This window comes from Podarcis gaigeae (genome assembly GCF_964106915.1).
Source record: "Podarcis gaigeae genome assembly, contig: HAP1_SCAFFOLD_66, whole genome shotgun sequence".
Taxonomy (NCBI): Eukaryota; Metazoa; Chordata; class Lepidosauria; order Squamata; family Lacertidae; genus Podarcis; species Podarcis gaigeae.
Window position 1 is genome coordinate 11,443 of NW_028153368.1, and position 71,604 is coordinate 83,046.

At 49.7% G+C, this 71,604-nt stretch overlaps 2 long non-coding RNA genes across 3 annotated transcripts; both read left to right on the forward strand.

Annotated features, from left to right (window-relative positions):
* The first annotated feature begins 6,426 nt into the window (after positions 1-6,426).
* Positions 6,427-54,172, forward strand: LOC310837168. 2 transcript variants are annotated; one of them, XR_014560449.1, is made up of 3 exons: positions 6,427-6,444; positions 53,218-53,749; positions 53,785-54,172. It is a non-coding gene; the product is annotated as an uncharacterized lncRNA (long non-coding RNA). The 2 variants fall into 2 exon arrangements; XR_014560450.1 differs by lacking the exon at positions 6,427-6,444 and adding an exon at positions 38,144-39,703 and having other exon boundaries at positions 52,828-53,749.
* Positions 54,173-63,127: 8,955 nt separating this feature from the next.
* LOC310837169 lies at positions 63,128-67,878 on the forward strand. The gene is made up of 2 exons (XR_014560451.1): positions 63,128-63,295; positions 67,144-67,878. It is a non-coding gene; the product is annotated as an uncharacterized lncRNA (long non-coding RNA).
* Positions 67,879-71,604: the final 3,726 nt, after the last annotated feature.

A 71,604-nucleotide genomic window follows, 5' to 3' on the forward strand; every position in this document is an offset into this window, starting at 1 on the left:
AATAGGTAAGCAGTGGCGGTGGTGGTGGGAGAATGGTGGGGCCAGAATGCACAAACTTTTCATTTTTTTATATTTTTTTAAAAGATATTTATTAAAGTTTTAAAAATTATACAGAAAAAAGAAAAAACAATAGCAAAAACAAAAGACAAACACAGAAAATAACAGATATAAAAAAGACAAAATACAAAACTAAAAACTATTTAAAAACAAATAAGGTTTCGTTCCCTTATTTTCTTATAACTTACTTCCCCGACCTCCTCATACCTCCCCTTTCTGTATTCCAATTTCTAATTATTAATTCAACAAATCTTCTCCCTTAATTTTCATTTAATTTTGAACCCTTCTTTTCTTTTTACTTAATCATTACAGCTGGAAACCACTTAATTTCTAAACCAACATCATTCTAACATTCATTAATTTTGCAATATTTCCTAAGATAGTCCTTAAATTTCTTCCAATCTTCTTCCGCCGTCTCTCTTCCCTGGTCTTGGATTCTGCCAGTCATTTCTGCCAGTCCCATGTAGTCTATCATCTTCATCTGCCATTCTTCCAAGGTGGGTAGATCTTGTGTCTTCCAATACTTTGCGATGAGTATTCTTGCTGCTGTTGTAGCATACATAAAGAATGTTCTATTCTTCTTTGGCACCAATTGGCCGACCATGCCCAGGAGAAAGGCCTCTGGTTTCTTCAGGAAGGTATATTTAAATACTTTTTTCATTTCATTATAGATCATTTCCCAGAAAGCCTTAATCCTTGGGCACGTCCACCAAAGGTGAAAGAATGTACCTTCATTTTCTTTACATTTCCAACATTTGTTATCAGGCAAGTGGTAGATTTTTGCAAGCTTGACTGGGGTCATGTACCACCTATAGATCATTTTCATAATATTCTCTCTTAGGGCATTACATGCCGTAAATTTCATACCGGTGGTCCACAACTGTTCCCAGTCAACAAACATAATGTTATGACCAATATCTTGTGCCCACTTGATCATAGCTGATTTAACCGTTTCATCCTGCGTATTCCATTTCAACAGCAAGTTATACATTTTTGACAAATTCTTAATTTTGGGTTCTAACAATTCTGTTTCCAATTTTGATTTTTCCACCTGGAAGCCAATTTTCTTGTCCAACTTGTAAGCCTCCATTATTTGATAATAATGAAGCCACTCTCACACTTTATCTTTTAATTTCTCAAAACTCTGCAATTTCAGTTTATCCCCTTCTTGTTCCAGAATTTCCCAATATTTCGGCCATTTGGACTCCATATTGAGTCTTTTCACAGACTTTGCCTCCATTGGCGACAACCACCTTGGAGTTTTATTTTCCAGCAAGTCTTTATATTTAATCCAAACATTATACAATGCTTTCCTGACAATATGATTTTTAAAACCTTTATGCATGCCACCCAAAAATATTGTTAAAACCTTCTAAATCCAAAATGTCTATATTCTCAAGAAGCAGCCAGTCTTTCAACCAGCAGAAAGCTGCTGATTCATAATAAAGTTTAAAATCTGGCAGGGCAAATCCCCCCCCCCCTTTCCTTTGCATCAGTTAAAATCTTAAATTTTATTCTGGGTTTCTTGCCCTGCCAGACAAATTTAGAAATGCACAAACTTTTCAAGGCTAACTTTACTGAAGCTGCATAGGCAGAGCAAGCAGCTACTCACAGGCAGGAGAAGGGATGGCGGGCACAATTCAAGAGACAGCTGCTATTCTGTAATCAGCTTTTTGCCAAATTGCAGTCAAATTCCTCAGATGTGACCCAGGGGTGTCCATCCACGTCCATCGCATGTCCTACTTGGCTACCTACATCCCATGCCTCCTGTGGCTGCTCAAGATGGCCACTTGCAGTCCCATAACAACCCAGCAGTGGCCGGTGGCGGCCCCTTCGGTATCGGAGGGACTGATCCCCCTGCCTAGAAATATTGAGGGGGCTGAAGCCCCATATACCCGTTACCCCTGCTTTCTTGTATCTTTTGGTTTAGAAAGGGGTCCTTACTGTCACAGGTGCTTCTCTCATAGGAGATAGATGGTGAAGACTCCACCTGTTCTGATTCTCTCATGTCCCACTCGGCTACCTATGGTGTGTGCCACCTGCAGCTGTAGGTGACTGTCATTTGCAGCCCCATAACTACAACCTGGCGATGGGGGATAGTGGGGGGGGGCGGGCTGAGCCCCCATGGCCAGGATTTAATCCAGCTGGGAATGGATTTAACAATCTTGTGTTTTCTGAGAATGCATGTAGCTGCCCCACCAGTTTGCCTGAGATGGGTGGGAGGAGTTATTAACATTCCAAATTCTCCTTCATCTTTCACTCACTGGCCCGTCTGTGTGGTCAAATTCCTCAATGTGACCTAGATGTGTTCATCCACATCTGTCGTACATCCCGCTCAGGTACCTACGCCCGTAGGCTGCATTAAGATGGGGTGAAAAACTAAGGATTTTGCTCTAGTTTGAGTTGCCAATCATTCTGGTTCCTTCCTCTTGGTTAAAAGTTGTTTATTTGTTTGGAAACCTGTTATGATACCCTGCAGTATGCAAATGGATTAAATCAAATCCCCCCCCCTCCCCTCTCCTCCATCTTTGCCTCCCCTGCCAGGCGTGGCCATTCATATTTGTCGCATGTCCCTCGTGGCTAACAGGGCCCTTGGCCTCCCACGGCTGCTGGTGACAGTCATTTGTGGCCACAGCAACAGCCTGGTGGGGGGGGATGGCGGTCCCCTCAATACTGGGGGGACTGAGCACCCTTCCTAGAAGTATTGAGGGGGCTAAAGCCCTGGGTGTCTACGAGGTCTGCCCTGCCTTGTACCTGCAGTCAGTCATTCCGGCCAACTGAGGCAACAAGTCCTCAGTAGAGAATCAGCTCTGCTGGGATCATTAGAATTCTGCAAATAGCAGGGGCATCAGTGCCTTGGTACTTCATCCTCTGTTGGGTTCCTCATCGTCTTTTACAAAGGAAACAGGGCTGCTGCAGTTGGACAGTTGCCTTATTTGGTCATATGGCACAAATGGTTGGAGGCCCATGGTATTTAAGGCATGCCTGCAAGGAGGTGTGGCCAGCTCTGACACAGAGCACGATGCATCTTCTGCCATTTGGGTGCAATCAAACTGCAGAATCTGAACTACACACAGGCTAACACCAGGCAGGCCCCAGAAGAAGGATCTTTCTTGTATCTTTTTGTTTACAAGGGGTCCTTGCACAAGCTATTTCCGATGCTCCTCTGACCCGGAAGTGACCGGAAATAGCATGTGCGCACGCATATGGGCAAGCACTCCCCCGCACTCTGGCCTGCTGCGCGATCGGCGCTGGAGACACTGGACCGAGGCACAGTAAGTTTGCTGACCCCTGTCCTAGACCAGTCACGGGGGAGTGGCAGGTTTGCCACCATCTTTTTACTTGAATTGTGGCCAATCCAAACAGGCCAGGTTGACAGGCCTTTAGACCCGATAAAGGTTGTCTGTATCTGAACCCAGGCTCCACAGTTGGTTGCAGAAAAACCCTCCTTATCCCCCCCCCATTTAATGATGCTGTGTGTTTATGTAAGCTAACATTGTCCTTCTAGGGCACTGCATTCCTTGGCTTTGTTGTGGTCCAATAATGGTTGCCATTTTCAGAGCCAGGAAGGAATTTTCCTCCAAACAGAATTACCCCGTTTGGAGGTTTTGTCTTCACCATAGCAATAGTCATAACTTTGGTGGATAAGGCATTGAAGGAGCATGTGATATGATGAGAGAAGCCCATCCTTAAGTTGCACTGGCTAAACTGCTTGAAATCCACATTGTAGATGTGATCTTGCAAAGAGAAGGCATGGTTCCACATGCCCTGCCTGCTCAAAAGCTGCAATGAGTGAAAAAGGCTCTTCATACTCCATCCATTTCCTTCCAGTAAGCCTACCATTGTTGACAAAGGAATCGGGGGTGCTGCAGTTGGACAGTTGCCTTGCTTGGTCAGATGGCCCAAATGGTTGGAGGCCCATGGTATTTAAGGCATGCCTGCAAGGAGGTGTGGCCAGCTCTGACACAGAGCACTCTGCACTCAAATGGCAGGAAATGCAATCAAACTTCCGAATCTGAACTACACACAGGCTAACACCAGGCAGGCCCCAGAAGAAGGATCTTTCTTGAATCTTTTACTTTAAAACATATTAAAAGGACATTAAAACATGGGCATTAAAACTCTGGGCGGCTTCCAACAAAATCTTAAAATACAATAGTTCGCCAAACATTAAAAGCTTCCCTAAATTTAATGTTTTCCCTTGCTGGTTTGTTGCATTGAATTTGATTCAGAGCAATGGGCCTGTTGTGACATATTATCAAATAACATTGGGCAACATTGCTTTTCACATATTTCTGTTCCCTCATTAAAATGGAAGCAAAGAACTAAAGGTAAAGGTAATGGACTCCTGGATGGTTAAGTCTAATAAAATTCGACTATGTTTCTAATAAAATTCGACTTTGATTTCTTGTCCACAAAGAACACTGGGCTCCCCCCCTGCCGCCTTGGATTCCCTGATGAATCCTCTCTTTAGATTTTTCTCGATAAAGTCCTTCAGGTCCTTGATCTCTCGCTCCGACATGGAATAGAGCTTGCCCACCGGCAGCGTGGCCCCCAGGATCCGGGTGATCCGGGTGATCCCCAGGATACGGTCGATGTGGTGGCAACGTGTCAGCCTCCCTCTCGCTGAACACCTCCTGTAGGTCCCGATAATACGGAGGAATTTTGGTCGTCCCTGCTTTGCATGCTGCTGCCATCCCGGCCTCCAACCGTCGAGGTAGCTCTAGGCCCAGGCAGTTCTCCATGCAGTGCGCCGACCCAAAAATCAGTGACCGTTGATGCCAGGAGACCACCGGATCGTGCAAGGCCAACCAGCTCATGCCCAGTATGATTGATAGGCAGACCCGCCAACGTGGCCACGTGAAAGGCGATGACCTCGGAGTGGGTAGACACCCGCATCCTCATGGGAGGCGTTTGATGGGTCACTTCACCTCCCAACAGTTCTCTCCCATCAATTGTAGTGACTTGCAGCGGAAAATCCAAAGGCCTCAGGTTCAGTTGGTGCTGCTCTGCAAACTCCTTGAAGAGGAGGAGGAGTTTGGATTTGATATCCCGCCTTTCACTCCCCTTCAGGAGTCTCAAAGCGGCTAACAATCTCCTTTCCCTTCCTCCCCCACAACAAACACTCTGTGAGGTGAGTGGGGCTGGCCCAAGGTCACCCAGCAGCTGCATGGGGAGGAGCGGAGACGCGAACCCAGTTCCCCAGATTACGTGACTACCGCTCTTAACCACTACACCACACTGGCTCTCCAAAAATGATGCCGAAGCTCCGGAATCCACCAAAGCCAACTCCTCCACCGCGTGGCCATTCGGGAGCTCTAGGACCACCTTCAACATTATGCTTGCTTTGGGGTGTCCGAGCTGAGGACTTTCGCTGTTGCTCCCGCCTGGCTGTTGCCTCGGTTCACCACCAGCCAGGCTTCCCCGTTTCCCGAGGTCTGTCAAACCAATCGTTACACGAAGACCCCTCCACAGTCGTATATAAACAAGTTTCTGCTTCCTCTACCCGCTTTTGCAACTATTTGCAACTATTTGCAACACTGTATATAACTTTTTTACAAACTTTCTCAGAGGAAGAAGTTCAAACCGCTTGCTGTTTCACCAACCTCTCGTTTCCGACTCCGCTCTCAGTCGTGCGTTGCTATTCGATCTCAGATGAAGCTGACCTCCGTTTTTCAATCTTTCTTTTTACTCCGAAACCTTCCTTTTTGTAAAAATCCAATTATAAATCCAAATCGGTTCGAATTTCTTGTTAATTGACAATCGCCCACTTGCCTTGCAAGCCTGGGGCTGCGCTTTCGGGGGGAAGACAATGGATTCCCGGTGCCTGCTTCTCCGCCCGCCGTTCTCTTTGCTCCTTTTTACGGAGTTACCTGACGGCCAGGCGATCCGCTGTTGGCTCCGCTGGGATCTTGATCCTCTGGTCTCCCTCCAGAGGGGTTTGGGGGGGCTACCGCGCCCTGTAGCACCCCCGATTCCCCCCGAAAGCCCGGATTTTCCCTCTCCGAGAAAATCCCGCTTGCGTCAGGTCCGTGGCTGCGACCAGAAGTCCTGAATCCTATTGTTCTAGGACCAATCAGACTGCTGCATTTGGGAGCCTATTGTTCTAGGACCAATCAGACTGCTGCAGTTTGCAGTAGCGGGGGTGGTGGTAACTGAATGGGCCAGGAAGAGTGTTCCTATTTCCATCTGAGATGCAGGACAGCATAACATTCTGATCCAAGTTTCATTCAGAAAACATTATCCATAATATCAGCAGCAGGCTGCTGCAGTCAAATTGGCCAGTCAGAATGGAAAATCCTATTTTAACAAAACCAATAAAAGAGAGCGGCAATACTATTTTCTTGTTTCCCTTGTTCAACTACAATTCCATAAAACAGTGGATTTGTAGGTTCTCATTAATAAAAAATAAATAAAGGGTGTGAGGGGTGGGTGGGATCGATGTGCCTATACATCTTAATTCCACCCCTGGGCCTTTTCTATACTGAAAATAGTGTTAATTTGTTCCCCTTCCACTGCTGTAAATATTGCTCCCTTAGAAAATAAGTGATTTATTTGACTGGAACAAAATCCATCTTGTGTCTCCAAGTGGTTTAGGGTTGTATGATCTCATAGAATCATAGAATCATAGAGTTGGAAGAGACCACAAGGGCCATCGAGTCCAACCCCCTGCCAAGCAGGAAACACCATCAGAGCACTCCTGACATATGGTTGTCAAGCCTCTGCTTAAAGACCTCTAAAGAAGGAGACTCCACCACACTCCTTGGCAGCAAATTCCACTGTCGAACAGCTCTTACTGTCTGCAAGGCCAGTGAGGAAGCCGTTTGACCTTATGCTCTTGGCTGAGTTTGACATCCAACAAATATCCGGGTAATTGAAGTCCCCCATTACTACTATCTCCCTTCCTTTTGCATGCTTGGCCATCTGTTCCAGGAAGGCATCATCTATGTCCTCCGTTTGGCTTGGGGATCTATAGTAAACTCCCACAATGAGGTCACTGTTATTCTTCTCTCCCTTAATTTTGAGCCAAATGCTCTCACTTTGGCTTTGAGGTTCTAAATCTTGGATCTCTTCACAGGTATACACATCCCTGACATATAACGCCACTCCTCCTCCTTTCTTGTCTGGTCTGTTTCTCTGAAATAGATTGTATCCCTCCATTATTACATTCCAATCGTGGGACTTATCCCACCAGGTTTCAGTGATGCCTATTATGTCATATTTAGTTTGCTGTACCAAGAGCTCAAGCTCATCTTGTTTCTTTCCCATGCTTTGCGCATTAGTGTAGAGACATTGAAGCCCATTAATCATTCCCCCGTGTCTCTTATTTAAGGATTTTTTCCTCCCACCACTAGGTTTGCGTGCTGTTTGCCCCATTTGGTCTATGACATTTGGATGATCATCTTCATCAATTGATAGACTCCTACCTTCAGGAGCACTGTCTCCCTCCCCCACATTAGTCAGTTTAAAGCCCTCCTGATGAGGTTTCTGAGATTTTTGGCAAAAACATTCCTCCCAACCGTTGTGAGGTGCAGCCCATCGCTTGCCAGAAGTCCATCTTCAAGAAACTGCAGTCCGTGATCTAAGAATCCAAATCGTTCCTGTTTACACCATTTGCGAAGCCAGCTGTTCACTTCCACTATTCTTCCCTCTCTCCCTGGGCCACGTCGTTCAACTGGGAAGACAGATGAGATGACAATTTGTGCATTTAATTGCTTCAATTTCCTGCCCAGAGCCTCGTAGTCTCTTTTGATCTTCTGGAGGCTATTGCTTGCAGTGCCATTGGTTCCCACATGAACCAAGAGGAAGGGGTATTTGTCAGTGGGTTTTATGATTCCTTGCAGTCGTTCAGTTACATCTTGGATCTTAGCCCCGGGGAGACAGCACACTTCCCGAGACATCTTGTCAGGCCCACAGATCACTGCTTCTGTTCCCCTCAGTAGGGAATCCCCTATCACCACTACACGCCTCCTCTTAGGTCTGGTCGGGGTTCTTCCGTGAGCTGTCCGTTCCAAGGTCGCCTGCACATTCCTTGAGGACTGACTTTGCTGCTCGTCTTCATATACCTGATCGACTGTAATGAGGGAGAGATCCTCAAATGGAGTCTGCTCTTCGTCTTCCATGCTAGGGTAGAGGACCTCAAAGCGATTGTGTATTTCTAAACAATCAGAGCGAACCCTGGGCCTCCTACTTCTTTGAGTCACGTTTCTCCATATATCTGGCTCCTGTGTTGGTGAACTAGCCTCCTTCTCAGCGGAGTCCCCTGTCTCCTCCTTGGTGGAGACGGTGTGCTCTGTTGCTTCCAAGAAGAGCTCCAGCTCTCTAATTCTTTGGAGCGTAGCTACACGTTCCTCCAGTTGCTGGACTTTGTCTTGTAAGAGGGCAATCAACGTGCAATTGCTACAGGTAAAGCTGCCTGCAACCTTTGGCAAGATGGCAAACATTGCGCAGGAACCGCAGGCGACTGCAGCTGTTCCCTCCTCCTCCATCTTGAGAACGTGTCGTTGGGGGTGGCTACAGTGGTCCTCCATCATAAAAAGCGTGAAGACAGGACAAATAACTCCCCCCCCAAAAAACCTAAGTCTCCCCCAACAAACGTTTGAGACTAGCTCCCCTAAATCTAAAAGATGGATCAAACTGCGCACACAATCTATGTCTGGATTGGCCCACTTAATGCTATTTATTGCTCTATGAATGATATTAAGATGGATTTCTTAAGTCTGGTGGAATTACTTTTTCTTCTTTTGTGCAATTTTTACTTGCCATAGCAAACAAGACTTTGTCCATGTACCCATATAAAATAACTATTATCGTTCTTTTCTCTGCATTTTTAAAGCATAAATATTATTGGCTTTGAGGCAACAATGACAGAATGTGCTGACATCAGAAAAATGCCAGCTCCAGCCCAACCAGAAGTAAAATGTATAGGGCATATTGAGAGATGGGTGGCAAAGCTGTGCATATGCTTTGTCCTCCCCAGCAGTATATATTGTGGGAGAGTAGCTAGAGGAAGCAGAGAAAAGCTCCAACCAGTATTATTTTTTCAATTTTTTTTTTAAATTTTGGAGTTTGCTTGTTTATTTTAAATTCAATTTGTAAAGGTCCCTTTAGAAACGAAAAGATACAAACACAAGTTAAGCACACAGTTTGCTTTTAGTTCAACACTTTCTTCATCCATCAATTTTACCCAAAATCACAAAAGTAATATTACAAAGCTTTCACAGTGCACGTTTACATATTCTGCATATACATCTATTCACTCTTCAAACAATGCATTTCCATTGAATTTGGCTTAAAAAACAACAACACAGCCCCTACATCAGGCTGGAAATATATAACGTTTTAAACCAATGTGTTTTTCCTCTTAAAAAAAGAAAATATATTACTTGGAAAGAAGCCCATATTGCACTAATTCCCAAACAAGACACGGACATAAGGCAGGTGAAAAATTATAGGCCAATCTCGCTCCTAAATAATGATTACAAATTATTTGCCAGTATATTCGTTTCCTGCTTGGCAGGGGGTTGGACTCAATGGCCCTTGTGGTCTCTTCCAACCCGTATGGTGGTTCCCTCCTCATCCTCGGCTGGATCGCCATGGCCCCTTGACACCCCGTTCTGTCCCCATGTGGCCCCCATCTCCCAACGCCAGGGCAGGCAGCCCTGCCCCTCCCTCCTCCCTTAGGCTAGCCAGAAGGGAGCCCTAGGAGAGGAGAGATTTCCAAATGTCAGAGTGGGATCCCTTGAGGTCTTTAGCCCGCCCCGAATGCGTCTCTATCCTGCATCTTGGAATTCCCCGAATGCCGAATCCCTTTTAAAAAAGCCAAGATCCTCCTCCCCCCCCCCCAAAAAAAAATATTGCAACCAGATTTGAGTTTGCCATGGAGGCCTCGAAATGCAATGTCTGATTTTCAATTGCTGTTTTTTAACTTAATAAATGATGAGAGTGATTTCACTTTTTTAAAAACCCACGCACCTTTTTTTCCTGTGAATAAATTTATTCCGTGGGGGGAGCGGGAAGAAAGAAATATAATTGATATACAGTGGTGCCTCGCTAGACCAAAAGAATTCGTTCCGCGATTCTCTTCGTCTAGCGGTTTTTTCGTCTTGCGAAGCAAGCCCATTGACAGCTTAGCGGATTAGCGCTACAGCTGTCAAGTGGCTTCCAGCGATCAGCTGTTAAGCGGCTTATCAGCGGAACAGCTGATAAGCGGCGTAGCGGCTTAAGAAAAGGGCGGGAAAAGCGGAAAAAAACCGCGGGGGGGGGGGACGACACAAGATTTTTTCGCCTTGCGAAGCAACCCCATAGGGAAATTCGTTTTGCGAAGCGCCTCCAAAATGGAAAACCCTTTCGTCTAGCGGGTTTTCCGTCTTGCGAGGCGTTCGTCTTGCGGGGCACCACTGTAATGGAATATCTGGACTCCAGGAGAGACAAACAAGCCGCCCAATGTTTCTGGATGCTGAAAAAGAATTTGATAATGTGTCTTGGCATTTTATGAAAAGAAATTTAGAATTTATGGATATCGGTGAAAAACGTTTAAATGGTATTCGGGCTATTTATTCGGAACAATATGCTAAATTGATAGTTAATAATAACTTCACAGACAAAATTGAGATAACAAAGGGAACCAGACAGGGGTGCCCGCTATCGCCATTGTTATTTATAACAATACTAGAGGTCCTGTTGAGGAAAATAGAAGCAACAAATGAAATAAAGGGGATTGGTGTAGGCTCAAAAGAATATAAGTATAAGGCCTTTGCCAACGACGTTGTCTTGAATTTAGAACAACCTATGTCCAGTGCAATAGAAGCTTTGAAAAAGATTGACGAGTATGGGCAATTAGCAGGCTTTAAGCTCAAGAAAAATGAGACAAAAATATTAAATAAAAATTTGGACAGTAAAGAAATAGGAGAACTACAACAAAAGACAGGTATGTTGATAGAAAAAAAGGTAAAATACCTAGAGTCTGGCTCACATCTAAGAACATAAACCTCTTTAAAGACAACTATGAAAAGGTGTGGAATGAAGTGAAGAGAGATCAGGAGATATGGACTAGAATGAAATTATCAATGATGGGTAGAATCTCAACTATCAAAATGAACGTGTTACTGAGATTGTTGTTTTGATTTCAGACAATTCCGGTTATCAGTGGAACAAAACTGTCAGGACTGCCGCTAGGTCCCAGCTCACAGAGGACCAACGCCCAGTGGATGTTATATACAAAAGTCTTTATTAAAGTTTAGTTTCCATTTCCAAGCTCTGGGCGCGCAGACCCACGTCTTGACGCTAGACCGGCTAAGTCCCCTCTGACTCACTGCTCCACCCACACCAGTTTAAGATTCTAGCCCGGCTCCACCTCTTGCGCTGCTCTTTCCTGCGCTGGGTCCTTCTGCCCTCTGGGGTTCCCTCCTTCCTGGACTCCTCTGACGCTGAGCCTCCTGAGTCTTGCCCCTCCCTCCGGCGGGCTTTAGGACCTGGCTCCCTTCCCGGGCTCCCCGCTGTGCCGCGCTCCTGTACATTTGAACTTGGCGCGCGCGCCCAGCCGGTGACTTTCCTTCTGACCGTTTCCCCGCTTCCTGATGTGGGTGTTGCCAAACCTGACTCCTCTCCTCCCTCTGGTGGTGAGGACACTGGTCCCGACTCCTGGGACTCCCCCTCCCCACTGCGCTCTGGTGGAGACGCTGGTCCTGATCTCCAGCTGCTGCTCAGGGACTCCCCGCTGGCCCCTTCCTCCTGGGGCTTCCCCCCTGGACCCCCCTTCGCTCTGGCCACCGGCGCTCCCTTCTGTGAGTCCTCCGATTCGCTAGAGAGGCTTGTGGAATAACTCTGGCCACTGTCACTGCCTGCGCCCCCCTCGTACTCCTCCTCCTCACTCTCCATTTGCTCCCCCTCCTGTGTCTCTCCTTCTGAACCCCTGACAAAAACAATTTAATGTATGGCAAAGAAGATTGTCTAAATTTATCTAGCAGGTTAAAAAGCCAAGAATTGAGTATAAAATATTGACAGATGCAAAAGAAAGAGGCGGTTTTTCCCTGCCAGATCTAAAAATTTACTACGAGGCAGCGTGTTTTTGTTGGTTGAGAGAATGGATAAGGTAAAAGGTAAAGGTACCCCTGCCCGTACGGGCCAGTCTTGACAGACTCTAGGGTTGTGCGCTCATCTCACTCTAGAGGCCGGGAGCCAGCGCTGTCCGCAGACACTTCCGGGTCACGTGGCCAGCGTGACGAAGCTGCTCTGGCGAACCACCAGAGCAGCACACGGAAACGCCGTTTACCTTCCCGCTGTAAAGCGGTCCCTATTTATCTACTTGCACTTAAGGGTGCTTTCGAACTGCTAGGTGGGCAGGAGCTGGGACCGAACGACGGGAGCTCACCCCGCCGCGGGGATTCGAACCGCCGACCATGCGATCGGCAAGTCCTAGGCGCTGAGGTATTACCCACAGCGCCACCCAGGATAACCTTAGATAATTCAGATATATTGGATTTGGAGGGATTTGACAACAGATTCGCATGGCACGCCTACCTGTGGTCAGAATGGTCAGAATGCACAGAGAGTTTTTGAACCATACTATTAGAAAATCATTGTATGAGGTGTGGAGCAGACATAAAACATTATTGGAATGCAAAACTCCGAGGTGGCTCTCACCTCTGGAGGCTTTTGCAGTCAAAAAAATAAATAAATATGGGAACTGAATGGGCGACATACAAAGACTTGCTGATGGAAGTGATAATAAAATAAAGTTAAAGACATTCGAAGAACTAAGAGGAAAGGTAACCGATTGTTACAAGATGTGTTTAGAGAGGATAATAAAAGAAACGGATTTGGAAGTAACAAATCTAAATTGGAGACAGAATTGCTGTGTAGTAAAATGAAAATACTGTCGAAAATGTATCAGTTTCTACTGGAGTGGCACACAAAGGATGAAGAGGTAAAAAGTGTTATGATTAGGTGGGCCCAGGATTTGGGGCACAATATTGATTTTAAAAGGTGGGGAAAACTGTGGACCGAAACAATTAAATTCACAGCATGTGTGTCACTCAAAGAAAATATATTTAAGATGATGTATCGATGGTATATTAGACATGCCAAACTTGCTAAGGTGTATAGAAATCAAGACAAAAATTGTTGGAAGTGTAAGGAGAAGGAGGGGAACTTCCTCCATCTGTGGTGGACTTGTTCTAAAGTGAAAGCCTTCTGGGACATAATATACGAGTTAAAAAAGGTTTTGAAATATAATTTTAATAAAAAACCAGAGGCATTTCTATTAGGCTTAATTGGTGAGGAAATACATAAAAGTGATGTAAACATGTTTATGTATGCCACAATGGCTGCAAGGACACTTCTGGCTCAGAAATGGAAGCAGCAGGAACTTCCAACCCTGGAAGACTGGCAGGTCAAGATGATGGAGTTCGAAAACATAATCCGGAATCAGCGTGACGAACTGTTTCCAAAGGACTGGAACACATTTATGAAAGAAAATTGTAAACATTTGAAAACGTTTGTAGGCTTGAATTGAAATGTTTTGTAATGTAACTATAAGGAACTGATTTACCGATAATAAGGTGAAATAGTATAATTTGACAAAGGGTAAATAAGTGCTTATAGAAATGCGAAGAATATGGAAAGTTATGTGGAAGTCAGAAAGAGGGAGGGCAGGAGGTTGATGCTCTTACAGAGCAATATATTAAGTCATAGAATTATGTAACAAAATGTGAATATGATTTAATGGAAAACTCAATAAAAATTACTTTAAAAACATAAAAAGGGAAAATATATTAGGAGTGGCTTTTCTTTTAATAAGTTAATAAATGAACTACTTCATTGGCACAGCATCCGAATGAGGTGTAGTGGTTGTATAGTTCTTGATACGTTTTGTTTCATAGTTATATTTGGGTTGCTGCTTAAAAAAAATGGTTAGCTTTTTGTATCATAAAGTTCACAAAACTGATTCCTAGTATACATCTGAAAGCAGAAATGGGGCACTTTTCCCTTTTGCTTTGCTGCAGATATGCATGCTATTTTACCATAGCTCACAGAATGGCACGATGGCACCTTTTTACTACATATGTGAATTATTTAAAAAAACCTGTTACTCGTTGAAATTTTGTCTGGTCAATATATTTCAGCTTCATGTTTTGTTACGCGTTTAATATTTTTTCTATTTTTAAAAAAGTGCCAGAATTCACGAACACTTCCCTTGTTCTCCACCTGAGAGGTGCTGGATCTGTTCGAGCAAGTTCCAGCTGAGAAAAAGCCCTGGTTCTAACTTGCCTAAGTGGGGAAAGTTGGCATTACTACAGTGAGTGAACAGATGCAAGAAGCAGCATCCTTTGGCCATAGAGCACCAATGCCAGGGAAATTGAAGAGAGTCAGGGCAAACTTAGTTGCCTGACAGCATGAGTGAAACTAACTCTGCAGACAGGCATATAGGACTGGGGAGTGTGCTAGGAACTAAGAAATACAAAACACAACCTTTTTTGTGCTTAGGAAATATGCGCAAAAATCAACGGTAGCTCCTCTGGTGAATTTCCTGAATTAAAATCTCTTTCTGTCTCTTTTAAATTCTTTCCAAACCCATCTCCTATTTGGGAGTGAGCCTGGATCATTAATGTTCCAGGTAATGAGAGGCCTTCATTCCTGTATATGTCTACCCCTGTACAATCCACAATCTTCCTCAATACAATTTCATCCTCTTTATATTAATTTGGGGTCAGTCAAGCAAATCTTTCAAACATCACCACCACCATCTAATTGGGGTTTGTGTGACCCCAGCATCAGACTGGTAAAGCAGTTTCCACTTACATAAAAGTAAAATTATCACACAATATCACACAAGGGAAAGGTACCTGCATCCTTTTCAGATGCAAATAATAAAGCTGCATATGGTGTCATACAAAGGACCCCAAATCAAAAGGTTAGTTAAAGAGCCATTGAGAGGCGGGAGACAAACTATACAGAGAGTCTTGCTGTTTGCATTATTAGCTGCTTGTGTGCTTGTTCATGGCAGTCATGTTTTCAAGATGCTCTTCAATCTGACAGATAGAAACGTTATTTTAAAAACAAATTTAAAAGGTGGGCATTCGATCCATTTTCACTATGAAGTCTCCCAATTTTTGCCTTCAACCATCCTCTAAAATTGAAACGCTCTCAAAAGCTTCACTAAGAGTTGACATCCTTGTGTGTGACATCTCGTTACACTGGCAGTTTCTTGAGCATCCAGCAAGAATAGAAAAGAACTCAGCTTATGTTGACACAAAACAGCAAGATGAATTGTGACACACAAACACACACACATCTGTATCCCCCCCCCCCCACAGACACACTATGTATTATTTTTCCCTGTGGTGGAATAATTACAATTCTTCTACCTGCACTAGGAATGGAGAATCTTTGGTCCTCTGGAAGCCAGTCCCCATCCAGTTCCCATCATCCTTGACCACTGGCCATGCTGCCTAGGGAAGATTGGGGATATTGTTTAGCAACATCTAGATGGGCCTACAGGTCCACCTTCCCTACAGTGGACATTTCCATTCTTCACCCAATGATAGGTATATTCACTGCTTCACTGTCACTAGTGAACCCGCCGTGAAAAAAATGTTTTATGCTAAAGGCATCCTTAGCATTCTTTCACTACAAAATGCAAGTCATAAAAAGGAGCTTGTTTTTCAGGCAAGGAAAGAGCACCGAAAAGAACATACCAATGGAGTGCATTACCAAAATACATCCCAGCAGGTATAAACTGAATGGAGAAATTAAAAAAGATCACTTTGTTTGGATCACAGAAGCAAATACATGCTTTCTATTCAAAGTTCCTGTTTAATGGCTAAAATTTGCCAGTTTTCAAGAATTCCACAGCAGGAAAGTTAGCAAGGAAGGGAGCAAACTAATATATTTCTCATTAAACAAGAAAACATTAAAATTAATAATAATAATAATAATAATAATAATAATAATAATAATTTATTTGTACCCCGCCCATCTGGTTGGGTTTCCCCAGCCACTCTGGGCGGCTTCCAACAATGATGAAAGATACACTAAAATGTCACATATTAAAAACTTCCCTGAACAGGGCTGCCTTCAGATGTCTTCTGAATGTCAGGTAGATGTTTATCGCTTTGACATCTGATGGGAGGGCGTTCCACAGGGCGGGCGCCACTACCGAGAAGGCCCTCTGCCTGGTTCCCTGTAACTTGGCCTCTCGCAGTGAGGGAACCGCCAGAAGGCCCTCGGAGCTGGACCTCAGTGTCCGGGCAGAACGATGGGGGAGGAGACGCTCCTTCAGATATACTGGACCGAGGCCGTTTAGGGCTTTAAAGGTCAGCACCAACACTTTGAATTGTGCTCGGAAACGTACTGGGAGCCAATGTAGGTCTTTCAAGACCAGTGTTATATGGTCTCAGCGGCCGCTCCCAGTCACCAGTCTAGCTGCCGCATTCTGGATTAGTTGTAGTTTCCGGGTCACCTTCAAAGGTAGCCCCACGTAGAGCGCATTGCAGTAGTCCAAGCAGGAGATAACCAGAGCATGTACCACTCTGGCGAGACAGTATGCAGGCAGATAGGGTCTCAGCCTACGTACCAGATGGAGCTGGTACACAGCTGCCCTGGATACAGATTTGACCTGTGCCTCCATGGACAGCTGTGAGTCCAAAATGACTCCCAGGCTGCGCACCTGGTCCTTCAGGGGCACAGTTACCCCATTCAGGACCAGGGAATCCTCCACACCTGCCCGCCTCCTGTCCCCCCAAAACAGTACTTCTGTCTTGTCAGGATTCAACCTCAATCTGTTAGCCGCTGTCAGGGGTTCAGAAGGAGAGACACAGGAGGGGGAGCAAATGGAGAGTGAGGAGGAGGAGTACGAGGGGGGCGCAGGCAGTGACAGTGGCCAGAGTTATTCCACAAGCCTCTCTAGCGAATCGGAGGACTCACAGAAGGGAGCGCCGGTGGCCAGAGCGAAGGGGGGTCCAGGGGGGAAGCCCCAGGAGGAAGGGGCCAGCGGGGAGTCCCTGAGCAGCAGTTGGAGATCAGGACCAGCGTCTCCACCAGAGCGCAGTGGGGAGGGGGAGTCCCAGGAGTCGGGACCAGTGTCCTCACCACCAGAGGGAGGAGAGGAGTCAGGTTTGGCAACGCCCACATCAGGAAGCGGGGAAATGGTCAGAAGGAAAGTCACCGGCTGGGCGCGCGCGCCAAGTTCAAATGTACAGGAGCGCGGCACAGCGGGGAGCCCGGAAAGGGAGCCAGGTCCTAAAGCCCGCCGGAGGGAGGGGCAAGACTCAGGAGGCTCAGCGTCAGAGGAGTCCAGGAAGGAGGGAACCCCAGAGGGCAGAAGGACCCAGCGCAGGAAAGAGCAGCGCAAGAGGTGGAGCCGGGCTAGAATCTTAAACTGGTGTGGGTGGAGCAGTGAGTCAGAGGGGACTTAGCCGGTCTAGCGTCAAGACGTGGGTCTGCGCGCCCAGAGCTTGGAAATGGAAACTAAACTTTAATAAAGACTTTTGTATATAACATCCACTGGGCGTTGGTCCTCTGTGAGCTGGGACCTAGCGGCAGTCCTGACAGCCGCCATCCATCCTCCAACCGCCTCCAGACACTCACACAGGACCTTCACTGCCCTCACTGGTTCTGATTTAAAAGAGAGGTAGAGCTGGGTATCATCTGCATACTGATGAACACCCAGCCCAAACCTCCTGATGATCTCTCCCAGTGGCTGCATGTAAATGTTGAAAAGCATGGGGGAGAGGACAGAACCCTGAGGCACCCCACAAGTGAGAGCCCAGGGGTCTGAACACTCATCCCCCACCACCACTTTCTGAACACGGCCCAGGAGGAAGGAGCGGAACCACTGTATGACAGTGCCCCCAGCTCCCAGCCCCTCAAGACGGTCCAGAAGGATGTTATGGTCGATGGTATCAAACGCCGCTGAGAGATCCAGCAGAACTAGGAAACAGCTCTCACCTTTGTCCCTAGCCCGCCGGAGATCATCAACCAGTGCGACCAAGGCAGTTTCAGTCCTGAATCCCGACTGGAAGGGATCCAAATGGTCCGCTTCTTCCAGGCGTGCCTGGAGTTGTTCAGCAACCACTCGCTCAATCACCTTGCCCAAGAATGGAAGGTTTGAGACTGGGCGATAATTGGTTTTTTAAGAAGTGGTTTAATAACCACCTCTTTCAGCGGGTCTGGGAAGGCTCCCTCACGGAGGGAAGCATTCACCACCCCACGAAGCCCATCGCCCAGTCCTTCCCGGCTAGCTTTTCTAAGCCAGGATGGGCAAGGATCCAGGAGACAGGTGGTTGGCTTCACTCGTCCAAGCAGCCTGTCCACATCCTCGGAGGTAACAGATTGGAATTGATCCCACACAACTTGACTAGACAGGACTCTAGCACTCTCCCGCCCCAGCCCTGCTCCCACGGTGGAGTCTACTTCTTCCCGAATCTGAGCGATTTTAAATGCAAAAAACTTTGCAAAATCATTGCAGGAGAACATGTGGCCCGTACTGGGCCCCGATGTTGCAGGTGGTTCCGCTAAATTGTGAACCACCTGAAAAAGTCTCCTGCTGCTGTTTTCTGCAGATGCAATAGAGGCGGTGAAGAAAGTCTTCTTTGCCGTCGCTATCGCCACTTGGTAGGCTCGATGTTGAGCTCTAACCTGTGTCCGGTCAGATTCAGAATGAGTTATCCGCCACCGGCGCTCTAGCCGTCTCAACGATTGTTTCATTGCCCTCAGATCCGTGGAAAACCACGGGGCTCTCCGGGCTCCATGCAATCGGAGAGGGCGCTTCGGAGCCAAACAGTCAATAGCCCTGGTTAACTCCACATTCCAGCGGGCCACCAGGGAATCGGCTGAAAGGCCATCAACATGGGATAAAGCATCCCCTACCACTCTCTGGAAACCATTTGGATCCATTAAGTGGCGGGGGCGGACCATCCAAATCGGTCCCACCTCCCTGCGGAGGGGAAGGGTTGCGGAGAAGTCCAGTTGCACCAGGAAGTGATCTGACCATGGCACTTCTTTCGTTTCGCTTTTACTTAGTGTCAGATCACCAACATCCATAGAAGTAAACACCAGGTCCAAGGCATGTCCGCGGCTATGGGTTGGGCCAGACTTATTCAGGGACAGCCCCATGGAGGCCATGCTTTCCACGAAGTCCCGAGCAGACCCTTGTAAGGTCGTGTCGGCATGGATGTTAAAATCCCCTAGGACAACCAAGCTAGGTGTCTCCAAGAGAACATCCGCCACGACCTGAAAGGGAGCCAGGTCCTAAAGCCCGCCGGAGGGAGGGGCAAGACTCAGGAGGCTCAGCGTCAGAGGAGTCCAGGAAGGAGGGAACCCCAGAGGGCAGAAAGACCCAGCGAAGGAAAGAGCAGCGTAGGAGGTGGAGCCGGGTTAGAATCTTAAACTGGTGTGGGTGGAGCAGTGAGTCAGAGGGGACTTAGCCAGTCTAGCGTCGAGACGTGGGTCTGCGCGCCCAGAGCTTGGAAATGGAAACTAAACTTTAATAAAGACTTTTGTATATAACATCCACTGGGCGTTGGTCCTCTGTGAGCTGGGACCTAGCGGCAGTCCTGACAGTAAGTCCCCTCTCACCATCTTCCACCAATTTTAAAACCTCGTGGAGTGTGGGAAAGCAGCGAGGGGTGAAGATTGGTGCTTCGCGAGCTCACGAAAACCAGGGAAATGACTACCGAAGAGAAGATAGCGAGTCTGCAAAACGCAGTGACGCAGCTGACTGCAGAAATTGCGGCGTCCAGAAAGAAGGAGCAGGAAGCAGCTGTTACCTGCCAGGATCTGCGAACCAGGTTAAAAGTGCTAAGTACACAGAGGCTACCGGCCACCAGACCAGAAGGGATTGGGCTGGGGAGCAGAGGAGGGAGCCTTGTGTCTCACTTCAATGGGGACCTGCAGGAGTATCCTAACTTCAGAGCAGATGTACTATATGCACTGCAGCTGCTTGACAAGGACTTTAAAAATGAGGAAGAAAGAGTGGGATTTATTGTTTCGCATTTACGGGGAGAGGCGAAAACGTGGCTGCGCAATCTCTGGAGAGATAAGGATCCAGCCCTCCAAGATGCGGGTGCCTTCCTTAAAGTGATGGATGCGTGTTTTTTGTCTGAGATTGATGTGGATATCGCTAGGAGACAGATTCACGGACTAAGACAAGGTAGAGCCACTGTAAGGCAATATCATTCACGTTTTTTCGCATTGGTGAACGCATTGGGGTGGGAGAGAGAATCGCCTACCGTCAGAGATCTGTTCTGGGAGGGGCTGAACGGAGCTGTGAAAGACGAAATTGCAAGGGGGGAGAGACCCCAAACCACCAAGGACATTGTGGAGAGGGCACTCACCATTGGGGTTAGGCTGGAAGGACGCTCTTGGGACAAAGAGGAAGGGCATTGGGGCCGCACGCCAACGAAAGCACCACCCCCTTTTCCCAAGGAAGCGGCGCGCGCTCGATCCATGCCTCCGCTGGGAGGAGGAGAGGAGCCGATGGAGATAGGTGGTGCTAAGGCTCAGTCCACAGCCGGAGCCCTAACGCCGGGAGCAGTCAAAATGAAGCCTCCTAGAGGGACCAGGAAGTGCTACATCTGCGACAGTGCTCAGCACATGGCGAAAGAGTGTCCCCAGCGGTTTCACAAGCACACTGCAGCCGCAGCGACAGTAACAGAAGCAGTTCAGCAGAGTGAATCACAGCAGGAAAACTCCACTGTCTGGCTGGAAATGGAGTCACTGGGGGCCAGCCAGACAAGTCAGTGAAGCAATCCCCAGTAATGTTACAGCCCACAGACCCCCTCCCACCCAAACCAGTAGTGCAGCTCACCGCATCCCTTCAACTTCCCAATGGGCTCACTGTGGAAATCCCCATTACGATTGACTCTGGGAGCAATGCAGATTTTATAGGCATGGACTTCATCCAGCAACATGGCATAGCCCTTCTGCCAGCGACGGTACCTCTGAACGTCGTCACGGTGGACGGCAGGGAGCTACTGGGAGGGCAAGTGCTGCAGCAGACGCCGCCAATGGTGATGCGCATTGGTAATCACCGCGAAGTCATCAGCTTCAACGTCACCCGCCTGTCAGACACGCCCATTGTGTTGGGCATGAGTTGGCTGGATAGGCACAGCCCGGCATTAGCTTGGTACCAGCGGCAACTGACCTTCGGCTCCTCCTACTGCGCAGAACACTGCATCCTGGCTGACTTGGACGATGAGGGGCACGAGGATGGACCACAGCTGAACTTGGGCATGTTGCAAGCGGTACCTAACAAGTACAAAGAGTTTTTGGAGGTCTTCTGCGAGAAAGAAGCGGACAAGCTGCCTCCCCACAGACCCTACGACTGCAAGATTGACCTCCTGCCGGGGGCGACGCTCCCGATGGGGAAGCTGTATTCCATGTCTGAGGATGAATTGCAGGAGCTCAGGGAGTTCATAGATCACAACTTGAAGCGGGGATTCATCCGAGAGTCCAAGGCGGTGGGGGGCAGCCCAGTATTCTTTGTAAAGAAGCGGGACACGCCCCAAAAGAGGCTTGTAGTTGATTACCGCGTCTTAAATGCGAAAACCAAGCCCTCAGCCTTCCCCATGCCCAAGATCGATGACCTGCTGGCGACGGTGCGGAAGGGGCGCATCTTTACCAAGTTGGATCTACGCGGAGCGTACAATCTCATACGAGTGAGGGAGGGTGACGAGTGGAAGACGGCCATGTTTACGCCGCTGGGCACCTATGAATATAGAGTTATGCCTTTTGGATTACAAAATGGCTCCCACTGTTTTCAAGCATTCATGCATCATGTCTTGGCGGGTCTTCTCTACAAGAAGTGCGTCTGCTTCCTGGACGACATCCTCATCTTCTCGGAGTCGCCGGAGGCTCACGAGAGAGATGTCAGGGAAGTACTGCAGCGGCTGCGGGAGCACCGGCTTTACGCCAAGCTGGAGAAGTGCCAGTTCGACAAGACGGAGGTGGACTTCCTGGGCTACAAACTGTCCGACAAGGGACTCGCCATGGACAGTACCAAGGTACGGGCAGTGCTGGACTGGAAGAGCCCACGCAATTGAAAGGAAGTCCAGAGGTTTGTCGGCTTTGCCAACTTTTATCGCAAGTTCATCAAAGGTTTCGCCATGCAGACAGCGGCCATCACTGACACCCTCAGTTCCAAGAAGAAGAAGTTCATCTGGACGGAGCAGGCAGAGCAGTCCTTTCGGAAGCTCAAGCACCTCTTCGCGTCCGAGGAACACCTGCTACACGTGAACCCCAGCAGGCCCATGAGAGTGGAGACGGACGCGTCAGACAGGGCCGTGGGGGCCGTCCTGTTGCAGCAAGACCACCAGGGGGACTGGAGGCCGTGCGCTTTCTACTCCAGGAAACTCAGCAAGTCGGAGCAGAACTACACCATCTGGGACAGGGAGTTACTGGCCATACATGCAGGCTTCAAGGCGTGGCGGCATTTCCTCGTCGGGGCCAAACACACGGTGCAGGTCCGTACAGACCATAAGAACTTGGAGTACTGGCGCACGGCGAGGTTCCTGAACCAGAGACACATCCGCTGGGCGGAGTTCTTTGCAGATTTCGACTTCAGAATAGAATACATCCCTGGAAACAACAACATCATGGCGGACGCGCTGTCCAGGAAACCGCAGTATCTCGAAGAAGAGGCGGCGGCGGCGGCCAAGCATATTTTCGCACCAAAGGCGTGGGCATGCGCGTCAGCCACGGTGGACCTGGACGCGGTGCGTCGCGCGCTGCAGACGGACTCCTTCGCGCGAGCCAAGATGGAGGAGGTGCGTAGCGGCACGGCGAGGGACGACGACTTCCAAATACGCAACGGCCTGCTCATCCGCAAAGGAGCCCTCTACGTGCCGGGAGACAACCTCCGCGCGAGGGTCCTGCAACAGCTGCACGACGCGCCCAGCGCGGGACACTTCGGCAAGGAGAAGACGGTGGACCTAGTGGCCAGAGACTTTTGGTGGCCCAAGATGAGGGGGGATGTCGCGGAATACGTCAGGAGGTGCGACACCTGCCAAAGGGCCAAACCAGTACACCAGCCGCCGGCGGGCCTGTTGGAACCGCTACAGACACCGTTCGAACCGTGGGAGAGGGTGGCCCTGGACTTTGTCACGGATCTGCCCAGCTCGAGAGGCAAGACGGCAGTACTCGTGGTAGTAGACTTGTTCACCAAGATGGCCCACTTCATTCCTTGCGCGAAGGTGGCCACAGCCGAGCAGACCGCCAAGCTGTTTATAGACCACGTGTTCAAGGTGCACGGCCTACCACGGTCCATCCTGTCCGACAGGGGGCGCCAGTTCATATCCAACTTCTGGCAAAAGCTGATGGGTTTCCTGAACGTCAAGGTCAGCCTGGCGTCGGCGCAACACCCGCAGACTAACGGACAGGCGGAGAGAGTCAACGCCATCATGCAGCAGTACCTGAGATGCTACGCGAACCAGCAGCCCTCGACCTGGGTGGACTACCTACCGCTAGCCGAGTTTGCCTACAACAACACGAAACACGTGTCCACGGGGGTGACACCGTTTTTCGCCAACAATGGGCGGCATCCCAGAACCTTCCCGGGTTTAGAGAAAGTGAGGGAGGGGGAGCCGCAGGGAGCAGAGGCCGTGGCAGCGGAGTTGCAGGAGATCCACGAGCAGCTCAGGAGGCAGTTAGAGATGGCGAAACAGGCTTACAACGTGCAGGCAGACCGACACAGGAGGGTTGGGGAAGACATCCGGGTAGGAGACTGGGTCTGGTTAGCAGCCCAGGCAGTTCTGGCCAGATCGTTGGCCAAGAAGAAGCTCGGGCACAAGCAGCTAGGGCCTTACCAAGTAGAGGCGCAGATCAACCCAGTGGCCTTCTGGTTAACACTCCCGGAGGGGTCCAGAATGCACCCGGTCTTTCATAGATCAGTGCTCACACCCTACAAAGAGCCCCACAGGTTTCAGGCACCAGGGACAGCGCCAGACCCGCTCAGGGAAGTGCCCAAAAAGGGGGGGGTTGCCGAGAAGGGGGCCACTCAACGAAGCCACAGAGATTTTGGACTCAAGGTGGGGGGAGGACAGGATTGAATATCTTCTCGCCACAGAGGACACCCCGGCCAGCGCCAACAGGTGGGTGCCGGATTACGCATTGGAGGAGCAGTTGCTCAAGGAAGAATTCCATACACTTTTCCCGCACAAGCCTATGCCGGCGGGCTTTTTCGATGATTGTCTGTTCACACCCACACTCTCGGCCAGCACTTTCCGGGGTTTCTCGTCAGCGGAGGACTCGGCTCCGGGAGGCAGCTCCCCAGAGGGCTCGCTCTCAGGTTTTGGCACGGGGGGATCTTATTGGTGGGAGGACCAACCCGAAGTGGGATGGCGCAGAGACATGCCGGAGGGACCCTGGGAAGTGGCGTCACCTCAGGCGACAGGGGGAGAAGAGGTCGTGAGTGATGTGGGGGCGGCCTCAGATTTCGAACACACCGCCCAGGAGATGGAAGCGGAGGGAATCGCAGTCGACGAGCCCATGGAGGACTTTCCGGACTTATCACGATGGCTGCACGCCTCGGGGGACGAACTGTATCCTGAACTCACCCCGACAACTCTAGAGCGCCCGGAACCCGCACCTGAAGAGGGGGAGGGGGGAAGGGGGGGCTTCGAGGGGGGGATGGATGTCAGGGGTTCAGAAGGAGAGACACAGGAGGGGGAGCAAATGGAGACTGAGGAGGAGGAGTACGAGGGAGGCGCAGGCAGTGACAGTGGCCAGAGTTATTCCACAAGCCTCTCTAGCGAATCGGAGGACTCACAGAAGGGAGCGCCGGTGGCCAGAGCGAAGGGGGCTCCAGGGGGGAAGCCCCAGGAGGAAGGGGCTAGCGGGGAGTCCCTGAGCAGCAGTTGGAAATCAGGACCAGCTTCTCCACCAGAGCGCAGTGGGGAGGGGGAGTCCCAGGAGTCGAGACCAGTGTCCTCACCACCAGAGGGAGGAGAGGAGTCAGGTTTGGCAACGCCCACATCAGGAAGCGGGGAAACGGTCAGAAGTAAAGTCACCGGCTGGGCGCGCGCGCCAAGTTCAAATGTACAGGAGCGCGGCACAGCAGGGAGCCCAGAAAGGGAGCCAGGTCCTAAAGCCCGCCGGAGGGAGGGGCAAGACTCAGGAGGCTCAGCGTCAGAGGAGTCCAGGAAGGAGGGAACCCCAGAGGGCAGAAAGACCCAGCGAAGGAAAGAGCAGCGTAGGAGGTGGAGCCGGGCTAGAATCTTAAACTGGTGTGGGTGGAGCAGTGAGTCAGAGGGGACTTAGCCGGTCTAGCGTCGAGACGTGGGTCTGCGCGCCCAGAGCTTGGAAATGGAAACTAAACTTTAATAAAGACTTTTGTATATAACATCCACTGGGCGTTGGTCCTCTGTGAGCTGGGAACTAGCGGCAGTCCTGACAGCAGTTCCCTGACAGTCTGGAATAAGTTACAGATAGGTAGCCGTGTTGGTCTGCCATAGTCAAAACAAAAAAAATTCCTTCCAGTAGCACCTTAAAGACCAACTAAGTCAGTTCTTGGTATGAGCTTTCGTGTGCAACACTACATCATCTGCAAAAGCTTTATATTTGTATTCTTTTAAACCAATTTCTATACCTTTTACTCTTTTTGTTTCAGTTTCTTTTTCAGCAGAACATCTAGTGTCATTATGAATAATAATGGCAATAGCAGGCAGCCCTGTCTTGTCCCCTTCGTTATCTCAGTTCTTTCTGTTAAAGTATTGTTAATTATTAATCTAGCGAATTGTTCGGAATAGATAGATTTAATTACATTCAGATATTCTGAGCGAGTATTGAGGCAGCTTCTTACGTATTTTGTGACTTGATGCAAAAACCTTCCCTCTCAGTCTCAGTCACCTCACTGCTATGTTAGGAAAGTGATACTGGCCTACCTTGGAAGACTGTTGTAAGAAAAAAAGTGGGTTTTTTAAATTGTACCCATGGTTTTTCAGAACATATGGCTTGTCTAACTGATGCACTTACCTGAACTCACCTTTTACATGCCTTCTGAGGACATCAATTTTTCTTTTTCTTCCATGCTGCCCCCAGCAGAGGAAATTTTTGTGTTTCATTTGTGTTCCTTTGCATACTTCTGTATCTGTATTTTATTTTGTTGTACTTAGCTTTGGGGGGAAACCCTTAATAGACAAATATACAATGTTTAAATTGTTATATTAAACCAAAAACAGAGGTGCCACACTACTGGCAATTGCAAGTGTGAGAACATTGCTGGAAATTAGCATGTTGAATCCTAAGATCATTTGTCCAGTGGTTGTTGCTTCTGCTCGGATGAATTGGATAAAATGATTCTAGGGTAATTAAATGTTGACCTACATATCCATTTTTCATTTTCATATACAGTGGTACCTCAGGTTAAGGACTTAATTCATTCCGGAGGTCCATTCTTAACCGGAAACTGTTCTTAACCTGAGGCACCACTTTAGCTAATGCCGCTAACTGCCGCCATGCAATTTCTGTTCTCATCCTGAAGCAAAGTTCTTAACCCGAGGTACTACTTCCGGGTTAGCAGAGTCTGTAACCTGAAGCGTATGTAACCCGAGGTACCACTGTATAGTTATTGTGTTCTATATAATTTTAAGTATAATTCCCCATACAGCAAGTGAATAGTAAGAGAACTCATACAAGTAATGCTGACACAACCCCTCACACACACTACCGTATTTTTCGCTCTATAAGACGCACCAGACCATAAAACACACCTAGTTTTTGGAGGAGGAAACAAGAAAAAAAATATTCTGAATCCCAGAAGCCAGGACAGCAAGCGAGATCTCAGTGATCCCGCTTGCTGTCCTGTCTTCTGGGATAGCCACATGCAGCCCCCGGCAGCAGGATGAAGGCTCCTGTTGCCCGGGAGAACCTGCGCATGGCTAAGGCTCCCCCAAGACCCGTGCTCCCTTTAAAGAGCCTGCGAAGTGCTCTTTCCCCGGGGAAAAGCCCCACACAAGCTCCACACGGCTCTTTAAAGGGAGCGCTGAGCAGAGTCTCCTGCCTGCATTCGCTCCATAAGACGCACACACATTTCCCCTTACTTTATGGAAGGGAAAAGTGTGTCTTATAGAGCGAAAAATACGGTAAGTAGAATAAGAGAAGCATAACCACATATGTTGTAGATATTTTTCCACAATTATGCTATTTTTGTGACATACTAATGACATGAGAAAACTTGTATAATGTTATTCTTGTTTATATAAGCCAATAAACAAACACACACACACACACACACACACACACACAATTTTAGTTCTCATTTCCCCTAATTTCTTTCCAAGCAATTTCCCCCAAAATAACACATTTCTGTTTGTTATTGCCACAAATATATGTATTTTTGATGCACACTTTCCCCTAACGTATGTCCACATTGTTTTTTGTTGGAGAACCATGTGGCAAAATTCCAAGAAGTGCAAATTTCAAAAGAAAGCTGCGTTTCAGTGTGCCTCTTGTTTAAGGAAGAGTGAATTGGGTCAGTTTCATGTTAAGGGAACTGAATTTCCCCTCCATTCCTCTGGGGAAGGTTAGAATACAAATGCTGCAAATAAAACGAAAAAATGGAACAAAAAAAAAATCAATGAATACTATATCATATGAAGGCAAAGGAATGGGGAACATGGCCTTAGCATGGGCATAGCGAGGACTTTTGTTAGCGGGGCAGAAATGACATGATTGGTCAGTTAAGTATTTCTATTGTTTTATTTGATAGGGAGCAGCTTCCCTCTGTCCCCCCCCCCTTAGCTATGCCCATGGGTCTTATGAAACGAAATGTGGTATTTTGGGGTTGTGGCTCTCTCCCCCCCCCCCGGGAGGGGGCTGGTAACTTGCAAGGAAGGAGGACTTGTATTAGCAGCACACAAAGAGAGGGAGGGAGGGAGGGAGGGTGAGTATTCTGCCAAAACCGTGGTAATATGGAAATAAACAAGTTCCACACTTGCATCAGCATCACCTGGGCAACCTGGGAGCGAATTGCAACATGAGGCATTGTTTATGTTTCAAAAAGGAGGGGGTAGAGGAGGAATTGGAAAGCTGAGTAACATCCCCACTCCTTATTTGAAATCTACATCCAGATTTCCATTCCATCCAGAGAAGCAGCATCAGCGGTATGGGTGAATGACACAACCAATTACTACTTTGATTGGTAACTGAAATCCTAAGACCTTTGTTTGCTGTGTATTAGCATGATTAGGGTTAGGAAGCAAAGGCCAGTTGCCACCTCTCTTAGAAATGTGGCATTGCAGCCCCTCCAAAGAATTAGAAAGACACAGAAGAAATTGTTTGTATTCTCCAGATGCTGCCCCACAGACCATGCCACTAACAAGGAGATGACAAAAGGCATTGTTTTTGTGCCATGTATTTAAGTTTTATTCCCCACCCCCTCCAAAGTGCTCAGGGTGAGGGATCAGGCCTGGTCTCATGCTCTGGAGGTGGTGCTCCCTTCATTCTGCTCCTCTATCCTGAAGGGCTCTCTGATTGGGGTGGACACAGTTGTGGTTTTCCAGGGAGGAAAGGTCAGACTTATGCTTGGAATGTCTGGAATCAGTATTTTGGTACCTGGAAAAGGGCAGGCAGCAGCTTACATGCCAAATATAAGCAGGATATAAATGTAAGAAAACAACTAGCTAAATAAATACTCCCCCTTCAATGCCATCTAGGTCTTCAGCTGGTGGGTCAGGACTTCCACCAATACTTCCACCATGCAAATATATGGTCAATGATGAAGAAATGGGTCCCCAAATGCATGTTACTGAAAAGGTTGGAGATCCCTATCTAGCCTTTCGTCCATCATAGAATCACAGAACTGTAGAGTTGGGAAGGCCCATGAGTGCCATCTAGTCTAACCCCCTGCCATGCAGGAATCTTTTACCCAACATGGTGCTCGAACCCATGACCCCGAGATTAAGAGTCCCATGCTGCACCAACTGAGTTATCCTAGGTTCAACAAGTCTTGTGGCAGCAAATTCCACACATTAATGGTGAGTGTGCTTTGCTGCCAACAAATAAGAACGTAAGAACATAAGAATCTGTTGGATCTGGCCAAAGGGCATCTAGTTCAGCATTCTGTTCTCACAGTGACCAACCAGATGCCTGTGGGAAACCTGCAAGCAGGATCCAAGCACTCTCCTCCCATGTTTCCAGCAACTGGTATTCAGAAGCAGGACATAGTCATCCTGACTAGTTGTCATTGATAGCTTTATCCTCCTCTGTGAATTTATCCAGTCCTCTTTAAAAGCCATCCATGTTGGTGGTCAGCACTGCCTCCTGTGGGAGGGAGTTCCATAGTTAAACTAAGCGCTGTTTATTGGGGCTTTGCTTAATGCTATCAACACACATGAAACTATTTCCCCAACTCCTGCCTGCTGGTTCCCCTTGCATGTTTCTTTTGGTGTGTTTTCTACATGGCTATTTTGCTATTAATCATCTCTATTGTTTTCCTTCTGCTGTTTGGGATCGTGCTACTGTTGCTTGAGCTGCTTGTATTTTATGGTTGCATATTTTATGGTTGCAATTTCATTCCATGTTGTTCATTTTAAATTGTTCTGGGCTGCCTTGGGGACCTTGTTGTTGAAAGGCAGGCTGGGGGGATAACCTTTTTTTTTTAGAGTAAAATCAGGGGTGGATAACCTTTGTTTTTTTTTAGTGCAAGGGCCATATTTGATAACCATCTGAGGGCCATGTATCAGTGTTGAATGGGGTTAGAGACAAAAAGTGGGTGGAGCAACAGGAGGGACTCTTTGTGCATTAGGCTATAATCCAGCTCCACAAACCCCCCAAGTTTCTATACCTACCCCTGCCCCCATCTTCATCCAGGAAAGCAGGAGGCTTTCCAGCCAGGCTAAAGCACTTGAAGAGGGCACAAAGCAGGGGCAGGGAGGCTTGTGACCTGGAGAGAGTGCTAATGGTCAGAGAGAGAGAGAGGTCTGGTTGGTGGCATGTGGCTCCTGGGCTGAGCCTCCCATTCCTGGTTTAAATAAACAAAGGCACCCAGACCTCTGGATTCACCCTCATTCCCTCAGCCCTTGCAGTGCAGGGGCTGCAAAGGAGCTCTTCTCTGTCTGTTGTTGGACTAAAACTCCCATCATCCCATGGTGACTGGGGCTGATGGGAGTTGGAGTCATAGAATCATAGAATCATAGAGTTGGAAGAGACCACAAGGGCCATCAAGTCCAACCCCCTGCCAAGCAGGAAACACCATCAGAGCACTCCTGACATATGGTTGTCAAGCCTCTGCTTAAAGACCTCCAAAGAAGGAGACTCCACCACACTCCTTGGCAGCAAATTCCACTGTCGAACAGCTCTTACTGTCAGGAAGTTCTTCCTAATGTTTAGGTGGAATCTTCTTTCTTGTAGTTTGGATCCATTGCTCCGTGTCCGCTTCTCTGGAGCAGCAGAAAACAACCTTTCTCCCTCTCTATGTGACATCCTTTTATATATTTGAACATGGCTATCATATCACCCCTTAACCTCCTCTTCTCCAGGCTGAACATGCCCAGCTCCCTTAGCCGTTCCTCATAAGGCATCGTTTCCAGGCCTTTGACCATTTTGGTTGCCCTCCTCTGGACCCGTTCCAGTTTGTCAGTGTCCTTCTTGAACTGTGGTGCCCAGAACTGGACACAGTACTCCAGGTGAGGTCTGACCAGAGCAGAATACAGTGGCACTATTACTTCCCTTGATCTAGATGCTATACTCCTATTGATGCAGCCCAGAATTGCATTGGCTTTTTAAGCTGCAGCGTCACACTGTTGGCTCATGTCAAGTTTGTGGTCAACCAAGACTTCTAGATCCTTTTCACATGTACTGCTCTCAAGCCAGGTGTCACCCATCTTGTATTTGTGCCTCTCATTTTTTTTTGCCCAAGTGCAATACTTTACATTTCTCCCTGTTAAAATTCATCTTGTTTGTTTTGGTCCAGTTCTCTAATCTGTCAAGGTCGTTTTGAAGTGTGATCCTGTCCTCTGGGGTGTTAGCCACCCCTCCCAGTTTGGTGTCATCTGCAAATTTGATCAGGATGCCCTTGAGTCCATCATCCAAGTCGTTGATAAAGATGTTGAATAAGACCGGGCCCAAGACAGAACCCTGTGGCACCCCACTAGTCACTCTTCTCCAGGATGAAGAGGTTGAATGGTTATTGATGAGACCCTTTGGGTTCGGTCAGTCAGCCAGTTACAAATCCACTGAGTGGTAGCATAGTCAAGACCGCATTTTACCAGCTTCTTTACAAGAATATCATGGGGCACCTTGTCAAATGCCTTGCTGAAATCAAGGTAGGCTACATCCACTGCGTTCCCTTCATCTACTAGGCTTGTAATTCTGTCAAAAAATGAGATCAGGTTAGTCTGACATGACTTATTTTTCAGAAATCCATGCTGACTATTGGTGATCACAGCATTCCTTTCTAGGTGCTCACAGACTGTTTGCTTAATGATCTGCTCCAGAATCTTCCCTGGTATTGATGTCAGACTGACTGGGCGGTAATTATTTGGGTCCTCTCTTTCCCCCTTTTTGAAAATAGGGACAACATTTGCCCTCCTCCAGTCTACCGGGACTTTGCCTGTTCTCCAGGAATTCTCAAAGATGACTGCCAGTGGTTCTGAGATCACATCTGCCAGTTCTTTTAATACTCTTGGATGCAGTTCATCTGGCCCTGGAGACTTGAATACATCTAGACTAGCCAAGTATTCTTGTACTATCTCCTTAGTTATTCTGGGCTGTGTTTCCTCTGCTGAATCATTTGCTCCAAATTCTTCAGGTCGGGCATTGTTTTCTTTATCGGAGAAGACTGAGGCAAAGAAGGCATTGAGGAGTTCAGCCCTTTCTGTGTCCCCTGTTTGCATTTCACCATCTTCTCCTCTGAGTGACCCCACTGTTTCTTTGTTCTTCCTTTTGCTACGAACATACCCATAAAAGCCTTTTTTGTTGCTTTTAACCTCTCTAGCAAGCCTGAGTTCATTCTGTGCTTTAGCCTTTCTGACTTTGTGTCTACACGTGCTGGCTATTTGTTTGAATTCCTCTTTGGTGGTTTCCCCCCTTTTCCATTTTTTGTACACATCCTTTTTTAATCTTAACTCAGTTAAAAGTTCTTTAGATAGCCACCCTGGCTTCTTTAGGTACCTTCCATGTTTCCGTCTCATTGGTATTGCCTGAAGTTGTGCTTTTACTATCTCCCTCTTAACAAACTCCCAGCCATCATGAACTCCCTTTCCTTTTAGTATTACTGTCCATGGGATCTCACCCAGCACTTCCCTACGTTTTATGAAGTCAGCTTTCTTAAAGTCAAGAAATTGAGTCCTAATATGCTTGGCTGTTCCTTTCCGCTGTATAGTAAACTTCAGAAGAGCATGATCACTCGCGCCTAATGATACTTCCACTTCTACCCCACTAACCAGGTCATCAACATTGGTTAGGACCAGATCTAAAATGGCTGTTCCTCTTGTTGCTTCTCCCAGTTTCTGGACAATGAAGTTGTCTGCAAGGCCAGTGAGGAATCTGTTTGACCTTATGCTGTTGGCTGAGTTTGACATCCAACAAATATCAGGGTAAGTCCCCCATTACTACTATACAACAAGATCTTGGGATGTTGGTTACCCTGGCCTAGGGACATGCCCTTAAATCACACAAACCAGCAGCAATCTCCATTCTTTTAGCACTTATGGTCCTTATGTGGCCAAAACAGCACCATCTGTGCAAGACGGAGGGCTCAGCAAGCCTGGAGAAAACGGCAAGGTTTGAAGATAGGATAGGATAGGATAGGATAATATCCCTCAGAGGAGAACACTCCCCCCTCCCCAAATAGCCCAATGTGAACTTAGCATACTTAGTGGAAATTGAATACTGTTTGGGGTGGGGTAGAACGGAGTAGCTGGAACCCTGAGCTGCAACACTCCATGGTGCAACATTTTATTGCAGGTTGGACTTGCATTCATTCATTTACCGTATTTTTCGCCCTATAGGATGCACTTTTCCCCCTCCAAAAATGAAGGGGAAATCTGGGTGCGTCCTATGGGGCGAATGCAGGCTTTCACTGAAGCGCACCGACCCCTCTCGCTCTCCAGGCTTCGGGAACACATCCACAGCCTAGGCAGTACAGTGTAGTGTCAGAAAATGCTTCTTCAGTGTCATCTACCTGATAACCTGTTATCATCGGTGTGTCTACAGGGTTAGCATCCATCAGGTTTAGTTTGCTTAACACATCAGCAATTTTCCGTGACTGGTGTACTAGAATGTTACCATCTTGATCTCTCTCTATTTCCAGAGATAGGTAGTTGTTTACCTTGGCTTTGTGTCTGACTATCTTGCCATTTTGATCAGTCTTCGCTTTGAAGACCCATTTGCTTCCAAGCAGTTTCATTCCTGGAACTACTGGAACAAGCTCCCATGTTTTGTTCCTTTCCAAGGAATCAAGCTCAGCCTTCATGGCATTTAACCATGGCTCAGCTTCCTTTGAATCCAAATCCTGGATTTCTTGGAAACTTGAAGGTTCAAATACCTTCTTGGAGCTTTTAACAGCTGTTACTGCTATCTTAGCAAATTCATCAGCAAATCTCTTTGGAGGTCTGCCTTTTGTGGCTCTTTGTGACCTGCGAATTAGCCGTAGGTCTTCAACACTCTCCTCTTCCTTCTTAGGAGAAAAATGACCTATTGTGAACAATGGTTCCTCCAATTCTTGATCAGAGCTTTCAGAGGGTCGCATAGAGGCTTTCACACTCTTGAAATCCTCTGAATCACCTGATTCAGTTTCAGACTCAGAATCAGAACCTTCATCAGTGGGTGTGGGTTGTTGCGGTTGCTTTTGACTATCCTCAGTCTCATCACTGTCATCAGGATAACATTGGAAAATTCCCACATTCTCCCCCCACTTGGCATTGTACTTAGCACTTCTTGTGAGCTTAATTGTCTTTGAGTCAGTCATCATTATTCTGTAAGACCCTTTCTGATAACCTAGAAAGATACCATGCAATCCACGCTTGTCTAACTTGGAGCTTTGTGGTGAGTGAACCCACATGTCAGAACCAAAAATTTTCATGTGTTTGATGTATGGCTTCTTGCCAAACATCTTCTCATACGGGGTACAACCAATCGCTGAAGATAACCTGCGATTATAACTGTAAGTGAAACACGAGAGAGCTTCGGCCCAATAACTCTCTGGAAGATTGGCATCATGCAGCAAGGTTTTTAACCCTTGAAGCAATGTTTGATTTACCCTCTCGCTAAGTCCATTCTGCCATGGCGAGCGAGGACTAGACAAATCGTGTTGAATTCCTTTCTCAGTCAGAAAAGCTTCAAACTGCTGAGAAGTGAATTCCCCCCCGCGATCAGTGAAAAGAGTCTTTATCTTCTTACCATGCACATTTTCCAACCAAGCACAGAATTCCTTGAACCTTGGAAAAGCCTCTGATTTCTGCTTGAGATTGTACACATAAATATACCTGGAAAATGCATCAATGAGAACCATGAAGTACTTGTTTCCACCCAAAGAGGGCACTAGTGGTCCAACCAAATCAGCATGAAGAATTTGGTATGGTTCTGTAGCTTGCCTACTAGACACCTTACCTTTTGCAGCCATTTTTACCTTGTTTGCTGCGCATGCCTTGCACTTCATGTGGTACCTGCAGGGTTTAATAGTCATACCTTCAATCAAGGCAGGCATTTTAGATACTGCCTCAAAATGCAAATGACCAAATTTCCGGTGAAAATCATGAATACATTCTGCATGCAAACTTTTGTTAGAACCTGCAATGCAACAAGTTTCATCCTGCATATCATCATCATAATACAAAACAAACAAACGATCAACATATTCAGCATGCAATACATAATCATTTTTCTTTGTGATGATGCACTTTTTGTTCTTAAAGGAAATGTCAATTTTTCGTTCATTCAGCTGTCCAACGCTGAGCAGATTATGTTTGGCATCTGGTACATAAAGCACATCCTGTATCGATAAGTCCAAACTGTGAAGAACAACAGTTCCGTAGCCTTTACTGGGGATTGTGTGGTCATCCGCCTGGTGAATCGCACCTTCCTGCGGTGTAAAAGACACGAACAGTCGCTTATCGTTGCACATGTGGTGGGTCGCTGCTGAATCAACCACGAAGAAAGATCTAGACGTCTTCTGGACCTTTGCAACCTTTGGAGTGAAGCGTGAGACCATTGCCTTGTGCTGCGTTGTCCTGGACACTGGACCTTTGCCTTTGCTTTGGCCTTTTCCACGCGATGAGCTTTCGCTTCGCTGCTCTGTCTTGGCCCTGGGATATTTGCATTCCCTCTTCATATGGCCTAGACGTCCACACGAGTAGCATTTCACTGCCTTCAAAGCTTTGGCGCCATCTGGTGGTTCCACTGCACTATGGGATGACGTCTGTGAAGACTCCCCCTTACCCATGCAGCTATCACCCTGGCGGTCTGCTTCATTCTGAATCATGGCAGTATCACAGGCTACTCTGAGCTGAGCAATTGGCTGTACAGCATTCTGAGTGGTAACAGATTCCCCACTTGCATCAGCCACCCTTCTGCAGCTAGCCATCATGACTCTGGCATTAGCCTTCTGCGTCATCTCTGCTGCCTTAAATCAAGCTGCTTTATACAAGCTGCGTCTGTGTACAGCTGCAGCTGCTTCATTCCAAAAGCAAGTTCAGAAGTACTTTCGATTTCCAGCCTCTGCCTGTGAGCCTGTGCCACTCTTAACTGCAGCTGCTTCAAACCTCTTTCCAAAGGCAATTTTAAAAATGCATTCGGTTTTCCAGCATCCCAAACCTTTGCCTTAGAGCCTGGCAAACGGCCTTTTAAAAGTTCAAAGTCCAGCCATAAAGCCATTAATTAGAAGCTGGCAGGCTGCCCGGAGCATGAACACATACCTCATCAATCATCTTGACACGCAGAGCAGATACCATCCGATCCGTCCCTCTGCATTCCGATCCTTTTGCCGGCACTCCGATTCGACTTCTGAATTCCATTCTCAAGATGACTGCGTTCTTCTGGGCTCCATAACCAAAAATGTTGTTTTTGCAGAGTCTTTTACGCAGTGGAATGATGAGCAGTACGTGCCACATACTTTATTTTACTTTATTTACATTTCAATGCTAAGAGCTTACAAACAAGCATCTTGCCTCTGCGTGAGCAGAGAAAACATCCTCTCTCCTCTGAAGCACGGAGAGAACTGAGAAAAACAGGAAACCAGTGTACGTCACATCCAGTCTCCTTTCCTGTGAGAAACTCCAACAGCAACTCTGACTGTGGAATGTAAACATTGTCTTGTGACAAGCATTTCGCTGCACAGTGAAGAGAGCAGAAACCAACAGTCCCATAGGTACATGGGTCCTAGGCCGCATAGGGCTTTAAAGGTCAAAACCAGCACCTGAAACCTGACCCTGTACTCCACCGGGAGCCAGTGCATAAGGAGCCTCGCTGCGGCATTCTGTACCCGCTGGAGCTTCTGAGTCAGCTTCAAGGTTAGCGTAGAGCGAGTTACAATAATCAAGCCTGGAGGTGACCGTCGCATGGGTCACTGTGGCCAGATCAGGGCGAGAAAGGTAAGGGACCAACTGCTTAATACAGTGGAGATGGGAAAGTGCCACCTTTGCTGTGGCTGCAATCTGCGCCTCCATGGAAAAGGAGGCGTTGAACACCCAAGCTCCTGACAGAAGGCACTGGCACTAATTGAGCCCCCGCAAGAGATGGGAGTTGGCCCCCCAACCCCATGTCATCCCGACCCAGCCAGAGGACCTCTGTCTTTGAAGGATTTAACTTCAACCGGCTCCCACACCAGTTCCACAGCTTCCAAGCATCTGGTCAGTGTGTCTGGGGCTGAGTCAGGGCAGCCGTCCATCAACAGATAAAGCTGGGTGTTATCAGCATATTGATGACAACCCAGCCCAAAGCTCCGGATAATCTGGGCAAGGGGGGCATATAAAGATATTGAAAAGCATCGGGGAAAGGATTGCGACCTGCGGGACTCCACACACCAAGGAGTGCTGTGGCGATAACTCCCTCCCTAGCGCCACCCTCTGCAGCCATTTTCGGTCTGTGCCCTGTATCCCCACGTCAGCAAGGTGGTGGTCTAAAGGTTCGTGATCAACCATGTTGAAGGCTGCTGACAGATCTAAGAGAATCAGCAGTTCCGACCAGTCTCAATCCAGCTGTCTACGGAGATCATCTGTTAGGGCGACCAAAGCCATCTCGGTCCCATAACCAGGGCGAAAGCCAGACTGAAATGGGTCCATAAACCAATGTTTCATCCAGAAACCTACCAAACTGTTCGGCAACTGCTCTCTCAGTTACCTTACCCAGCTACAGAAGATTTGAAACAGGGCAGTAATTGGGTAGATCTAAAGGATCTAGAGATGTTTTCTTTAAGAGCACACGCACTACTGCTTCCTTCAACTCCCCTGGGAAAGTCCCCATGCCAAGGGACTGATTGATGATCTCACCCAGGGGGGCCCTGCACCTCGTCTGGACACGCTGTAATCAGCCAGGATGGGCACGGGTCAAGGGGGCAAGTGATGGGTCTTCCAGCTCGGAGGAATCTGTATACATTGGCAGGGAGTATCCGATCGAAGTGGTCCAACACTGGACCTGAGGACAGTTGAGGGGCCTCCAGTTCTGTTACTGTATCCAAATTGGCAGGGAGGTCAGGTGGAGCAGCAAGACTTTCTCTGCAAAAAAAACCTTGCAAATGCCTCAAAGCTGTGGGTCAAATTCATATTTAAATTTGGCTGTTCCTCTAGGGTTGTAAAAGACCTGATTATTCTAAAAAGTTGCGCCGGGCGAGAGCTAGCGGATGCAATGGAAGCTGAGAAGTAAAACTTCTTTACAGTCACTGCCATAGGCTTTCATAAACCCTAACCCTATAAGATGTTCTTGAGGCTCCATTGTGAGCAAGCCGCCATACTTGCTCTAGCTGTCTGAGGTCCCGCTTCATTTTCCGGAGCTCCTCAGTAAACCAGGGGGCCAGGTTGCAGTGGAGTCGCAGAGGGCGCTTAGGTGCAATCTCATTGATGGCCGCCAAGAGCCGGTTATTCCAGTTCTCGACAAGCTCATCTAGTGAGCAGGGTCCCGCAAGGCCTGACAAAATCCATCAGGATCCATCAGCCTTCGCAGGTGAGCCCAAATAGGCTCACCACCCAAGCGGGGTGGGGACGGGAAGTCAATTCTGGCTTTCAGAACGTAGTGGCATTTCCACAAGTGAGGACATGATCCTCACCAAAAATCATATTATATCCACACCAAAAATCAAATCCAGCATGTGGTGAGAGCCCTAATGTTGCCATGGAAGACACCATGTCCAGAGCCTGTGAGGAGGGGGTGGCATCAGCATGGAAGTTGAAGTCCCCCAAAACCAGTAGGTTAGGGAACTCCAAGGCCCAGCCTGCCACCACATCCAACCAGGGGTGGCTACTGGTGGTTGGTACACCAGCCAGACAGCCAAGCTCTCCTTCGTGCCCCACACTAGGTCAACACATTCAATGCCGGAGATTGATGGTGATGGCAGAGCCCTGAAAGAGCAATCCTCCCGGATTAACAACGCTAACCCTCCCCCACAACCCACAGTCCGCAATTGGTGGAGGATGGAGAAACCTGGTGGTGTCATCTCATAAAAGGTGACTACTTCGCCTTCGTGCACCCAGGTCTCTGTTACACAAGCCTGGTCAACCTCCTGCAAGATAAAGAAGTCTCTCAAGGTTGCAGTTTTATTGCCTGTGGACCTGGCATTGCACAGCACCAATGACGGAGGTGGATAATCCCTGCTCATGTCCCTTGGGATGGGGCGTACATTGGAAGGGGTTTGAGCATCATCGCATCTCAAAATCCTTCGTAGATAATATTTACCCCCACTGCCGTTCCTCCCTTGCACTTCGACGGTGGCAATCCCAGACCCCAAGCTAGCCTCCCTTGTAGAGGAATGATAACATGACATCCCTGGGCCAAGTCTCCCGAATCGAAAATACTGAGATGAAAAATCAGCAGGACAAACATCCCCGATAGGTAAAACCCATCCAGCCACACCCCAGGTAGTGAGGAGAGCCCCACACTGATCCATTAACTGTCAATCCCTCTCTCCCTCATAAGGTAGCCAGGCTATTAACTCTTTCTGTGCCTTTGGGAGTATTAAAGAGGCATGTGCTGTAAAATGGGGGTCACTAGCCAGCAGAGAGCCAGCTTCATGTTCAGAGACTCCGTCCGTCCTATCTCGCCAAAGATGCAATAGAGACAGTCAGTCGTTCTTGTAAGTTTTAGGAGTATTAGGCAAAGGCCTGGGTATAGCCTGGGTGCTTGGTTTCAGCAATCTATCTACGACATGAAGTTCTTTAGAAGTTGTTGCCATGAGAGTGTCAGAGTTGCCAGGTTCATCTTCTCCATCGCTATCGCTTGGGAAAAGATCAGGGAATTGCATAGGCGTCTTTCCTCGAGATGAAGGGCTATTGGGCATATTTTGATATTGTGTTCCGGGCTATAATGTCCTTATGTTTTGAATTGAGATCTCAGTCTTTATACTCAATAATTTCCTCTTCAGTTCTTCTAATTCTTCTAATTCCAAACTCACGGGTTTATCTTCCTCCTTCGTGCAGGTAGTGTTTCTTATTGGCGTTTGCTTTGGTTCTCTGCCAGGGACCGGCTGCCTCACTGTCTCTTCCTTGAAAACCCTTATCAGGTAAAGAAGGCGAGACTGCCATAAAATGTTTTTCATCTCCATAAGTCAAGATGGAAGAGCTGGCATTCTAAAAGTCATAAATAGGTGTGTGATGTTTCTTATGCTGGGCAGGAAATAGAAATTTTTCAGATCTACTTTTTGGTAATGGCAGTTCAAAAGCTGAGATAAGGACGTCATAATTAACCTGCGATTCATCCACCTGTACTCATTTCGATGAATCTCTTTCTTTTTTTTTTTGAATAATATTTATTAAAGTTTCAAGGAAATTACAAAAATAGAAAGAAGAAAAGAGAAGAAAAAAAGACAAAAAATACAAAATACAGAAAAAATAAAGAAAAAATTAAAAACAATTAAAAACAAATCAGTCTTTCCATGTCTTGTCTTTCATTTGCTTATTTCCCTGACCTCCTCACACCTCCCTTTTTTGTATTCTAGTTCAGTAGTTGTTTCAGCAAGTCCTTACCCTTTTTGCTTTTATCTTGATATATTATCTTAATATATTGTAACTTTACATTTTCACCTGTTGACAATCCATTTTTACATACCCCTTTATAACATTATTGCTAAAACCACTTAACTTCATTCCAGCATCCCTCTAACATTCCTTAATTTTACAGTGTTTCTGTAAATAGTCTTTAAATTTCTTCCAATCTTCTTCTACCGACACTTCTCCCTGGTCTCGGATTCTGCCAGTCATTTCCGCCAGTTCCATGTAGTCCATCAACTTCATCTGCCATTCTTCCCGGGTGGGTAGATGAATCTCAAGCATTATCTGGTTCGCTTGGAGGACTTGGCAAGGCCTTATTTCATCCATGACCTGTATTGACAGTTCGTTGGCATAGTTGTGTCAAATCCTCCTTTTAGCCCTTTGGGCATTTATAGAGAGAGAGCAATTATCCAAGTATTCCTCTATATTAGTTAATTTGGTGAAAATTTCATTCAGTCTTTGAAGAACTAAGACCATAGTTGCTGCTTACATCATATAAATCTCTTGGTAAGGGTATAAATCTGGAATCTGCTGGAAACAAGTTCCTCTATTTGTCTTGTTCTAAAGACATGGGTGGGTCAGCATTTGGGATAGGGGGGGATCCCTCCTACTCCTGTTTTCTTGGTGAAATCATCTCCTTCCCTCCTTGAAAGAGGGGAGGGGTCGGATCATCCCTTCTTAGAGGGGGGAGGGTTCCTGCATAACTATCTACAGTATCCCCCTGCTGGCCCAGGGTGAGAACTTCAGTACATAACACCCCTCCCCACCGAGATAAGGCGTTAGTTACAATCGTAATGGTTTCCTTATATACAGCACTACACGTAATGGTTCAATTAGGCACAAAAGCATAACGGTTACATTTCACATACTTAGACCAACAGTGATACATGTCCAACAACATAGTCCTTTAAATAAGTTGGGCTCTTGGAAACTCTGCCAGACCTCCGGGGACTGGTAGCCAAGTCCGGGGGGCCACCCAATTCTTGCTGAGGCTGTGGAGCGACCCTAGGTGGCGTTGAAACCAAGTCCCCTGGATCCGCTGCTGTGGGTGGAACCTCCACAAGTGGAGTTGGCAGAATGTCAGGTACGGCAGTGGTCTCAGTCTGTGGTGAGTCTGGCAGACCCTCTGAAGTGGCTTGGTTTGGCTCCATGCCGGCAGTTTGCGAGAGAGGTGTAGGTGGAGCCTCACCATCTGTAAGTGTCTGTTCCGGAACCACGAGCGCAGTTGGGGGCACCACCAAGTCCCCAACCCTGCGCCTAAGCTGGTCTATGTGCCGGCACCACAAGCGTCCGTCTTCGAGTGCCACCTGGTACGAGTGAGGTCCAGTGACTCCCACTACTGTGGCTGGCACCCAAGGAATGTCCCACAGAAATTTCCGGGCAAAGACCTGGTTTCCTGAAACAAATGACCGTGGCACGTTGGCACAGCCTGGGGGTTCGGCCACAGCAAAATCTGGGTGCAGCCGGTCGAGCGGGGACCTGAGGCGGCGGCCCATAAGCAGTTCGGCAGAACTCCGCCCTGTGGCCGCATGAGGGGTAACGTGTTGTACGAACAAGTATTCGGTGACCCGCTCATGCCAGTCTCCCCGGTCCAAGCACACTAGTGCCTCTTTTGCCAAGCGCACCTGTCAGGACTGCCGCTAGGTCCCAGCTCACAGAGGACAAACGCCCAGTGGATGTTATATACAAAAGTCTTTATTAAAGTTTAGTTTCCATTTCCAAGCTCTGGGCGCGCAGACCCACGTCTCGACGCTAGACCGGCTAAGTCCCCTCTGACTCACTGCTCCACCCACACCAGTTTAAGATTCTAGCCCGGCTCCACCTCCTACGCTGCTCTTTCCTTCGCTGGGTCTTTCTGCCCTCTGGGGTTCCCTCCTCCCTGGACTCCTCTGACGCTGAGCCTCCTGAGTCTTGCCCCTCCCTCCGGCGGGCTTTAGGACCTGGCTCCCTTTCCGGGCTCCCTGCTGTGCCGCGCTCCTGTACATTTGAACTTGGCGCGCACGCCCAGCCGGTGACTTTCCTTCTGACCGTTTCCCCGCTTCCTGATGTGGGCGTTGCCAAACCTGACTCCTCTCCTCCCTCTGGTGGTGAGGACACTGGTCCCGACTCCTGGGACTCCCCCTCCCCACTGCGCTCTGGTGGAGAAGCTGGTCCTGATTTCCAACTACTGCTCAGGGACTCCCCGCTAGCCCCTTCCTCCTGGGGCTTCCCCCCTGGAGCCCCCTTCGCTCTGGCCACCGGCGCTCCCTTCTGTGAGTCCTCCGATTCGCTAGAGAGGCTTGTGGAATAACTCTGGCCACTGTCACTGCCTGCGCCTCCCTCGTACTCCTCCTCCTCACTCTCCATTTGCTCCCCCTCCTGTGTCTCTCCTTCTGAACCCCTGACATCCATCCCCCCCTCGAAGCCCCCCCTTCCCCCCTCCCCCTCTTCAGGTGCGGGTTCCGGGCGCTCTAGAGTTGTCGGGGTGAGTTCAGGATACAGTTCGTCCCCCGAGGCGTGCAGCCATCGTGATAAGTCCGGAAAGTCCTCCATGGGCTCGTCGACTGCGATTCCCTCCGCTTCCATCTCCTGGGCGGTGTGTTCGAAATCTGAGGCCGCCCCCACATCACTCACGACCTCTTCTCCCCCTGTCGCCTGAGGTGACGCCACTTCCCAGGGTCCCTCCGGCATGTCTCTGCGCCATCCCACTTCGGGTTGGTCCTCCCACCAATAAGATCCCCCCGTGCCAAAACCTGAGAGCGAGCCCTCTGGGGAGCTGCCTCCCGGAGCCGAGTCCTCCGCTGACGAGAAACCCCGGAAAGTGCTGGCCGAGAGTGTGGGTGTGAACAGACAATCATCGAAAAAGCCCGCCGGCATAGGCTTGTGCGGGAAAAGTGTATGGAATTCTTCCTTGAGCAACTGCTCCTCCAATGCGTAATCCGGCACCCACCTGTTGGCGCTGGCCGGGGTGTCCTCTGTGGCGAGAAGATATTCAATCCCGTCCTCCCCCCACCTTGAGTCCAAAATCTCTGTGGCTTCGTTGAGTGGCCCCCTTCTCGGCGACCCCCCCTTTTTGGGCGCTTCCCTGAGCGGGTCTGGCGCTGTCCCTGGTGCCTGAAACCTGTGGGGCTCTTTGTAGGGTGTGAGCACTGATCTATGAAAGACCGGGTGCATTCTGGACCCCTCCGGGAGTGTTAACCGGAAGGCCACTGGGTTGATCTGCGCCTCTACTTGGTAAGGCCCTAGCTGCTTGTGCCCGAGCTTCTTCTTGGCCAACGATCTGGCCAGAACTGCCTGGGCTGCTAACCAGACCCAGTCTCCTACCCGGATGTCTTCCCCAACCCTCCTGTGTCGGTCTGCCTGTCCGTTAGTCTGCGGGTGTTGCGCCGACGCCAGGCTGACCTTGACGTTCAGGAAACCCATCAGCTTTTGCCAGAAGTTGGATATGAACTGGCGCCCCCTGTCGGACAGGATGGACCGTGGTAGGCCGTGCACCTTGAACACGTGGTCTATAAACAGCTTGGCGGTCTGCTCGGCTGTGGCCACCTTCGCGCAAGGAATGAAGTGGGCCATCTTGGTGAACAAGTCTACTACCACGAGTACTGCCGTCTTGCCTCTCGAGCTGGGCAGATCCGTGACAAAGTCCAGGGCCACCCTCTCCCACGGTTCGAACGGTGTCTGTAGCGGTTCCAACAGGCCCGCCGGCGGCTGGTGTACTGGTTTGGCCCTTTGGCAGGTGTCGCACCTCTTGACGTATTCCGCGACATCCCCCCTCATCTTGGGCCACCAAAAGTCTCTGGCTACTAGGTCCACCGTCTTCTCCTTGCCGAAGTGTCCCGCGCTGGGCGCGTCGTGCAGCTGTTGCAGGACCCTCGCGCGGAGGTTGTCTCCCGGCACGTAGAGGGCTCCTTTGCGGATGAGCAGGCCGTCGCGTATTTGGAAGTCGTCGTCCCTCGCCGTGCCGCTACGCACCTCCTCCATCTTGGCTCGCGCGAAGGAGTCCGTCTGCAGCGCGCGACGCACCGCGTCCAGGTCCACCTTGGCTGACGCACATGCCCACGCCTTTGGTGCAAAAATATGCTTGGCCGCCGCCGGCGCCTCTTCTTCGAGATACTGCGGTTTCCTGGACAGCGCGTCCGCCATGATGTTGTTGTTTCCAGGGATGTATTCTATTCTGAAGTCGAAATCTGCAAAGAACTCCGCCCAGCGGATGTGTCTCTGGTTCAGGAACCTCGCCGTGCGCCAGTACTCCAAGTTCTTATGGTCCGTACGGACCTGCACCGTGTGTTTGGCCCCGACGAGGAAATGCCGCCACGCCTTGAAGGCTGCATGTATGGCCAGTAACTCCCTGTCCCAGATGGTGTAGTTCTGCTCCGACTTGCTGAGTTTCCTGGAGTAGAAAGCGCACGGCCTCCAGTCCCCCTGGTGGTCTTGCTGCAACAGGACGGCCCCCACGGCCCTGTCTGACGCGTCCGTCTCCACTCTCATGGGCCTGCTGGGGTTCACGTGTAGCAGGTGTTCCTCGGACGCGAAGAGGTGCTTGAGCTTCCGAAAGGACTGCTCTGCCTGCTCCGTCCAGATGAACTTCTTCTTCTTGGAACTGAGGGTGTCAGTGATGGCCGCTGTCTGCATGGCGAAACCTTTGATGAACTTGCGATAAAAGTTGGCAAAGCCGACAAACCTCTGGACTTCCTTTCAATTGCGTGGGCTCTTCCAGTCCAGCACTGCCCGTACCTTGGTACTGTCCATGGCGAGTCCCTTGTCGGACAGTTTGTAGCCCAGGAAGTCCACCTCCGTCTTGTCGAACTGGCACTTCTCCAGCTTGGCGTAAAGCCGGTGCTCCCGCAGCCGCTGCAGTACTTCCCTGACATCTCTCTCGTGAGCCTCCGGCGACTCCGAGAAGATGAGGATGTCGTCCAGGAAGCAGACGCACTTCTTGTAGAGAAGACCCGCCAAGACATGATGCATGAATGCTTGAAAACAGTGGGAGCCATTTTGTAATCCAAAAGGCATAACTCTATATTCATAGGTGCCCAGCGGCGTAAACATGGCCGTCTTCCACTCGTCACCCTCCCTCACTCGTATGAGATTGTACGCTCCGCGTAGATCCAACTTGGTAAAGATGCGCCCCTTCCGCACCGTCGCCAGCAGGTCATCGATCTTGGGCATGGGGAAGGCTGAGGGCTTGGTTTTCGCATTTAAGACGCGGTAATCAACTACAAGCCTCTTTTGGGGCGTGTCCCGCTTCTTTACAAAGAATACAGGGCTGCCCCCCACCGCCTTGGACTCTCGGATGAATCCCCGCTTCAAGTTGTGATCTATGAACTCCCTGAGCTCCTGCAATTCATCCTCAGACATGGAATACAGCTTCCCCGTCGGGAGCGTCGCCCCCGGCAGGAGGTCAATCTTGCAGTCGTAGGGTCTGTGGGGAGGCAGCTTGTCCGCTTCTTTCTGGCAGAAGACCTCCAAAAACTCTTTGTACTTGTTAGGTACCGCTTGCAACATGCCCAAGTTCAGCTGTGGTCCATCCTCGTGCCCCTCATCGTCCAAGTCAGCCAGGATGCAGTGTTCTGCGCAGTAGGAGGAGCCGAAGGTCAGTTGCCGCTGGTACCAAGCTAATGCCGGGCTGTGCCTATCCAGCCAACTCATGCCCAACACAATGGGCGTGTCTGACAGGCGGGTGACGTTGAAGCTGATGACTTCGCGGTGATTACCAATGCGCATCACCATTGGCGGCGTCTGCTGCAGCACTTGCCCTCCCAGTAGCTCCCTGCCGTCCACCGTGATGACGTTCAGAGGTACCGTCGCTGGCAGAAGGGCTATGCCATGTTGCTGGATGAAGTCCATGCCTATAAAATCTGCATTGCTCCCAGAGTCAATCGTAATGGGGATTTCCACAGTGAGCCCATTGGGAAGTTGAAGGGATGCGGTGAGCTGCACTACTGGTTTGGGTGGGAGGGGGTCTGTGGGCTGTAACATTACTGGGGATTGCTTCACTGACTTGTCTGGCTGGCCCCCAGTGACTCCATTTCCAGCCAGACAGTGGAGTTTTCCTGCTGTGATTCACTCTGCTGAACTGCTTCTGTTACTGTCGCTGCGGCTGCAGTGTTCTTGTGAAACCGCTGGGGACACTCTTTCGCCATGTGCTGAGCACTGTCGCAGATGTAGCACTTCCTGGTCCCTCTAGGAGGCTTCATTTTGACTGCTCCCGGCGTTAGGGCTCCGGCTGTGGACTGAGCCTTAGCACCACCTATCTCCATCGGCTCCTCTCCTCCTCCCAGCGGAGGCATGGATCGAGCGCGCGCCGCTTCCTTGGGAAAGGGGGGTGGTGCTTTCGTTGGCGTGCGGCCCCAATGCCCTTCCTCTTTGTCCCAAGAGCGTCCTTCCAGCCTAACCCCAATGGTGAGTGCCCTCTCCACAATGTCCTTGGTGGTTTGGGGTCTCTCCCCCCTTGCAATTTCGTCTTTCACAGCTCCGTTCAGCCCCTCCCAGAACAGATCTCTGACGGCAGGCGATTCTCTCTCCCACCCCAATGCGTTCACCAATGCGAAAAAACGTGAATGATATTGCCTTACTGTGGCTCTACCTTGTCTTAGTCCGTGAATCTGTTTCCTAGCGATATCCACATCAATCTCAGACAAAAAACACGCATCCATCACTTTAAGGAAGGCACCCGCATCTTGGAGGGCTGGATCCTTATCTCTCCAGAGATTGCGCAGCCACGTTTTCGCCTCTCCCCGTAAATGCGAAACAATAAATCCCACTCTTTCTTCCTCATTTTTAAAGTCCTTGTCAAGCAGCTGCAGTGCGTATAGTACATCTGCTCTGAAGTTAGGATACTCCTGCAGGTCCCCATTGAAGTGAGACACAAGGCTCCCTCCTCTGTTCCCCAGCCCAATCCCTTCTGGTCTGGTGGCCGGTAGCCTCTGTGTAGTTAGCACTTCTAACCTGGTTCGCAGATCCTGGCAGGTAACAGCTGCTTCCTGCTCCTTCTTTCTGGACGCCGCAATTTCTGCAGTCAGCTGCGTCACTGCGTTTTGCAGACTCGCTATCTTCTCTTCGGTAGTCATTTCCCTGGTTTTCGTGAGCTCGCGAAGCACCAATCTTCACCCCTCGCTGCTTTCCCACACTCCACGAGGTTTTAAAATTGGTGGAAAATGGTGAGAGGGGACTTACTGTCAGGACTGCCGCTAGGTCCCAGCTCACAGAGGACCAATGCCCAGTGGATGTTATATACAAAAGTCTTTATTAAAGTTTAGTTTCCATTTCCAAGCTCTGGGCGCGCAGACCCACGTCTCGACGCTAGACCGGCTAAGTCCCCTCTGACTCACTGCTCCACCCACACCAGTTTAAGATTCTAGCCCGGCTCCACCTCCTACGCTGCTCTTTCCTTCGCTGGGTCTTTCTGCCCTCTGGGGTTCCCTCCTTCCTGGACTCCTCTGACGCTGAGCCTCCTGAGTCTTGCCCCTCCCTCCGGCGGGCTTTAGGACCTGGCTCCCTTTCCGGGCTCCCTGCTGTGCCGCGCTCCTGTACATTTGAACTTGGCGCGCACGCCCAGCCGGTGACTTTCCTTCTGACCGTTTCCCCGCTTCCTGATGTGGGCGTTGCCAAACCTGACTCCTCTCCTCCCTCTGGTGGTGAGGACACTGGTCCCGACTCCTGGGACTCCCCCTCCCCACTGCGCTCTGGTGGAGAAGCTGGTCCTGATTTCCAACTGCTGCTCAGGGACTCCCCGCTAGCCCCTTCCTCCTGGGGCTTCCTCCCTGGAGCCCCCTTCGCTCTGGCCACCGGCGCTCCGTTCTGTGAGTCCTCCGATTCGCTAGAGAGGCTTGTGGAATAACTCTGGCCACTGTCACTGCCTGCGCCTCCCTCGTACTCCTCCTCCTCACTCTCCATTTGCTCCCCCTCCTGTGTCTCTCCTTCTGAACCCCTGACAGCACCATTCTCTCTGCTTGCCCGTTGCTGGGTGGATGAAATGGTGCCATTAGGGCATGGTGGATGCCCAGTCCCAAAAGGTACCGCTCAAAAGTGCCTGACGTGAACAGAGACAACGGACATCAGGACACCCATGCGTCGCAAAGAGGCCTCGCAGCACCCGGATGACGGCCTCGGTAGTGGTGGAGGGCATCAGGGCCACCTCCAGCCATTTGGAATAGGCATCCACCACTACCATAAAGGTCCGGCCGCGAAAGGGGCTGGCCAGATTGATGTGCACCCTCAACCAGGTTGTCTTGGACATTTCCCAGGTGTGTCCCTTAGCTGCCGGTGGCGCAGGCCTTGATTCTTGGCACGCTTGACAGGCGGAAACCCAGGCAGTGATGGCATCGTCCATGTTAGGCCACCAGACATAACACCGAGCCAATGCTTTCATTTTGACGATTCCCGGGTGGCCAACATGCAGATCCTCCAGGACATGTTGATGGAGTCTGAAGATAGAAGGGGCAAAGATGGCGACGGAGGTAGCAGCCTAATCAGAACCTCTGACTTCAACTAAGCGTTTTTTACTAGTTTTAGCCTCTTCAAGACCTCAAAACTGCACCTTAAGGACCTTAAAGACTATTGGCTGTCTGTCTTGTCACCTCGTTTTAATTAGTTTATTCTTTTATTGTTTTATTGTTTTACCGTCGCACTGTTTATTGATACTGCTACACTGACTCACAACCTTAGAGCTCCCGGACGACTTATCATCCTACCCGTATACATGCACAAATATCTCCTTTCCCCAGCACAACAGAGAATCTATATTCTCAAGAAAACTGAATTAGCCGTTAGAGGGTTCGTCCCAGCAGAAAACATCATTAATGTTAAATTCCTGCCATCAGACAAGGACCTAAACAGAGTTGTGGTAACATTCAGAGACTGGCACACAACCAAACTAGTTTCAGATAATAAGGACAAGTTACAAAGGGTTGCATAAATTACAGCTCCTCTACAGCACAAAAAAGTACAATAGCAATTCTAAGATACCATCGCACAACGGGAGGAAATTTCATTCCTGCTACAATTAAACTATTCGCTGCAAAACCAACAGCACAAATACTATACGGCGCACCACTCGTCTCCCTCTCTAATCTAGACCCATATGAAAAGATACAAGCAGGTTTCCTTAGATCACTCCTGCAAACACCTAAATGCGTCCCAAATGCCGCCCTACGACTGGAAGCGGGCTTATACAGCATTAAAGCCAAAGTATGGATAAGAACCTTATGCACTTGGCTAAGACTTAACAACTCGCCGGTTGGACCACTTTCCCTGATGCTTCTTGACAAATTCCAATCTAGTTGGAGGAAGGGCACTCTCAGAAAATTGGCCACATATGGTCTCTCCCCAGAGTATTTATTAAGTTTAGAAAGGGGAAGGGCCAAGAACATAAACAAAGAAAGACTCGGGGACATTGAAGCCCAAAATGACTTTAATCAACTTCCGATAACTTATAAACTCCTGTATAATTCCCAAAGGCCCCATCTAGCAAACTATCTCAAAGTTCTAGACAACGCTAAACACCGATGGGCATTTTCCAGGGCCCGCTTTAACGCTCTCCCTTCAGCTCTTCTAGAGGGAAGATACAACAAAATACTGATCGAACAAAGATTATGTCCCTGTAACAGCAACGAAATCGAAACCATCATCTTATACTGCCCATTATATCGAGACTCAAGAAAAGAGCTGATCGAACCGATTCTGAGGAAAATACCTTGTTGTACAGACGACACCTATTTCAGACACCTCTTAGCTGATAAAGAGCCCAAAATTAACAGGCCTGTGGCAAAGTACTGTTACATTGCAACAAGAATAAGACGAGCAATGATGTCAGCAACGGAGTTGGAAAAGTAGGCGAGCGGTGTTTCTCTTCCGTCTGGAAAATGGTGACTAAGGACAGCGCCGATGCCAAAAGGTGAGGCGTCGCAGGCAAGGACCAGCGGCCTGGCTTCACTGTACTGTACCAGCACACTGTCCGATGAAAGGAGAGCCTTGACCGCGTTGAAGGCCGCCATCTCCTGATGACCCCAGGACCAAGGCGTCTTTGTGCTGAGGAGTCGGTGAAGAGGCTCAGCCACCGTGGCTTTGTGGGGCAGGAACATGTTATAAAAGTTCAGCAGCCCCAGGAACGCCTGCAACTCTGTCTTGTTCTTTGGGATGGGGGCCTGCTGGATAGCGCGGATCTTGGATGTGGTCGGGTGAAGGCCGGAGGCGTCTATAAGATAGCCCACCTGTGGAACGGCGATCTGGCACTTCTCCCTCTTTACCTTGAGCCCGGCCTCCTGGAACCTGGTCAGCACAGTGTGGAGGCGCTCGAACAGCTGCTGGTGTGAGTCTGCGGACACCAAGATGTCATCAAAATACGGTACCACGCCTGGAAGCCCTTTCAGGAGACTCTCCATAAGACTTTGGAAGATCCCAGGAGCCACACTGACCCCAAACTGCAACTGGCAGCAACGGAATGCCCCTCGGTGGGTGACGATCGTCTAGGCTTCAACAGTGGCATCATCGACGGGCAATTGTTGATAGGCTTGGGCAAGGTCCCTCACCCAGGGAATGCAGCAGGTGAATGCTGCTGAAGTGCCCTGTTGATCGTGCACTTGTAGTCAGCGCAGATTCTCACCGACCCGTCTGGCTTGACAGGCGTGACGATGGGGGTTTCCCACTTGGCGTGGTCAACTGGCTCCAAAACTCCTTGGGTGATCAGCTTGTCCAGTTGTTTGTCCACCTTAGCCTTGAGAGCAAAGGGAACCCGGCGTGGCTTTAGCTTGATGGATCAAGGCTAAAGGAGATGGGCGTACCTATATAGTACCCCAAAGTGCCGTCAAAAACCTCAGCAAAGTCTTTGACCAGACCCTCAGTCTCTGCGTTAGAGATTCGGTTGATGCCGGTGACTTCCAGGCCTAGGGCATCAAACCAGTCTAGCCCTAGGAGGCTTGGCCGCTGACCTTCGACCACCACCAGTCGGAGCAGGCCCGAAAAATCCTTGAAGGCAATCCGGAACCGGCCAACGCCTACCACGGTAATGTCATTTCCCTGGTAGTCTCTCAGGTGTACGCAGTGAGAGTCAAGTTGCCTTTTGGACACTCTGGGTACCAGTCTTTTGATGGTGCTCCAAGACACAATGGATAGGGCAGACCCGGTGTCGCTTCAATGAGCACCGTGACGTTCAGCTTGCGTCGTGTAGGCGAGCTGGTTTGGCCAATCGTGGTTCCAGACGGGCAGCGGCAGTTGGTGAGAGCGAAACAGCTTTCCTTGGCGGACTGGAGTGAAGACTTGGACTTGCGAGTCGGTGAAAGGGGGGTGTCAGACGGAGCCGATCGGCAGACCTTAGCGATGTGGCCCCTTCTGGAACACTTCCGACAGATGGCATCTCTGAATCGACACTTGGCACGGGAATGGTTGCCTCCGCAGCCGGCACATTCCGATTGGCCGGCACACTCCCGCTTTGTCTGGTGCACATCATCGTCTTCACTGGAGGATGCCTCATCACTGCTGGCTTCTTCATGATGCACTGGAACTGGCTTCCTAGCAAGACGCAGGCTGCTGGCCTTGCGGATCTCCTGGGCAGAGCGTTCGGCAGCTTCCGAGGCCACAGCCTCCTCAGTGGCTTTCTGCAGCGTGAGGTCTGGCTTGGCGAGGAGACGCCCTTGTCGACGGATATCCTGGACCCCACAGACAATTCGATCCATTAGGGCATCGTCTAAGTCTCGGAACTCACAGTGCATTGCAGCTTGTCGGAGGGCAGCAGTGTAGTTGTTAATTGACTCCCCCTCTGCTTGGTTCCGGTGGTAAAACACATGGCGGGCAGCAATCTTGGACGGCTTTGGCGCGTAGTGGTTGCGGAGCTTCTCTTTAATCGTGTCCCATGGTGTTGCCTGGACTGCTTCAGGCGCAACCAGTGCTCGGGCCATCTCAAACACCTCAGGCCCACAGGGGCTGAGGAATAGGCCCCGCTTCCGCTCCTTTGATACTTCTGTCAGCTCGTTGGCTTGGAGGTAGCAGTCAAACCAAGCGAGGTTGGAGTGTCATGATTCAGAGGCTGGCGCAAACGGCGGTAGAGTCACAAGTGAAGCCATGGTTCTGATGCCGGCGTGAAGGGCAATGGATGGAACACAGTGCTCTAGCCAGAACAGTCAGCTCTGAATTGGTTTTGTTCAGTGATTTCGTTCAGTGATTTCGCTCAGTGATTTCGCTCAGTGATTCAGCTCAGTGATTCAGCTCAGTGATTCAGCTCATTTCAGAGGGTGGCCACATCTGGCTGTGCTCTGATGTCCATCGATCCCATCCTCATCGCCAGTGTTACATTGTGGGCAAACATATCAGACGACACAGCGATTCTTCAAACAGCTCTTGTTTATTCAGAGGCAGAACAGAACTGAACTGAAGAGCTCAGTCAGCCTGCTTATATCGAGCTCCAGAACAATGTAACTGTAGCAACTTTCTAAAACTATCCAATCACTGAACGTCACTTTTGATCCTTCATTTGCATAACTATACAGTATCCCCCTGCTGGCCCAGGGTGAGAACTTCAGTATATAACAGTTCCCCCAGCAACATTACTCACAGTTTCAGAGCTAGGAATGAGGGTGTTGGCTTTCTGCCGCTTCTCTGCGTTGGCGGAATTGTGAGTCCCAATTATGCTGTTTTGGCTCAATGCATCGTTTTTTCCTTCTAGCAGGCATAATTAGCAGCGGGGTGAGCTCCCGTTGCTCAGGCCCTGCTCCTGCCAACCTAGCAGTTCGAAAGCATGTCAAAGTGCAAGTAGATAAATAGGTACCGCTCCGGCGGTAAGATAAACGGCGTTTCCGTGCACTGCTCTAGTTTGCCAGATGCGGTTTAGTCATGCTGGCCACATGACCCGGAAGCTGTACGCTGGCTCCATTGGCCAATAAAGCGAGATGAGCGCGCAATCTCAGAGTCGGCCACGACTGGACCTAATGGTCAGGGGTCCCTTTACCTTTTGTCAGATCAAGGCCAGGTCTTATGTTCAATGGATGAAAGCTGTGCGTTATTTGCAAAGACTGCAATCTATCTTCTTTAGCTTTCCTTGTTACGCTAAATCGAGTTGAGCCATAAAACAGTAGATAATAAAACAATAAACCATTAGGCTAAAAGCAAAGGAAACAAAATGACAACTAAAAATATAAACATAGGGTCAGAAGATGGCTAAAACCAAATTAAAAGCTTAATTGAAGGCAGGAGGTTCTGGCTAGGCTGCTACCTCCGTCGCCATTTTGGCTCACAAATGTTTGTTTGCAGCTGCTGCTGTTGTTTTTATTGTTGATGTTGCTGCTGTGCACGTGTCCTAGGGGGTCCTAGGAGGCCATTTTGGATGAAGGCAAAGTGACCAGAAAAAGGCGCCACCAGAGGAGAGGCAAACAAAGACATGCCACCACCGCCATATTGGATGAGGGCAGTCGGGCCTAGCCTGGCCATTTTGTGGCGCTGGTCTCCCTTCGTGAGGTGGGCGCCTCATCTCTTGAGGGGTCCCAGGAGAAGTTGGGGGTCCCTGCGGAGAAGGAAGGGCGGAGGCCCCCCCAATCCCCTCAGGGAGGAGTTCCAACAGTGCCTTAGGGGCCTTGGCCTTTCTCTGGTTTGTTGTTGTGTTTGTTGGGCCTTGGCCTTTCTCTAGTTTGTTGTTGTTGCTGCTGCTGTTATCATCATTATCCTCAGTATTATCCTTATTCTCCTCCTCCTCTTCTTTGCAGCATTTCCCTGAGCACTGTTTCTAAGCTCCTTCAGGAGCAGCCCAGGTAGACTGCCACTGGCACGGGAGGCTCCGCCTGGGAGAAGAAGCGCCTAGGAGGCCAGGGTAGCCCCACTCCTGTCCCCCTGGGCGTCTTTTGGGGTACAGGAGCCAAAGTCCTGGTTTCTGCCTCCGCCCTGCCAGCCTTTGGCCCTCCTCACCCTGCCGGCTTGCAGATAAGGCGGGGGCGAAGGCCTGCTGGGTGCTGCTGTGAGGACGGTGCGCCTGAGGGTGCTGTGGGGTGCCCTGCTGGGCTGGGGTGAGCCAGGGGGTGATGGGAGGGGGGGCTGTGAATGCCATCCCTCTCTCTGTGCTTTTTATCTTTCTCTCTCTTCCCTCTTTCATTTCCCAAAGTAGTCCTGGGAATTATAGCTCTGAGCTTCCTTGCAGTGGGTTGGACTAGATGCCCCTTCCATGTCTCCCATGCTCCCTGTCTCCCTCACTCTTACTCTTCTTTTAATGGTACTTCCCCCATTTTTTCCCTAGCTGGGCCTCCATTTCTTAGGAACCCAAGTGCTGGCGCCTGCAACTTTGCCTGCGACCGCTGGGATTGCTCTAACGAGATCCATTGACACCAGTTTTGGTGTCACCAAAGGAATCAGGGAGATGTGCTTCAATTCCCCTCGCAGATAGTATTTAACCCATCACGGCATCTCTCAAAGCACCCTGGGAACTGTAGTTTCTTATGGGGGGAGAGAATATTCTGCACAACCTTTCCCAAGGGAACTCTGGGAGATATAGCTCTGAGAGGGTCTCTTTGGGAAACGGAACAAACTACAGTTCCCACGATGTCCCCCAAAGCACCCTGGGAACTATTGTTTGCTCTGGGTGTAGAGGGTTGCGAATCCCTTGACAGATATAGTTCCCAAGCCCATTTCTCTTCCTAGGGAACTCTGGGAACTGTAGCACATGGGAGGAACATCACTTGGTGCCCTGAATTCTGGGAACTGTAGCTTGCTCAGGGCGCCTGATTCCTTCTTCTAGGCTACTGGAATGGGCTGGCACCGCCGAGTGTCGCCTTGGCCTGCGACTTTGAAGGCACCGCCTGCAGCTGGGAGGACATCAGCATGTCTGGGTACTGGTGGCGCCCAGGGTGGGGCAGAGGCTGGGTGCGCGGCCCCAACTCCCCCTTCAGCCACACGCTGGGCACCGACCAGGGTAAGCTTGCTTCATTTGAAAGGCAGAGAAGCATTGCTTAGCAGTTAGAGCACCCCTTTGACCCGGCACCCCCCAACCAGGCTGGTACATGAGCACCTCGGAGCAGCAAACCAAGCCGCCTGACTCCGCTTCCTGACCATGAGTGATGCAGCCACAGCCTGTGAACTCCGCACCTGGTACAGTATGACTGAGAAAAGTAAGCTTGGGGCACTGGTCGGAAAACCAACAGGCGCAGAGCCATGTACTTGGCCTTTTTCCCTGTGTGGAGGAAATGCCACCAGGCACAGTTGTCGTAATTCCGTATTGATATCACATATTACATTTCTAAGTTGTAGGACATATCGTGGTGATATCATATTGTCAGAGCCACCCGAGGTCCCAGCTCACAAGAGACCAAAATCCAGTCCAAGTTATATACAAAAGGTTTTATTGAAGAACATTGTTGTCGTTACATCCAAGCTCCGTGGCTCAGCATCTTTTACCCTTAGATGTTTGAAGTCCCCTCTGAGTCAGTCCCGCCCCTGCACCAGCTTAAGAGGCTTGTACTGCTCCACCTTTTCCTCTCCTTCCTTTTCCGCAGGGTCTTCCTGCCCCCCTGTGCTCCCTCCCTTCGGGACTCCCCCGAGGCTGAGTCTTCTGACGCCTGCTCCCCCCTCCTTCGTGCTTTGGGACCAGGCTCCTCCTCAGGGCTCTCCTCATTTCCGCGCGCCTCCACATTTGAACTTGGCGCGCGTACGTTGCCTCTGACCTTCCTTTCGACCGTTACGCTACTCTCGGTACTACACTCCTCCCCTTCCGGCAGGATGTTCTGCTCCGAACTCCTTCCCCTCTCTGCTCCCTGTTCTGCTCTTTCTGACACACTGGTAACTCCACCCCCTTCACTCCGTTCCGACGGAGAGGCCGGTCCCGATCTCCAACCCCCACTGGGGATTCCCTCTTCGTTCCCCTGCTTCTGACTGCTTCCCTCTCTACTGCCCCTTGGCCTGACCAGGGGGGCTCCCTTTTGGGAATCCTCGGATTCACTTGACGGACTCACTGACAACCTCGGGTCATCGTCGTCCTCTTCCTCGTCACCCTGGGACCCCTCCCCCTCGCTCTCTGTCCCTGAAACCCTGACATCCATCCCCCCCTCGAAGCCCCCCCTTCCCCCCTCCCGCCCATCGGGTGCAGGTTGTAGGAGCTGCAGCTCTTCGGAGGTGGATGCAGGATACAGGTTGTGTACCTCCATTTCCTCTGCTTGCAGTTCGGTGTATGAGTGTTCGAATTCGGGTTCTTGACTCAAAGTGTTCTCTTCTCCCTCTTCCATTGGTACCTCGTCTGGTGCTGCCGGCCAAGGTCCCGTCAGCCATTTCCTGCGCCAGTCCTCCTCTGGTTGCTCGTCCCACCAATAAGAGGGTTCTGTGTCCACCCCTGAGCACGATCCCCTGGGCGGGCTAGATTCTGGCGTTCTCTCCTCGGCTGAAGAAAAACCCCGGAAAGTACTGTCTGAGAGTGTGGGCGTAAAGAGCCAGTCATCAAAGTACTCGGCTGGCATGGGTCTATGCGGGAAAAGGGCATGGAACTCGTCTTTTAGAAGAGGTTCGTCTAAAGCGTAGCCCGGCACCCAACCGTTGGCACTGGCTGGAGTGCCCTCTGTGGCTAGAAAGTATTCTACCCCCTCTTTCCCCCATCTCGAGTCCAGGATTTCTGTGACCTCGTTGAGTGGTTCGGCCCTAGGCGCCCTCTCCCTCTCCTGTGACTTAGTGTGTAGTTGCGGGACTGTTTCAGACTCCTGAAACCTGTGCGGTGCCTTGTAGGGGGTGAGCACCGACCTGTGAAATACCGGATGCACTCTGGAACCTTCGGGGAGGGCTAGTCGAAAGGCTACAGGGTTGATCTTAGCCTCCACCTGGTACGGCCCTAACTGCCTGTGCCCTAGCTTCTTCTTGGCCAACGACTTGGCTGGCATCGCTTGGGCCGCTAACCACACCCAGTCCCCCACCTGGATCTCCTCCCCCGCTCTCCTGTTTTTGTCTGCCTGCACCTTATATGCTTGCTTGGCCAACTCCAAATGTCTCCGCAACTCTTCGTGCACCTCCTGCAGCTCCGCTGCAAACTGGTCGGCTTCTTGCGGCACCCCCTCTCTCGGTGCCCCGAACCCCGGGAAGGTTCTGGGATGACGACCGTTGTTCGCGAAGAACGGCGTCACCCCCGTGGACGCGTGCTTCATGTTGTTATAGGCAAACTCTGCCATCGGCAGGTAGTCCACCCAAGCTGCGGGTCGCTGATTGGCGTAACATCTCAGGTACTGCTGCATGATCGCGTTGACCCTCTCAGCTTGGCCGTTGGTCTGTGGGTGTCTCGCCGACGTAAGGTTGATCTTGACGTTCAGGATACCTAAAAGCTTCTGCCAAAAATTAGAAACAAACTGGCGCCCCCTGTCGGACAGGATGGACTGCGGCAGCCCATGCACCTTGAACACGTGATCCATGAAGAGTTTGGCAGTCTGTTCCGCCGTCGCCACCTTTGCGCACGGAATGAAGTGCGCCATCTTGGTGAACAGGTCCACAACCACCAGTACCGCCGTCTTCCCTCTGGAGCTGGGCAGGTCAGTAACGAAGTCCAGGGCTACCCTCTCCCACGGTTGCTGTGGCGTTTCCAGCGGTTCCAACAGCCCCGCTGGCTTCTGGTGTACTGGCTTGGACCTTTGACAAGTGTCACACCTGGCGACGTAATCCGCTACCTCTCCACGCATCCGAGGCCACCAAAAGTCCCTTGCCACCAGTTCTATTGTCTTCTCCTTGCCGAAGTGGCCCGCACTGGGGGCGTCTGGCAACTGCTGCAGAACCTTTGCGCGAAGCTCGTCGCTTGGCACGTAGAGGGCACCTTTGCGAGTTAGCAGCCCGTCGCGTAGTTGGAAATCTTCGCCACTCTGCACACCTCTGCGCAACTCCTCCATTTTGGACTGTGCGAACTGATCCACTTGCAACGCGCGTCGCACCGCGTCCAGATCTACTGTGATGGCAGCGCACGACCACGCCTGCGGTGCGAAAATGTGCCTGGCTGCTACTGGTGTCGCTTCATCGAGATATTGCGGTTTCCTGGATAGCGCATCGGCTATAACGTTGGAATCTCCGGGGATGTACTCTATCCGGAAGTCGAAATCCGCGAAGAATTCCGCCCAGCGCATGTGTCTCTGGCTTTGGAGCTTCGCCGTGCGCCAATACTCTAGGTTCTTGTGATCCGTGCGGACCTGTACTGTGTGCTTGGCTCCTATGAGGAAGTGTCGCCACGCTTTGAACGCTGCGTGAATGGCCAACAGCTCTCTGTCCCATATGGTGTAGTTTTGCTCCGCCTTGCTGAGCTTTCGGGAGTAAAAGGCACCGGGTCTCCAGTTCCCATGTGGATCTCCTTGCAGGAGCACGGCTCCAACCACCCTGTCTGACGCGTCGGTCTCTACTCGCATGGGCCTGCCTGGATCCACGTGCAGCAGCTACTCCTCGGAGGCGAAAAGGCTTTTAAGCTTCCGAAAAGAGCGCTCCGCCTGTTCCGTCTACACGAACCTCTTCTTCTTGGAACTCAGAGTGTCCGTGATCGCTGCTGTTTCCTTTGCAAAACCTCTGATGAATTTGCGGTAGAAGTTGGCGAAGCCGACGAATCTCTGGACTTCCTTCCGATTGCGTGGGCTCTTCCAGTCCAACACGGCGCGGACCTTGACGCTGTCCATGGCCAGCCCCTTGTCGGACAGCTTGTAGCCCAGGAAATCCACCTCCGTCACATCAAACTGGCACTTCTCTAACTTGGCGTAGAGCCTGTTCTCCCGTAGTCTTTGCAGGACTTCCTTTACGTCCCTCTCGTGGGCCTCTTCCGTCTCCGAAAAGATCAGGATGTCGTCGAGGAAACACACACATTTCTTGCAGAGGAGTCCCGCTAGCACGTGATGCATAAAGGCTTGGAATACGTGAGATCCATTTTGGAGACCAAACGGCATAACTCTGTATTCATACGTGCCCAGAGGCGTGAACATGGCCGTTTTCCACTCATCGCCCTCCCGGATGCGTATGAGGTTATACGCTCCACGCAGATCCAACTTGGTGAAGATCTTCCCCTTCCTCACGGTTGCTAGGAGATCATCTATCTTGGGCATGGGGAAGGCCTTGGGCTTGGTCATACTGTTTATGAACCTATAATCCACAATGAGTCTTTTTTGGGGCGTGTCTTTCTTCTTTACAAAGAACACAGGACTGCCCCCCACTACTTTCGATTCCCGGATGAATCCACGCTTCAAATTGTGCTCTATGAACTCCCTGAGCTCTTGCATCTCGTCCTCAGACATGGAATACAGTTTTGCAGTCGGCAACTGCGCCCCCGGCACCAGGTCGATGGCACAATCATAAGGTCTGTGGGGCGGCAACTGGTCAGCTTCCTTCTCGCAGAAAACCTCCAGGAACCCTTCGTACTTGCTAGGTACTGCCTGCACCATGCCAAGTCGCAGCTGGTGCTCAGCCCCCTCCTCCTGGCAGGACTGGATGCAATTTTGAGCACAGTACGATGAGCAAAAGGTGATCTGGCGTTGGTACCACGCTACAGCAGGACTGTGTCTCTCCAGCCAACTCATGCCTAATACTATAGGCGTGTCAGACAGTTGGGTGACATTGAAGCTAATGACTTCTCGGTGATCTCCTATCCGCATCACCATGGGAGGTGTCTGTTGCACAACTTGCCCTCCTAGCAATTTCCTGCCATCCACCGTGACTACGTTCAGAGGCGTTGTGGCGGGCAGAAGCGCTATGCGATGCTGCTTGACGAATTGCATCCCCACGAAATCGGCGTTGCTCCCCGAATCGATCGTGAGGGGCACTTCTAGGGTGGTCCCATTTGGCAACTGAAGTGTTGCAGTGAGCTGCACCGCTGGCTTGGGTGGTAAAGGGTCTGTGGGTTGCAAAGACGCTGGGGACTGTTCTACAGATTCGCCTGGCTGAGCCCCAGCAATCCTGCTTGCAGCCAGGCATTGTCATTTCCCTGAGGTTCCTCTTCCTGGATCACTTCTGCAGCTACCGTCGCTAAAGCTGCAGTGTGCTTCTGGAGCCTCTGGGGGCACTCTTTCGCCATGTGCAGTGCACTGTCGCAGATGTAACACTTCCTGGTCCCTCTAGGAGGCTTCGCCTTTACTGCACCGGAAACTGGGGCTCTGGCTGTTGCTTGAGCCTTAGCACCACCAAGTTCCATCGGCTCCTCCCCCTGCCTCCCTAGCGGCGAGGGATGTGACTGACTGAACTCCCTGGGGATGAAAGAAGACGTCCTCGCTGGTGGACGCACCTGACGTTCTTCCTCATTGTGCCAAGGACGTCCCTCGTGACGTATCCCAATTGCCAGAGCCCTCTGCACCACCTCCTCCAGGGTCTGAGGTCTGTCTCCCCTGGCAAGTTCGTCCTTTATGGGACCGCTGAGACCCTCCCAGAACAAATCCCTCACAGGTGTGCAGTCTTTCTCCCAGCGTAACGCAGTCAGTAAAGCAAAAAATCTGGAATGGTACTGACGCACAGTGGCTTTGCCTTGCCGCAGTCCAAATATCTCCCTGCGTGCAAGATCCAAATCTACGGTTGACTGGAAGCAGGCATCCATCGCTTTAATGAATTCATCAGAATCGCGGCGGGCAGGGCCATCTTCACGCCACAAATTGCGCAACCAGTCTCTGGCCGGCCCATGCAAGTGAGAAACAATAAACCCCACTTTCTCCTCCTCATCTTTAAAGTCATGACGAAGCAAGTGTAATGCATACAAAACGTCTGCTCTGAAACTGGGGTAGTGCTTCAGGTTCCCATCGAAGTGGGTGACTAGGCTGCCCCCCCGCCTTCCAAGTCCAATGCCCTCTGATCTGGACCCTGGGAACCCTTCCCTGTTTGCACGCTCCCACCTTGTTTGCAGGTCCTGGCAGCGCTTCTCCATTTCGTCATGCTTCTTCTGAGACGCAAGGACTGCAGCAGTGAGTTCGGAAACTGTAGTTCGTAGTGCTGTCAGCTGATCCTCCGCACTCATGGCTGTCACCGTTTGTGAGCTTTGCAAAAAAAAATTTTGCGTTCTTTGGGAGGGGACTTACTGTCAGAGCCACCCGAGGTCCCAGCTCACAAGAGACCAAAATCCAGTCCAAGTTATATACAAAAGGTTTTATTGAAGAACATTGTTGTCGTTACATCCAAGCTCCGTGGCTCAGCATCTTTTACCCTTAGATGTTTGAAGTCCCCTCTGAGTCAGTCCCGCCCCTGCACCAGCTTAAGAGGCTTGTACTGCTCCACCTTTTCCTCTCCTTCCTTTTCCGCAGGGTCTTCCTGCCCCCCTGTGCTCCCTCCCTTCAGGACTCCCCCGAGGCTGAGTCTTCTGACGCCTGCTCCCCCCTCCTTCGTGCTTTGGGACCAGGCTCCTCCTCAGGGCTCTCCTCATTTCCGCGTGCCTCCACATTTGAACTTGGCGCGCGTACGTTGCCTCTGACCTTCCTTTCGACCGTTACGCTACTCTCGGTACTACACTCCTCCCCTTCCGGCAGGATGTTCTGCTCCGAACTCCTTCCCCTCTCTGCTCCCTGTTCTGCTCTTTCTGACACACTGGTAACTCCACCCCCTTCACTCCGTTCCGACGGAGAGGCCGGTCCCGATCTCCAACCCCCACTGGGGATTCCCTCTTCGTTCCCCTGCTTCTGACTGCTTCCCTCTCTACTGCCACTTGGCCTGACCAGGGGGGCTCCCTTTTGGGAATCCTCGGATTCACTTGACGGACTCACTGACAACCTCGGGTCATCGTCGTCCTCTTCCTCGTCACCCTGGGACCCCTCCCCCTCGCTCTCTGTCCCTGAAACCCTGACACATATAATTATTATTTATTGATTTCCAGACCACTGACCCGCCTGGTAGGGCCAGCATAATGAAATACCATTCTTATCATGAAATTTACTGATGCCCTGCTTCCCGTCCCCATTTGGGATTCCTGGCAGCTGACCAATAAAAATGAGAGCGGTTGAGGCGAGATGTCGTTCTGCAATTCTCGCAGGGGTCAGGCTAGATGACCCCCGGGTACCATCTACTCTGTTTATATATCTATGGTTCCCACCTGCCCCTGCCAGGCTAGATGACGCCTGGTTCCTCACCCCTCCGCCCTTCCCCTGCAGAACTCAACAGGAGCTTCCCAGTGGAGCTGAGCCACGGGGGCCACATTGTCCCCTGTGGCGAAGCACTGCCTCATCCTCAGGCGCCTGGCACCCCCTGCTGGCCTACACCGGAAGAGTCTGCAGTGCTTTCCAGGTGGGTCTTAGGTTCCTCGCCCTCCCCTGCCGGCTCCTTATCTGGAGCATGTCAAGAGCATAGGTGACCTTCTTCTCGGTGGCGAGTGTGGCACTGGACAACGTGTAGTTCAGGAACTGTGACCCCCAAAGTAAAGCTTTCTTTTCCGCCTCCCCAAAACCTGGCCAACCAGATAGATTGCTTGGAGGCAACCCATTAACCGTCCCAACATTTCCAGGTCCCCGGAGCTGCGCCCCAGGTGAGCCGTGCCTGCCAAGCTGCGTGGCCCCTGCCCGCACCGAGGACTGTGGCGACAGTGGAGATGAATGGGGTTGTGGTGACTGGTCAAGGGGGCATTCGAGGCCAGGGGAATATTGGCACCACCGGAAGGGAGAGGAAGCATGGAATCATTACACAGGGCAAGAGGCAGAATCACCATTCCAGGAAACCTCCCAACCAGGCCAAAGCATTTGAGGAGGGTGCAGAGTATGCTGGCTGAAATGGGGCTTACCCTGGGGAAAATCCTGAGCGCAAGTTGCAAGTTGGTGGCCCCTCTTGTGGCAGGGCGTTCCATAATGTGCACTTTGTAAAGAAGTACTTCCTTTCTTTGATGTGTCCTGAATCTTCCAGCGCCCAGCTCCGTGTGTTCTACCATTATGAGAGGGAGAAAAACTTTCCTCTATCCACTTTCTCCAGGCCATATCTCATTGGCCTGGAGAAATCACATCTTTGCACAATTTAATGCACAGTCAAAGAACAAATAGGAAAACATCCCTCATTTGTATTGGGATAAATTTATTTAACACTCTGACAAACACAGGAGAATATCAACAATCCAGCACAGAAAATTTTACCCATGGTGTTTTGTTTTTCCAGAATCAGCTAAAACAGAAGGAGAGGTCACCTGTAAGGGAGCAAATATTCCTTTGAGAAGTTTCTCCCGAAATGGAAGGCACACAAGATTCTGTAATTCTCTTCTTTGGGAGGTGGGTGTCGTGCAGGTGGCCTTGGGGAGTTGGATGCCAAGGAGGCACGTCCCAGGCCTTTGAACTGCAACAAGGACAACCTGGGAGCATCTCTCACCTATTGCGCCTGCACCTCCTCACTCTCTCAATCGCTCCGCTCCCAGCCGAGAACAAAGACCAACCTCTCTTGTTGGGTTAATGTTACACATGGTGTTCGCATTATGTAGGGACTGGTGAATCGCTTCATCATTAGGGTCCAGACTGAGGTTCCCAGGGTGGCACGTGGACTCCATGGCACCCACAGACACCCTTCTTGGCACCCACCAAGACCCCCTGACTCTTTTTAAAAAGTTTTCCCAAAATCTGTTTTTACAGTGCTACAAGACCATTTGTTTTGGCAGTTGAAGGATTATATATTTATGTATTTATTTATGTATTTATGTATTTTGCCCTTTATTTTACACCACTGTAAATTATTAAATAATAAAAAATGGTGTTTGTTATTTAGATCAATCCGTATAGCTCATTGGGATCATTTAGCTCATCTGTATAGCAGAAGACTCAATCTCAGGGCCATCCTTTGAGCCCCATGTTCCCAGGGTTCCCTGGCAAGAAGGGAACTCTACCCCTAACAAAATCCTAACCCTAACCCAGGGGTTGGCAAGGTTTACCGGCCATGGGCCAGATCACTCCCACAGAAATCACATCTGTGCATGTCTGCAGCACTGGAAATTGCTTCTGCGCATGCCCAGACACCAGAAATCACTGGGACAACTCAGTCTGCAGAACAGGAGACTTTCCAAAGTCCTGGGTTTGAGGGGCAAAAAGATTCTTCCCTTGCAAAGGGTTGGACTACAAAAGGACCTTTGTGTCAGGGAACTGCCATCGGAGCTAGAGGCAGAGGCAAGGCTCCAAAGCGATGCTGGAGAAGGGCCCAGCAGGGAGAGAGGCAGCTCATCGGCTGGGGAAGGAAATCAGCGTAACACCAGGGATTGGCGAGGAACCCGTGACCTTCCCAATGCCCAGGATTGACGACATTTTAACACGGGTGAGGCAGGGGAAAATCTTTACTAAGCTGGACCTCCCGGGAGCGTACAATTTGATTAGGATGAGGGAGGGGGACGAATGGAAAACCACCATGTTCACCCCCCTGGGGGCCTTTGAGTACTTAGTTATGCCATTTGGATTACAGTCGGGCTCCGCCTGCTTTCAAGCATTCATGCACCACGTGTTGGGGTCCTTGCTGTACAAGAACTGCGTAACCTTTTTGGACGACGTTTTAATCTATTCTGACAATGAGAAGCAACATGTCAGAGACGTCAGGGAAGTGCTAAAGAGACTGCAGAAGCACCAGTTGTGGGTCAAGCTGGAAAAATGCCTATTTCACGCAAGAGAGGTTGAGTTTCTGGGGTACAAGTTGTCAGACAAGGGCCTAGCTATGGACCCCAGCAAGGTGCCGGCGGTGCTGGAATGGAAGGCCCCCCAAACCCGCAAGGACGTGCAGAGGTTCCTAGGGTTCAGCAACCTCTACAGGAAGTTCATCAAGAACTTCGCCCACTTGACAGCGCCCATCACAGATTGTCTCAGTAGCAAAAAGAAGTTCCCCGAGAACCGATGGGTGTGTGGGGGAGTGTTGGTTGGGAAACGAGAACTGGCCGGGCTTACTAGAAACGACGAATTAGCTCAAACTAAAATCAGGGAACTCCGGGACAGAAGGGAAAACCATGGAGGGTTTGAGGAAAAGGAAGGGCTACTGTACTATAAGGGGGTGTTGTACGTACCGGGGGAGACCTTGAGGGGAAGGGTACTCAAACAACTCCACGACAACCCAACAGCGGGGCACTTTGGTCAGCACAAAACCATGTTGCTTGTCACCAGGCAGTTCTGGTGGCCAAGGGTAAGGGAAGATGTACGGGAATATGTACGGGGTGCGACCGCTGCCAGAGGGCAAAGGGGGAGAGGGCTGCCCCCACAGGGTTACTGGAACCCTTACCCACACCGGGAAGACCCTGGGAGGTGGTGTCCATCAATTTTATGACAGATTTGCCCAAGTCAAAGGGGAAGACAGCAGTCATGGTAGTAGTCGATCTACTGACAAAAATGTGCCATTTCATAGCTTGCTCACATGCGGTGACGGCAGAGGAAACAGCCAGGTTGTTTGTGGATCACATCTTCAGACTGCATGGGACTCCCTCGAGGGTCATCTCAGATCGCGGGAAACAATTTACTTCCCGGTTCTGGAGGAAGCTCATGAGCTTGCTGCAGGTCGAGGTGGGCTTCTTGACGGCGAGACACCCGGAAACCAACGGGCAAGCAGAAAGAGCGAACAGTATACTCCAGCAATACCTACGCTGCTATGTCAGCGAGAGACAGAACGATTGGGTAGAGAAACTAGCGCTGGCCCAATTTGCATACAATAACGCTGAACATGTGTCCACGGGAATGAGCCCGATCATGGCCAATTATGGGTGTCACCCCAGGGCCTTCCCGGGGAGGGGGGAGGAAGGGTGGAGTGTACCTGCAGCAGAGCAGTTTGTGGAAGAAATGGAGGCCTTGCACCAGCAACTTAAGATTAACTTGGAATGGGCCAAGGAAATTTACAAGAGGCAGGCAGACAAGCACTGTCAGGAAGGGGAGACCATACGGGTGGGAGACCAGGTGTGGTTGTCAACCCGAGGGTTACCCTTTAAGGGAGGGTGCAAGAAGTTGCAGCCAAGGTGGCTGGGACGTTTTGAGGTAACACAGCAGGTGAACCCCGTGGCATTCAAGCTCAAGTTGCCTGACAGCATGAAGATACACCCGGTGTTCCATAGGTCCCTACTCTCACCGTACAGGGAGGGGCGGGAATTCCCGGGGCGGGAGGGAGAAGTCACCACCCACCCGCGGGTAGAGGAGAGGGAACACCACAACCAAGACACGGAAATACTTGATTCAAGGTGGTGAGGGCGCCAGGTGGAGTACTTGGTAGCTTGGGAGGGAGAACCCAGGTCAGAAAACACGTGGGTTCCCGCGGAGGCAATCAATGACGGGTATCTTGTGGAGGAGTTCCACAGCCTGTTCCAAGATAAACCAAAACCACTAGCGAGATTCTGGGAGGAGCAATTTGGAACCACAGACGACGAAGAGGATTTTGTGGGTTTTCCTGCCTCCGAAGAGGAGAGGCGTCAGAGGGAGAAGAATCAGACTGGGAGGCCCACCCCACGGGAAGAGATTGGAGCAGGTGGGAAGCGGGTTTTGAATCCTCAGAGGATGGCGACAGCTCCTTCCGGGGATTCCCCGCATCGTCGGCCGAGGAAAGGGACGAAGTTGGATCAAAAGGTCGGGCCAGGGGTGGAGGGGGTCCTGGGGGGGAGGTGGATGTCAGGGAACTGCCATCGGAGCTAGAGGCGGAGGCAAGCCTCCAAAGTGATGCTGGAGAAGGGCCCAGCAGGGAGAGAGGCAGCTCATCGGCTGGGGAAGGAAATCAGCGTAACACCAGGGATAAAGGGGGGCAGATGAGGGAATCGTCGAGAGGGCTCCAGGACTCCTCGCCGGAGACCAGCGGGGAGAGCACGGGTCCTCCGCTGCCCACACCCACCCTGCGCAGAAGACTTCCGCGCAGGGAGAGTAGGCGGAGACTTGGCGTCAAAGAACTTCTTTGCTGGAAGAGGTTCAGGAAACGCCCACTGACGGATTCTGCTAGCGACTGAAACAGCCACAAAGTGAAGTGCTGTCCAGACAGAAAAGGTTTAACCAGGCAACCTAGCCAGGAGTGGCAGCAACTTACGCACGAGCAACCCCTATAACCATTACACTTTGCTTTCCTGCTCTCTCCCAAACTGGGAAACTCCCAATGGAAAGTGCTCTGACCTTTCTCTTTTTCTTCATAGGGGTTTTCACACCGTACAGTATCTGCTCTCTGACCGGGCTTGGTTTAAAAGCCTCCAAGTATTCCTTGGATTGAGCAGTGCTAATATTTGGATTGAGCAGTGCTTTCCACCAAAGCTGGCCGGCTTCTGGATTAAACACTGGATGAAATGCAAATTACGTTCTGTATTTAAAACAAATGTCAAATCAATAAAAATTTTTCAAGAGAAACGCTAAAAATATAATTGAGACAAGACAATTTAAGGAAAATTCACCAGAAAGTATTCCTCTCTGTTGCAGTTAGTGGTTGTGGACATGGCATAACATTACAGCACATGACTCCACCCCGCAAGAATCATGGGAACTGTAGTTTGCCCCTAAACTATAAGTCTCAGCACAACACATGACTGGCTTATCATAGAGACCACTGCATGCAAAAACTTGCACCTCATATTTACCCTGGGATCCCAACCACCTTTGCCCAGGACACTGCACTCAGCTCTACAGCTACAAATATAACGTTTGAAGTGTGTTTAAGGTGCATTATACAAATGTGACACTAGATGGCGATTGTGAGCTTATGGCAAATTCAATATATTCTTCGAAACGCTTTTTTAAAAAAAGTGTTTTCATTTTTAGATTCCACCACTCACACAGGGTCAACAGAGTTGCTTTCCATCTGAAGATCATAATGCCTTTTGTGCCTATATCAATCCCTCAGGTGGTAAAATCAAAGAAGTACAAAATATTTTACAACTCTATATATGTATATATATATATATATATATATATATATATATATATATATTCCAACACACTGAGGAGCCTTTGCTGGAAGGCTGCGGGGCTATGCACACTTGCCTGGGAATCAAACTCACTTAACTTCAAAAAACTTCTGAGTGAATGTGTATAGGATTGCACTTAATATTCATCGTGTATCGTATTTCGTCAACCCTTTTCATAACAGAATGACCCAAAGGAACTTTTATGTGTTGGTGTACCTTCCTTAAGCATATGAGGATTTTGAAGTCAAAAGATTGCAGATTTACTTTATCATGCATATATCTCTTAAACTATATTTACTTACTACAAAAAGAATGATTTGTATCTCTTACTTTCATCCCTTAATAAAGGGCCTTTAAAAACAGTTTTTTGTTTTCTGCTTTGACTTGATTACATCATTTTCCCCAGCTGCTCATTCTGATAAAGCAGGAAAGCTGATGTCACTCACCAATATTCCAGCCCTTTCTCGGTGATAACCTTCTTAAGGCACCTTACATAATCTGCAATATCATCATCGAGGAGATCTGTAGAGGAGAATGATGAAGAGAAGTTAACCAAGAACAAACCTGAGCCCAGATATAGATCCCAACTGAGGCCTCAAAGGCACAAGAATTGCATCTCTGGTGATAGGGGGGTCATAGACATGCAGTGATTCAGAGAAAGCTCTTGGTAGGCTTATCTCCTCCCAGTTTGTTTCCTCCTGGTTGACATGATAAGGCATGATGCTTCATAATAACAATGAACATAACCTCCAACATGTTGAGCCCCCAAACCAGGATGTGTTTCTTTCTGGCCGTGCTCCCACGTGAGTTACATCACCTGCACGAGATCACAGAACCCAAAAGACTCACTTTTTCCAGTGCTGTGCTCTCCTGGCATGCAAAAACGTGTGTCATGGTGAGGCATCTAATCATAGCCTGCATTTTTATCAAAGCTTATATTTCGATCAGGGCCTGTATCTTAAAAATGAGCTCAAATTCACAAATGTTTTATGCCAGGCAGAAGACCAGCTGCCTAAGTACTTTGGCAAGATGTTTATCCTCCTGGGCAAGGGGGCCCCCTGATTTATAGCAGAAAACAATTCTCAAAGTCGTAAAAAGGGAATTACAGGCTGAGAGCCAAGGTTACACTGACCCTACATATTACAGAATATAAAAAAGCAGAGAAAAACATAATTAAGAGTTGATAAATAGTAAAATAAAACCATGTGCCTCCCATTAAACTTGAGCCATATTTTCCTAAGGTTAAAAGGTCAAGAGCAAATTGAAAAAGCATCTGGCTGGCAGAAAGGCAGGGAGTATTTTGGGAAGTCTTTTTCTAAAGTTGTTTCTTTCTTAAACTGAGATCCTTTTAAGATTTCTTTTCCTTTTAAAAGGTTCTTTATGTTATGTATTAAATATATTGGCTTAAATGTAATATGCAAAGGATTTAAGAAATGTTGGATTCTTATTTCATATAGTTGTAAGAGTTGTAACTATCCTGAAATTAAGTCAGCCACCAGCCCAGCCCCCCTGCCAAGCAGGAAACATCATTAGAGCACACATATGGTTGTCAGGCCTTTGTTTAAAGACCTCCAAAAGAAGGAGATCTTTCAATGATGATGTGAACTCAAGATCCTTGACATCTGTTTAAGATAAAAATTTAAAACTATTAAACCATCTGTTTTGGAAGGCAATAGGGCAAGGAGGGCAAGAGGTGAGCTGGTAATTAAGGTTCCTTGTTGAGACAAATATAAGATATATGACTACTTATTTGTCATTTATAGATAGAAGAATATATAGCTTTTTGTTTCCCATAAAAGGCAAAAGGAAATGGGTGTATCTTTTGTGATTGGTTCTAGCAAACAGCCAATAGGAATTTCAACCAGGCTGATTGGACAGAGGCAGCCACAGGAGGAGCAAGGGGGCTGGGTTAAGGAAATATAAGTGCTGGCCATAATGGCAGGAGGCCAGGCCAGAGCTTGGTAACCATATACCACTGTGCCTCTCATTTATTTGTCTGACAAATAAATTATTATTTTAATTTCTCTATTGCTGCGTTGAATATTTCATTACAGCTAAGCGTTAACCACAAGCAGGGTGCTACAATGGTGCTGCAAGAGATTGTGGCCCCCAAAAGGTGCTTTTTTCAGGATGATATTGCAGCACTCAAAATGGCCACCATGCTCTTGCACGAGAAAACGGGATGTCCTGGGACACTTGCAAGGTATGAACAATATCATAAGAATGACAAACAGATTAATATGCAGTAAGAAACCACCCTGCATGTCAACAAGCATAGGGGCCCTCTAGGGTGGTCAGCAACCCTTTTCAGCTGTGGGCTGGTCCACCATCCCTCAGACCATGTGGTGGGCCAGACTATATATTTTTTTTGGCGGGGGGGGGAATGAACGAATTCTGGTCAGACCTCACCTGGAGTACTGTGTCCAGTTCTGGGCACCACAGTTCAAGAAGGACAATGACAATCTGGAACGTGTCCAGAGGAGGGCAACCAAAATGGTCAAAGGCCTGGAAACGATGCCTTATGAGGAACGGCTAAGGGAGCTGGGCATGTTTAGCCTGGAGAAGAGGAGGTTAAGGGGTGATATGATAGCCATGTTCAAATATATAAAAGGATGTCACATAGAGGAGGGAGAAAGGTTGTTTTCTGCTGCTCCAGAGAAGCGGACACGGAGCAATGGTTCCAAACTACAAGAAAGAAGATTCCACCTAAACATTAGGAAGAACTTCCTGACAGTAAGAGCTGTTTGACAGTGGAATTTGCTGCCAAGGAGTGTGGTGGAGTCTCCTTCTTTGGAGGTCTTTAAGCAGAGGCTTGACAACCATATGTCAGGAGTGCTCTGGTGGTGTTTCCTGCTTGGCAGGGGGTTGGACTCGATGGCCCTTGTGGTCTCTTCCAACTCTATGATTCCATAATCATCCTGCTTGTAATCAGTAATTGCAACGATTCTTCTTGGGGGGAGGATTGTTAGGTACTCACATAAGATAAAAAAAAAAGTTTTTCCCTCCCTCCTTTCAGTCCCGTTCCGATATACCGACCCTTTGATGTGTCTTCTTCTTGATTTATTGTTGAATCCAACCTGTCGCTCCACTTCACTGAGGTTACTTCATTTAGCAGTCTTAACTCCCAATCTTCACTCAAAATATGTGCATTTGCTTCTTTCTAATTGTTTATTTTGAGCTCCTGCAACCAGGCGCGCAATCAGAGACAGCGTCCGGGAGAGCCGTACCACACAAGGGCTGTGTGCCTAGTGCCCTCACCCCCTTCTTTTGGATCAGGGGGTGTTACATACTGTGTCCTTTCTTCTAGCAGATCAAGATAACCAGGTGACAGCAAAAACTGCAAAAAAAAAAAAAATTAGCAGGGGCAATTAGAATAAGATCTATTATTTTATTATTGATGTAAACATCCAGAATTTATTTTGTATAGTTATGGTTTTACCTCTATCATTATTTTATTTTATTTTATTTTATTTTATTTTATTTTATTTTATTTTATTTTATTTTATTTATGTGCTGGACCCGGGGGTAAGGTACCGTGGGCGTAAGCAGAGTCCACACGAAGAGGGGCGAGGTCCGGGGCGGAGAACAGGAACGCTGGAACAGGAGGCCGAGCAGGGAACAGGAACACCGGATGGTCAGGAACAGGAGGCCGAGCAGGGAACAGGAGCACCAGATGGTCAGGAACAGGAGGCCGAGCAG